At 36.7% G+C, this 59,871-nt stretch overlaps 5 protein-coding genes across 6 annotated transcripts in view; 3 read left to right on the plus strand and 2 right to left on the minus strand.

Moving 5' to 3' along the window:
• The first annotated feature begins 11,333 nt into the window (after positions 1–11,333).
• On the plus strand, positions 11,334–13,552 carry LOC107467045 (40S ribosomal protein S3a). Its single transcript, XM_016086059.3, has 6 exons — positions 11,334–11,495; positions 11,622–11,727; positions 12,253–12,390; positions 12,479–12,664; positions 12,813–13,013; positions 13,289–13,552. Exons 1-6 carry the CDS (start codon positions 11,437–11,439, stop codon positions 13,382–13,384), a joined length of 786 nt encoding a protein of 261 aa, XP_015941545.1. The 5' UTR covers positions 11,334–11,436; the 3' UTR covers positions 13,385–13,552.
• Positions 13,553–15,849: 2,297 nt separating this feature from the next.
• Positions 15,850–23,068, minus strand: LOC107467006 (protein NETWORKED 1A-like). The gene is given in 7 exon segments (XM_016086008.3): positions 15,850–17,225; positions 17,337–19,086; positions 19,088–21,293; positions 21,533–21,782; positions 21,907–21,991; positions 22,150–22,213; positions 22,609–23,068. Coding segments are annotated over 4 exon segments (5,202 nt in total). The 5' UTR covers positions 21,636–21,782; positions 21,907–21,991; positions 22,150–22,213; positions 22,609–23,068; the 3' UTR covers positions 15,850–16,082.
• A 7,258-nt stretch (positions 23,069–30,326) lies between these two features.
• LOC107467046 (protein tesmin/TSO1-like CXC 2) lies at positions 30,327–34,959 on the minus strand. Of its 2 annotated transcripts, XM_016086062.3 has the most exons (10): positions 34,776–34,959; positions 33,830–33,990; positions 33,010–33,691; positions 32,080–32,510; positions 31,900–31,974; positions 31,520–31,700; positions 31,339–31,434; positions 31,197–31,263; positions 30,939–31,086; positions 30,327–30,859 (listed from the first exon to the last, which is right to left on the minus strand). In XM_016086062.3, the coding sequence occupies exons 1-10, from the start codon at positions 34,830–34,832 to the stop codon at positions 30,514–30,516; spliced, it is 2,244 nt and encodes a 747-aa protein (XP_015941548.1). In that variant the 5' UTR covers positions 34,833–34,959; the 3' UTR covers positions 30,327–30,513. The 2 variants fall into 2 exon arrangements, with proteins under 2 accessions (XP_015941548.1, XP_015941546.1); XM_016086060.3 differs by having other exon boundaries at positions 31,197–31,434.
• Positions 34,960–53,041: 18,082 nt separating this feature from the next.
• On the plus strand, positions 53,042–55,493 carry LOC107466915 (serine/threonine-protein kinase STY13-like). The gene is made up of 6 exons (XM_052254726.1): positions 53,042–53,174; positions 53,688–54,018; positions 54,206–54,318; positions 54,429–54,628; positions 54,699–54,873; positions 54,955–55,493. The coding sequence occupies exons 1-6, from the start codon at positions 53,133–53,135 to the stop codon at positions 55,294–55,296; spliced, it is 1,203 nt and encodes a 400-aa protein (XP_052110686.1). The 5' UTR covers positions 53,042–53,132; the 3' UTR covers positions 55,297–55,493.
• Positions 55,494–57,985: 2,492 nt separating this feature from the next.
• Positions 57,986–59,871, plus strand: part of LOC107467014 (homocysteine S-methyltransferase 3) — a gene marked incomplete in the record, with an annotated part of 2,220 nt that continues 334 nt past the window's right edge. Inside the window, 6 exon segments of the mRNA XM_052253620.1 lie at positions 57,986–58,365; positions 58,895–58,951; positions 59,021–59,247; positions 59,290–59,599; positions 59,689–59,760; positions 59,837–59,871. Coding sequence (XP_052109580.1) covers positions 58,183–58,365; positions 58,895–58,951; positions 59,021–59,247; positions 59,290–59,599; positions 59,689–59,760; positions 59,837–59,871 — 884 coding nt within the window.

Consider the following 59,871-nt stretch of genomic DNA (forward strand, 5'->3'; position numbering starts at 1 on the left):
GGTGCATAGGCGCTAATCACATGAAAAGCACCTCCCTCCACCCCAAGTTTGATAGAGATGATCCGATCTCCCACCCTCTTGACATCCACTACGTCCTTCTTCCACTGCTTATCCACAATTATTCCAACCTCATTCCTATTCTTCACCTTTCCTGTATACCAAAGTTTGAAACCAGAAGAATCCAACTCCCTAGCCTTTGCACCAACCCATTTCGTTTCTTGTAGGCACATAATGTTAATCTTCCTCCTTGTCATGGTGTCCACCACCTCCATGGACTTTCCTGTTAGAGTGCCTATGTTCCATGTCCCAAATCTCAACCTTTTGTCGCTTCGACCTTTACCTTTTCCTTTGTGAACTAGCTTATTTACCCTCGTCCGTTCACGAAAACGCAAGAACCCTTGCTCATTTAACACTACATCCGGGCACCGATGCAGCGGCTCTTGCTTTGACACCGTACTCGAGCCATACGGCGCGTTACTTCCGGGTAACGACCTAGCTTTAGCGCAATAATGTCTTTGATTCATGTCATGGGGGGTTCGGCTATATTTTTACGTTGGTTGCCGAAGACCTAACACAACCCTCCTCCTTTATCCGGGCTTGGGACCGGCTATGTACCGCAAGTGTAACATAGGCGGAGTTCCTTCTGTTACATCAATTAAAAAAATTAAAAAAATGCATCTAAATAGATTTAGTGTTTTTTTATTGAAAATATAAATTCAAAAACACAATTTAAGTAAATTAAAATTCAATTTTAAATATCCAATTTTGTTTTAAACTTTTAAATACTAATCCATAAAAAATTCTTAAAATTTTAAAGTATACCTCAGTTCTAAAATAGTAAAACACATCCGAAAAATTTATGTATTTGTGCTGAACCAAATGAAAGGAAAAACAATTATTAATAAATTTTATGTAGACAATAGATTAAAAGATTTTATCAGACAAAAATAAAAATTAAACGAAATGGTGATGCAAAACAAAGTTAAGTTGAGAAAGAAAAGCAGCAACTGATAAAGATTTCATGAATAAAAGGTTCAAAAACTTTATCAGACAAAATTTAAAAGAAATAGTAATGCAGAAAAAGTTAAAACGAGAGAAAAAAGCAGCAACCGATAAAGATTTCATGAGTAAGAGATTCAGAAACTTTATCATAAGCAGACAAAATTTAGAAGGAATAGTAACGCAAAAAAGTTAAGATGAGAGAGAAAAGATCGAAATGGTATTGAACATGTAATGGTAGTGTGTAAAATTGTAGATTGAATGAGAAAGAAAATAAAATATCTTTTTTAATTTTGTAGAGAAAGTTAGAAAGATTTTAAATGATAAGATTTAAATTTAAAAAATTTTATTAACAATGTATTTACTTAAAAAAATAGGAGATTGACTCAATAAAAAATAATTAAATAATATTATTTAATTAAAAGATTGGTGAAAGACTAAATTTTAAAGTATAATTAGTTGTTTTAAAAGTTATATAAAATTGAGTTGTTTAAGGTTTAAACGATTCAAACGCCTTTGAGTAGTTTGTCTTTATAGTACTTTTATTTTTACTATTTAAAAATTTATTAGACACACTAAAAAATTATCCTTGTTACGGTCCGGCCTAAGAGGAACATAGGTCAACCCGACCCGCGAACTACTCGACCCAAACAGTCGGGTACAAAGCGCCCAGGTGCCGACCCGGACACGCGTCCTAGACAGCTGTGACAGGAAGCTTCGAAGGAAGTGGGCTTTGCTCTTGGGGGCCCACTCCTGACACGGTATATATGGGAGGATCCTATCCCTCCCCCAAGGTACGTCATACACCACTTTATCCCTTTCTCGCCTGCACACTCGGCTAACTTGGGCGTCGGAGTGTCTTTGCAGGTGACACCCCCCTCCGCACCAAGAGCTCGGGACGTCGGCTACCCCAACTCTACCCTCACGACCCGATTCCAGGCTACAGCCCACCTGTTCATCCGAGGACCTCTCCGAACCGTCCGGTACCCGAGATACCGTACATTGGCGCTGTCTGTGGGGACGCCTAAATGGAGATCGTGCAAGGTCCAGGGGACCATGGCCGCGCGGCGGGCTTCGAGGGGGCAGCCTCCGTTGCCTCTCCCCGCGAGCGGCTGAGGTCCCCTCCACGACGAACCGAGCCACAGTCGAGAGCCTAAGAAAGACGCCCCTTCGGGGGAACTGGTAGCGACAGCGCTAGAATAATGCAGGAACTGCGCCATAGGGTGCAGAACCTGGAGCGCCAATTAGCAGATCAGGAGCATCATCAGCAAACTTCTGACCTGACTACTCCCAACCTCCCGAGAGTCGGGGAAGAACCTCCCACCGAAGTAGTTACTCTCGGCGTACTCCCGTCTCGAGATCAGAATCGGAAAGTAGCCGGAAGGACCGGAAACACCTTAGGAGACGAAACGACACAATCATCTACGCCCGAGGCAAGGGGGCGTGCACCACGAGGTGAGATCGCAAAAGCGGCGAGGAGAGATCTAGGGGAACACAGCGACCTGTGATCATGGGCGCCACCCCATTCCATCGTTCCATCCTCGAGGTTCGGTTGCCAAAGCACTTTGACAAACCGACGGATATGGGGTATAACGGAACCCAAGACCTGCAGGAGCACCTCACGACCTTTGAGGCCAGAATGAACCTGGAGGGAGTGGGAGACGAAATGAGGTGCTGCGCCTTCTCGGTCACTTTGGCAGGGCCTGCGATACGATGGTTCAATAGCCTCCCGCAGGACTCCGTGACCGGCTTCTCGGATATTAGTCGCGCCTTCTTAGCATAATTCACCACCAGAATAGCGAAGGCGAAACACTCAATCAACCTGCTTGGCGTCACTCAGAAAACCGGTGAGCCGACCAGAAAGTACTTAGACCGTTTCAACGACGAGTGCTTGGAGATCGAGGGGTTAACCGATTCGGTGGCTAATCTCTGTCTGACGAACGGTCTCCTTAACGAGGACTTCAGAAAGACCTCACCACAAAGCCGGTCTGGACGATGCAAGAAATCCAAACTGTAGCCCGCGAATACATTAACGATGAGGAAGTCAGTCAAGTTGTGGCTGCCAACAAGCGGCAACCCTCTTACAATCAACCCAGGCAGCACGATAATAGAGAAAGGCAGAAGGAGCACGCCAGAGACGGCGGTCCGAGCAAGGCACCCAGATCATTTTCTCGTGTTGGAAAATTCACCAATTACACTCCCCTTACCCTCCCCATCATAGAAGTTTACCAGCAGATAGCTGAGAAGGGAATCTTGTCAAAACCCCGCCCTCTGAAGGACCAAACCGGGGAAAACAAGAGTCTCTACTGTGATTACCATAAGGGCTATGGACACAAGACACAGGACTGCTTCGACCTGAAGGACGCACTGGAACAAGCGACCAGGGATGGAAAACTAGCCAAATTCTCCCACCTTATCAGGGAGCCGAGGAGACGAAATCGCGACCACGATGGGGAAGACAAGACCCGAACGGTGAAGCGATGACAAGAGCCAAGGGACGACGACCACGGCTTTACCGTAGTGAATGTAGTAACCGCGAGAACACGACTCCAAGGTCGAGATCGGCGCACAAAAAAGACGCCAAAGTCCTGGCGGTCTCCTTCTGATTTTCGCGAAGTTCAAAAAGGGCCCCACCCATTTCTTTCGGCCCGGAAGACCAATGGTTCGACGAGGTCCTGGAAAGCCCCCCATGGTCATCACGGCCAGGGTCAGAACCGGTCTCGTCAAACGGATCCTTATAGACACGGGGGCAGACTCGAACATTATGTTCCGCAACATGTTCGATGCATTAGGGCTACGTGATGCCGACCTAACGACTCACCAGCACAGTGTCGTAGGGCTAGGCGATCACTTTATCAAGTCAGACGGGATAATTTCCTTGCCGGTCTCCGTGGGACAAGGACAGGGGCGAAGATTGATAATGGCTGAGTTTGTAGTCCTGCGGGACTCCACAGCTTACAACATCATCCTAGGGAGGAAAACCATTAACGATGTTGGGGCGGTGATCAGTACAAAGCTGCTAGTGATGAAGTTTGTCACTGATGACGGATCTGTGGGATCCATAAAATTAGATTTAGAAACTGCGGCCGCTTGCGATAACGCCAGCCTCTCCTTAAGGAAAAAGTCCAAAGAAGCATCGGGGGTGTTCCTCGCCGACCTGGATGCTAGGGTCGACGACAAGCCCAGACCTGAACCAACGGGGGACCTGGAGAAGTTTAAGGTCGGGGATACAGAGGAGAAATTCACGTTCGTAAACAGAAACCTCCCTCGTGGGTTAAAAGAGCCGTTGGTGGAAATGATCAGGGCCAATGGCGATTTGTTTGCCTGGACGCCAGTCGACATGCCGGGGATAGACCCTCAGCTCATGTCACACCGCCTGGCCGTCAAGCCGGAAGCCCGACCAGTGGCCCAGAGGAGAAGGAAGATGTCACAGGAAAGAGCAGAGGAGGTGGCCAGGCAAACAGCCAGCCTCCTTGAAGCAAGTTTTATCCGAGAACTAGACTACTCGACCTGGCTGTCGAATGTAGTTCTGGTAAAAAATCACAACGGGAGATGGAGGATGTGCATGGACTACTCCGATCTTAACAAAGCATGCCATAAAGACTACTACCCCCTTCCCAACATTGACGCACTTATTGATGCGGCGGCAGGGTACCGGTATCTGAGCTTTATGGACGCCTACTCCGGCTACAATCAGATACTGATGCACCGGCCAGACGAGGATAAAATATCGTTCATAACACTGAAAGGAATCTATTACTACAAGGTGATGCCCTTTGGCTTGAAAAACACGGGGGCCACATACCAGAGATTGATGAACAAGATATTCAGCGATCTCGTAGGCAAGACGGTGGAAGTCTATGTAGACGACATCCTCGTGAAGACCACCCGACCTGATGATCTCCTGAGCGACGTGGGGAACGTGTTCGCATCCCTCCGACAACACGGCATGAGGCTCAACACGCTCAAGTGTGCCTTTGCCATAGAGGCCGAAAAATTCCTAGGATTTATGATCACCCAAAGGGGGGTGGAAGCCAACCCCGAAAAGTGCCACGCGATACTCCAAATGAGGAGCCCAAGTTGTGTCAAAGATGTCCAGAGACTGGCAGGAAGGCTCACCGCGCTGTCTCGCTTCCTCGGAGCGTCGGCGGCAAAAGCCCTCCCCTTTTTTAATCTGATGAGAAAAGGGATAGCGTTCGAATGGACCTCTGCGTGCGAGGAGGCGTTCAATCACTTCAAAGAGATCCTGGCAGCACCCCCCGTACTCAGGAAGCCCAAGGTCGGAGAACCACTCTACCTGTACCTGGCCATAACAGAGGAGGCGCTCACGACAGTCTTGGTGCAGGAAGAAGGAAAGGCTCAGCAGCCAATTTACTTTGTGAGTAGAGCGCTACAAGGAGCAGAATCGCGGTATAGCAAACTGGAGAAGCTGGCACTGGCACTCTTGACCTCTTCCCGTAGACTAAGGCAGTACTTCCAAGGCCACCGGATCGTCGTGAGGATGGACCAGGGAATCCGTCAAGTACTCCAAAAACCCGATTTAGCGGGAAGAATGATGACTTGGGCCATTGAGCTCTCCCAGTACGACCTGTGATATGAGCCCCGGCATGCGATTAAGGCACAAGCAATGGCCGACTTCTTGGTAGAAGTAACGGGGGACACAACCGAGAAAACGAGCATACGGTGGAGGCTCCACGTAGACGGGGCCTCCAACCAAAAGTCCAGAGGAGCCGGGATCATCTTGAAAAGCCCTGCCGGGGTCATATACGAGCAATCGATCAAGTTTGAGTTTCCGGTATCAAACAACCAAGTGGAATACGAAGCCCTCTTGGGAGGCCTGAACCTAGCTCATGAAATCGAGGCGATGAGGCTGGAGGTGTGCAGCGACTCACAGGTCATCACCTCGCAAGTAAATGGAAGCTACCAAGCTAGAGACTTGCTGTTGAAAAAGTACTTGAAAAAGGTTAGAGAATTGAGCAACCAGTTCGAGGAGGTCACGATCCAACATGTCCCAAGAGAAAGGAACACACGGGCAGACCTCCTATATAAGCTAGCAAGCACAAAACCGGGAGTCGGCAACCGATCTCTCATCCAAGGCATGATAAAGGAACCAGTAGTTGCCCTCCACTTGACAAAGTTAGGCCCCTCTTGGTTGGACCCTATCGTCGATTTCTTGGAAAGCGACAAACTCCCTGACGACGAGAAAGCAGCTAAAGCGTTGAGAAGGGAGGCAGCCAAATATGCGACCATACAGGGACAACTATTTAAAAAGGGACTCAGCCAACCCCTATTGAAGTGCCTACACCCCGAGCAGACGGATTACATACTCAGAGAAGTCCATGAAGGGTGCTGCGGCCATCATATCAGGGGCAAAGTCCTAGCAAGAAAGCTCATCCGAGCTGGATACTACTGGCCATCGATGATGGAAGATTCCAAAGAATTTATGAAGAAATGCGTCAAGTGTCAGGAGAACGCCAACTTCCACAGAACACCCGCTTCCAAACTAAGTCTACTGACGTCCTCCCGACCCTTCGCACAATGGGGAGTCGACCTCTTGGGACCCTTTCCGGTTGGCCCAGGGCAAGTCAAATATCTCATTGTTGCCATCGACTACTACACCAAATGGATAGAGGCCAAACCACTGGCCAGCATATCCTCATCCAATTGTAGAAAGTTCACGTGGAGGCAGGTGATAACTCGATTCGGCATCCCAGAAGTCGTCATCTCAAACAACGGGATGCAATTCACTGACAAGAAGTTCATAGAATTCCTCAACAGCCTGGGTATAAAACAGAAGTTCTCTTCAGTAGAGCACCCCCAGACGAATGGGCAAGTCAAGTCTGCAAATAAGGCCATCTTGCTGGGGCTCAAGAAGCGGCTAGATAACAAAAAAGGTGCATGGGCTGACGAACTCGCTTCGGTCCTTTGGTCTTACCGTACAACCGAGCAGTCCTCCATGGGAGAAACCCCCTTCTGCCTGACATACGGGGTGGACGCGATGATACCCGTGGAGATCGACGAGCCGAGCCCGCGGTTACTTCTGATGGGAGTAGAAGAAGCAGTGGAGAAAGACCTGGTGGATGAGGTTAGGGAGATGGCCCATTTGACAGAAGTAGTACTGAAGCAAAGAATGGCCCTGCGCTACAACGCCAAAGTGCTTAGGAGGGAGTTTGGAAAAAATGACCTCGTCTTGCAACGCACCGACATAGGGCTACCGACCCAAGGGGAAGGAAAACTGGTGGCAATCTGGGAAGGCCCCTACAGGGTCAAAGAGGTGCTCGGCAAAGGCGCCTATAAATTGGAGAAGCTCGACGGCAAGAAAATCCCGAGAACATGGAATGCAGGTAACTTGAGAAGATTTTATTCCTAGCTCGAGCACACCGGCAACGCGGTTTCACGAGCTCAGTAATTTACTATTGTTGAATGCTTACCATGTCTATAGACCTGTTTAACTGCCGATTAATGTTTACTTAACAAATTTCTCCTTTTATTTTTCCTCAACTATGCATCCCGCGACAATACATTCCTCATAACGAACGGTAAACGAGGTAACAATACGGCGCCCTGGGACTGATCACCCCGGGAGCCAACCAAGTTAAAAAGCCATAACAAACGGCCGCGATAATAATAAAGCCACGACATGGCCTCGCCAAAGATACCAACGTAACGGTAAACAAATGACGAGCAACAGGCATACAACGACAAAACGGGAACAAAACAAAACGTAAACACTACCAGATAAGTGGAAAAATACGATAATCACAAGCAGACCAAGCGACTAATAAAGTATGACAAAATAGTTTCAGAAATTCTACAACAAAATCACAAAAACACAAGGTACAAGAGTTCACTTTTTGGGCATATCAACAATCTTGCCGTCCCTGATTATCTTGAAAACCCCAATAGCCGATGTGTCAAAGTCGGGAGCCACGATCTTCACCTGAGCCTTAAGAGCCTCCTCAGTCATAAAGATCGCGCTCTTTCCTTGCTCTCTGACCTCCTTATGTTTCTTCCTAAGTCCCTCGACCTTATCCTGAGCAGTCTTAGCTGTCGAGACGGCCGGGTCCCGTTCCTTTTCCAAGGTGACCACCCAACCTTTCGCGGTGCTGAGTTGGCTTTCCGAAGTCATCTCCCGCTCGGTCAGCCGGGATACGGCAGCATCAGAAGTCTTCAATTTTTCTTCGGCAAACGCAGCCTTCTCCTCGGCAGTCTTAAGCTTCTCCTTCGCCTCGGACAGCTGCCCCTGGAGCGTTTCAACTTAAGCTTTGAACTTGTTGTTGGCTGTAGCGGCAGATTCGAGCTTCTGGCGTAGTGACTGCATACCCGACAACTCAAACTCCGCCTTCCGAGCTATGGCAGCACCGCGGAGGAGGGTACGATACATCCATCACACCTACCCCGCAAGGTCGGTACCGTGAAAGTGTTCCTCCGTGCCAGGAAGCAAATGGGAGTCTATGAACGTCCCGGCATCAAAGTTCCTCTCCATCACGGTAAGGGCCCCTTCGGGGCTAGAGTGTGATCTCTACCTCTTGGGGGTAGGAATGACCATCAAGTCGTCGTCCTCGACCTGTTGAGCAGAAGACGAATGCCCAGTACCAGCCGCCTCCTCGAGAATAGGAGAAACGCGCACCGCTTCGACAAGTTTATCCGACATAACGACATCACGAGGTGAGGGCGCCACTTGATCTTCCTTGTCCCCGGGAGTGACTACCGGTTGCTCGTCGGCCTTCTCCCCATCACTTTCCGTCAGGAAAGTGTTGAACAAGCCCTCAAGTCCCGTCACCTCGGCAGATATTCCCACTGCAACAGAAATGAACAAGTTTGTCGTTAATCAGCATAACAAACCAAAGAAGCAACCATGCAAAAAACAACACAAGACAAAAATGACTCACAAATATAATCCCGGGCGACCTCCCGGCTACCCATAAGGAGGTGGGGTTTCGCGTGGTTTCTCCAAAAAACGGCCCACAGCACGTCGGTAATTTTTCGGTCCACGGCAGACATCCCCTTATAAGTCACCTTAATAAAAGCATTAGACCCTGCCCCGAAACTCCAATATGTCGGGATAAGGCGTTCTCCCTCCAACGACAACCAAAAAGGATGGCGACCCTTGACTGGACGCACCTTAAAATACTTATCCTTGAACCCATGGTAAGAGTCCTCGAACAAGCCAAAAATCCTCCGTCCCTGGATAGATCGGAAGGACATGAACCCCTTCCTCGCCTTCCCCTCCTTGGAAGGGTTCGTGAGATTAAAGAAGTAAAGGAAAACATCGACGGACACCGGCAGCTCTAAGTATTCACACACCATCTCGAAACAGCGGATTGAAGCCCAACTGTTTGGAGGCAGCTGCGACGGCGCCACAGAGATCCGACTAAGGAGCCCCATTTGAAAAGCAGAGAAAGGGATACGAACACCCACCTGGGTGAACATGGCTTTGTAAAACCAAATCCAGTCGGCAACCCGGGGGGCATGGAAATTGAGCTCGTACTACCGCTCATGAGGGGCAGGGACAAAAATGTGCTCGTCAGTACCTTTGCATAGGTACTCGGCCTGACGGAACTCGGTAAGCTCCTCCTCACCCATCTGATTCGGGGAATCCCTCAAGTCGGAAGCCACCCAAGCGTATGGGTCGTAACACGCAGCGGAGGTAGAAGCTCGGGAGACGATGCAAGGCATACCTACAGTGGGGTACCACTCAATTAGTCTATGAGGTCGGGAGCTCGAAAAAATCCAGAAACTACACTTAACCTATTCTGCAACTAAAATTAAGCATGGTTAAAGCTAAATCCAAACAAAAGCCTACCCTAGAATAGTAACCTCCCCTAACACACCTACTTGACACTAAAGGCCATCCATCATACAAGATCAGGCAAACAGCATACATGTAGAGGAAACAATGGCAAAGGCAAAATGAACACGAAGCAGAAAATAAAGAAATGAATGCTTACCTGGATTGGTTATGAAGATTTGAAGAAGAAGGAAGAAAAGCGAATACGCAAGAAGGCAAGAACAAAACTCTGGGAATTTTTGGAGAAGAGGAGGATGGAGATAGCTGGAGCGAAGATATGAGAACGAATGCAAAACTGTTTTAAAACTGCCACTCAAAGAAGCGCGAAAGGTCTAAGGGCAAGATAGTCTTTGCACGTAGGGTTTTTAGCCCATTATGAGCATTTAACGCTCCGCGCGGGGAATGAGGCAGCAGACGGTCACCCCAACAACGAACGGACACGCGCGCAACAGGCGCGTCCCCTCCACGGGCGACCGACCTGGCGGTAACACACGAAAGAAGAGATAACACGCCACCAACAACCCTCACGATCATTACTGGCGCGTTAGGGGCACTGTTATGGTTCGGCCCAAGAGGAACATGGGCCAACCCGACCTGCGAACTACCCGACCCAAACGGTCGGGTACAAAGCGCCCAGGTGCCGACCCGGACACGCGTCCTAGACAGCTGTGACAGGAAGCTTCGAAGGAAGTGGGCTCTGCCCTTGGGGGGCCCACTCCTGACACGGTATATATGGGAGGGTCCTACCCCTCCCCCAAGGTACGTCATACACCACTTTATCCCTTTCTCACCTGCACACTCGACTGACTTGGGTGTCGGAGTGTTTTTGTAGGTGACACCCCCTCCGCACCAAGAGCTCAGGACGTCGGCTACCCCAACTCCACCCTCATAACCCGGTTCCAAGCTACACCCCACCTGTTCATCCGAGGACCTCTCCGAACCGTCCTCCCGAGATACCGTACAATCCTCAAATAAAAATTATTTAATTTCTTAAAACATATTTTTAAGTTTGTCAAAAGAAAAACACTTATAAAAGTTATGTATTATGTACTTATCTAGAATTTACCAATTTACACTAAAAGAAATATAATTCTTCATACTCGACGAAGAATAAGATCTCTATGCGTTGAACAATATTATTCCACTCGAATAATTATTGAAAACATCATAAATTCGCGACTAATATTATTGTTTATTTTTGAATTTGGTATGAAATTTACCAAACTTGTCTTTTAAAATAAGTATTATATTAAGTATTTAAAAATGATTTATTTTTATAGTTTTGAATTAAATATTAATTTTTAACTTTTTTAATAAATTAGACAAATAAGTATCATAACAATCATTTTTATAATTTATATTAAAAAATATTAAAATATTTTGATATATGACGTATACAAAATTACAAACAATAAAAAATAAAAAAAAAACACAAAATAAAAATATTTGTAGCTTTTGTGAAACTTTGGGCCTGGCCAAGAAAAACGAAACACCAAGCCCAACCAAACATAATTAAAGAGAGAGTCTATATATAATAAAATCTAGGGTTTTGGGTTTTCCACTGTCGAGTGCCATTTTGCGCTTTCTCTCTCTGTTCGCGGCATCAACTCCTTCAGCGGCTGCTGTGTTCTGCAAACCACTGATCCATGGCAGTTGGGAAGAACAAGAGGATCTCCAAGGGAAAGAAGGGTGGAAAGAAGAAGGCGTAAGCATTCCTCCTACCCCCAATTCTATAACCATTCAAAAAATTCAATTTTTGCACTATCCTTTGCTGTATCTATGAAGATTCAATTTGGTCATTGTTTTGATATGGTGTTTTTTGAATGTGCAGTGCTGATCCGTTTGCAAAGAAGGATTGGTATGACATTAAGGCCCCTTCCGTTTTCCAGGTCAAGAATGTTGGCAAGACCCTTGTGACTCGTACACAGGGTACGAAGGTATTTTAATGGTTTCTGTCTTGCCTAATTTCATTTCATTTCTATTTTTTTATTTGTTATATTTCTGGGATTATGTAGTGAATAATAAGTGTAACTTTTGTTTTTAATCTAAATTTTGCTCTGTTTTGTGTATTGTGTCATTTGTATGGGTCATCAAAATGAGAATAGTTTTTTAGTTCGTTCGTGGGTAAATCTTTGAGCTTTAGGTATATGATTGTATCATTAGTGCGTTGGATCTACTTTGGGTATGTTCTAATTTGTGCTTGCATTCTGCTTGTGATTTTTTCTTTTGAAAAAAGAAAGGAGTCAACTTGAGTGTAGTGAAACATAATATTGATTATCTTGGTTGGGATTGGACTTCTCTTTTTCATATTGATTTATTTTGGGCGAAAGATTCCCTAAGTTTCCTAGGGGTTGCTGACAAAAATTTTCATATTCTTATGGCATGTGATTTTGGTGTTCATATGATTTACCACGATGAGACATTAGGATGCTTATTTAGATATTTTTAATTTAAAATAACAGATCGCATCCGAAGGGCTCAAACATAGGGTGTTTGATGTCTCATTGGCTGATCTTCAAGGGGATGAGGACCATTCATTCAGGAAGATTAGATTGAGAGCTGAAGATGTTCAAGGGAGGAATGTTCTGACCAACTTCTGGGTATCATTAGAAGGCTGAAACTTATCTGGACTGTAATTTTGGGTTGTAATATTTTTTTTGCACTATACTAAGTTTATTTTCCCCCTAGGGAATGGATTTTACGACTGACAAGTTGAGGTCGTTGGTTCGAAAATGGCAAACACTCATTGAAGCCCATGTTGATATCAAAACAACCGACAACTACACATTGAGGTTGTTTTGCATTGGTTTCACCAAAAGGAGGTTCAACCAAATTAAGAGGACTTGTTATGCGCAAACAAGTCAAGTAAGACAGGTATGTTCATTACCATGTTAATTAGGTTCATACAGTGGTATATCACCAGTCCGCTTATTTTTATGTGTAGTTGTATATGTTTAGCATAAGGTGTGATTGGTTTTACATTTCATGTTACTAATTAAGACTACTCTGTTATCTTTTTCAGATCCGTAGGAAGATGAGAGAGATAATGACAAACCAGGCTACATCCTGTGATTTGAAGGAGTTGGTCCGCAAGTTCATTCCTGAAATGATAGGAAAGGAGATCGAGAAGGCAACATCCAGTATTTATCCGCTCCAAAATGTTTTTATCAGAAAAGTCAAGGTCTTGAAGGCTCCCAAGTTTGATCTTGGAAAACTGATGGAGGTATTTTTAAAATAACTTTCAACAATCCCCTCCTTCACATGCAACATGATACAAGTTCAATAGTTTCACATCTTGATTGATTCATATTTTCCAGTGTTTACTAAATGAAGCCGCCAAACTAATTTAGCTCTTTACCTTGATAGTTTGACATGTTTTGATATAACCAATTATAACACCAATGTTGCTCTTTACCATTGGTTCTTTCTGCTGTTCAAGTTCTATTTGATAAATCGTGAACAAAAAATGTGTGCTAACATAGATGTTTGGTCCGGTAGGTCCATGGTGACTACTCTGAAGATGTTGGTGCAAAGGTAGACAGACCTGCTGATGAAACAATGGCAGAGGCACCCACTGAAGTTATTGGAGCTTGATTAATTCATAATGCATCCTTAGTTTTGCTTTAGAATTGGTGTTATGTTTTACTGAATATTATTTAAACTTACGTCGGTTCCTGTCCATGTAAAACTGAGAAACCAGTTTTGTTTGACATTTCTAAAAACAGTATTTTTCTCGGTGATATATATTTTGGAGATTGTTTACACCCTTGCAAGTTTATATTGCATGCTATAATTTATCCGTGAGGATATTGACAATCTGCTTTGTATGTTCTCAAGATTTTGTATTAGGGGTGCTTTTTCGCATTTTATCCACCCGAAAAGCAAGTTAAATTGAGATTAAAATAAAATAAATAAAAATAACAAAATTCTTAGATTAAGAGTAAAGTTCGGTGAAGAATAAAAATTTCAACTAAATTTTTTAGAAGTGTGTGTATAATATCTTTTTCAGAAATGGTATACAATTCAATTTTTTTTACTTAAAATTCAATCAAGTCCAATATATATACAAGTGTTACGTTTTTGTAATTTTTCAGCTTCTTCCTTCTCTATTTTCATTATCATTATTATGAATTTATGATTATCCTCATTGGCACTATTTCTTCTTCCTTTTTTTTAATTTTTTTTTTGTTTAATTTTTTTCTTAGTTCAACGCAATTAGTTTAACGGTAATAAAAATGACAAATTTTTTATTAATGACAAAATTTGTTAGAAATGACACCAAAATTTTTTATAAATGACACAAAAAATCTTTAAAGAACTAAAAATTCAAAATCATAACTCATTCAACAAATAAAATACATTCAAATATATTTTAGAATAAAAAATGCAATAATTTTTTACAAATAATTCATAAATAACCAGATCTTTTATATATGAATTTAGTACCACTTAATTAGTTGAATGATTAGAAAAATTGGTTAAAAAATGTTGTGTCACGGTAACTCTATAAAATTGACAATTATTTAGAACTTCCAATCATTTCTCTATTGTCATTGTAGGTTTGTAGTTGTGTTGTCACAAGAATTAAACATCTTATATAATTGAGATATCCAATGATATAGGTGCATGTTGAGTATTTTTAAAAATGTTTCTTGAGAAATAGATATATATTTTTTATCTTCATAAGTTTTAAAGTTAACTAATAAGCACTATAAAATACAAATAAATATAAAAAACAGTAAAATCTATAATTAAAAAAATTTAACTTCTTTAAAAGTTACAATAGCAATTTGCAGGTTAAAGTGGAGAATTTTATAAAGAGTAATTCTTCGCATACAAGCGACTAAGGCTTGTAAGCCTTACAAATTCAATTAAAACTGACGCTCGAAACACGCTTCCAACCATTCTTCTTCCTCTTCGTCTTCTCCTTCTTCTTTTCTTTCGTTTCTTGCCTTCTCTTTCTCCTTCTTCTTCTTCTTGCTGCACGTTCTTCTTCCTCTTACTCTTCTTCTTCTCCTTTTCTTTCGTTTCTGCACGTTCTTCTTCATCGTCTTCCTCTTCTTCTTCATTTACGTTCTTTTCTCTTTGTTTTATCTTTTTTTTTTCGATTTTTCATGGTGAAATCGTTTTTGAAGAAGAAGAAGCAGTAGAAGACGAGGAGGAGAAAGAGAAAGAGTTTTGAATTATGCATAAGATGTATTTTAACGAATTTTGGGTGTATTTCTTTAAATCTTTTGGGTGTATTTTCTGTAATCCTTTGGGTGTATTTTCTATAATCGTTTGGGTGAATTCCTGTAACCATTTGGGTGTATTTCTGTAATCCTTTGGGTGTATTTCTGTAGTTCCATTATCTTCAAAAGGATTACAGAAATACACCCAAAGGATTACAAAAAATACACCCAAAGTATTTAAGAAATACACCCAAAATTCGTTGCATAATTCAGAACTCTTTCTCTTTCTCCTCATCTTCTGCTGCTTCTTCTTCTTCAAAACGATTTCAAAGCTTGATTTCAGAAACCATGAAAATCGAAAAAAAAAACGAAGAGGAAGAGGAAGAGGAAGAGGAAGAGGAAGAGGAAGAAGAGGAAGAGGAAGAAGAAGAACCGTTCTGAGTGTAGCGCTTTGAAAACAGGAAACGTTGAATAACGCATTAAAAGGCCTAGTAACTTGTAAGACTTGTAAGTCAAAAAGACTTGTATGTGTAGCACTCCTCTTTTATAAAACAAACCCCGCTGTAAATAAAAAACTTGTAACTGATGGATTTTTACGTATAATTTTAGGTTGTTATATATATAGTTTATAATTAGCGTTTCTCAATGTTAATATGTAATTATTATTTTATTAGATAGCACTCTACTTCTAATTTATAACAATAGTTCAACTTAAATTTATTTTATAATGGTTTTACTAATTTATGTTTATTATGATAAGAGGTAATCAAATGGATTGGGTATTAGTTGCTGACTTGCTGGTCGTTATGATTGCCATAATGGCATTATTCCAATTCATCTCTGAAGCCATCTTATTACATATAAACAAGCTTATCGTTACATGATCACAACTCAATAATGCCGAAGAAAAAGTGATAGATATGGTCTTCTACAATGCATGCTCTATAACATAACAGGGAAGCTACTTTCTTTGCAAAAAATATCTGAGACAGGTTTCTATGATAAGTTAAAAGTCTCTAATAACACCTTAATTTATGATAAAGCTTACACATGTACTAGCTAAAATATGCTAGTTATGCTTAATTAACTACTTACAATATACTGAAACTAGATTTTCTGGCTTACTCAGTTGTTGAAGGCTTTGAGCATCCACAAAAGCATCCTTTTTTGTGCTTTTTGCTGCTGCTTTTCTTGCCACTGCGAATGAAGTCCCTCAACAACACCACTGTTTTCCCTGAGAATCTGCTTTTCCCTTTGCTCTTCTTTTCATCACCTAATTTCAGCATTACATATTGGATGTTCTGCACCTCGAACTGCAACTGTCCGATCTCTTGGGAATCTCTTCGTGCCTGCTCTGCTACTCTCTTTCTCTGGGTTTGTCTACTCTTTTCTGCTTCAGCTGACACCACCTTGTTTAAAGACGGGGTGCTCTCTTCGAGATCCTTCATGAGCTGATCATTAGTATCTGATAATTTCAGGACAGCCCCTTCAACATCTTCGATCTGTCTCTTGACTGTGTCGCATTCGGCATCATTTCCCTTCTTAATTCCCTTCACTGCCTCCATTTTCGTCTTCAAATCCAGCACATTCATCTTAAGAACGGTTAGTTTTTGTGCATTTGAATTGAGCTTCTCCAATATCTTTCTCCTCTTGCCATCTTGAGTTCTCTCTTTTATACTTCTTGACAGCTGGAGCTTGTCAATACCCAACTCCCTTTCTACATCTAATTCAGAAGAAGTGTTTTGGAATTTTCCAGAATGATCCGATGGATGGTACAAAATGATATCTTCTGCTGGAGCAGAACTCTGTTTTGTTGCTTCATTAACCATGGCATTATCATCGCCATCCTCCTCTGCAGCTTCCCATAATTCAAGCATCTGATCATCCGTTCCACCACTATTATCTCTCCTGCTTTTCTTAGAGGCTGGATTATCAGAGATGTGATCAAGAGGAATGTCTTTCATCAATGATCCATTCTCTGATTTTGTTCTCCATAAGTTGAGGTTATCCTTGAGCTCCTTCTCCAATTTTCTGTAGTCCCTTGAATCTTCTGTCACTTCAGTCAGATGAGCTCTGGCATCTACTTTTGTGGTTCGATCTTCCTCTTTGATTCGTCTCTCAATTTCTTCCAACATTGCCCTTTCAACTGCTCTAATCCTTGCTTTCATGCTCAGCAAATCTGAAACCCCATCTGGCATCACAGTACTATCTTCAGGCATGTTTTGATCGCTATATTCTTCAACACAGGTCTCAAGTACTACATCCTGGACAAAAAAGTAGAATTCTTATCACCAGCCTAAGCTCATTTATAGCAAGTGGAAAATGAAGAAGTATAAAAACAGAAGCAGAATCACAAGTTTAAACTTAATACTAACCTTTTGCTCTTGATTGCCGATATCACAAGTTTTGTTGATTTGAACAAGGGCAGTATGCTCTAAAGAAGCAAAATCCTCTTTCAAAGAACTAATGACTGGAATATATGCAGATAACTGCCCCTTTAATCCTCCAACTTCAGTTTCCAGTAGATTGACTCTCTCAGTCATCTGTTCAATCTCCAAGCTTTTCGCAGAACTTTCATTTTCAAGCCGTGAGCAAACTCCAGTAAGCTCATTGACTTTGTTTTCCAACAATGCTTCGCTTATGGACGAAATCTGAAGATCAAAATAGAATGTAGCAGCTTCAGCCTCCCAAAGTGCAAATTCATTTGTTTTATCCATAAGCTCTGAGTTCAATGTTTCCTCCCTAGCCCTGTGTTGTTCAACTTCTTCACGTAATAATCTCATCTCAGACAGCAAACTTCTATTTTCTTCAGTAAGTTGTTCAATTTCCTTTTTGTGCAACATGCACCCTTGTGATAGTTCAAGGATCTGCTTCTCTAGATTTTCGTTGACTAGACATGATTCTACTTGTTCCATCTTTAAGGTCTCAACATTTTTGCAAAACTCTGCATTCAACATCTCTGCATCCTTTAGCCTTTCCTCCATTTCTAACAACTCTGTTTCTTTCTTCTCAAGGAGATATTCTGAACGTTCAATTTGTTGACTTAAACAATCAATTTTGTCATCGGCTTCATTCAAATATGTGTCCTTCCTCTCAACTGACTCTTTCAGATAAACATGCTCTGCTTCTTTCACCTCAAACTTGTCCTTTAGCACAACAAGCTCATCTTTGAGATCACTGTTCATATGCTGCAGATTGCGGACATGCTCAGCCAGTTCTTTTAGTTCCAAGACCTTCTCAGTGACAAAGCTTTCATAAACTGAAGTGAGATTTTTCAGAGCCAGTGCTTCACGAAGGATTTCGCCGTTTTCAGCTTCAGCAGCAGATTTTGCATCTTTGAGTTCCAAAACACTCTTAAGCAGGACATTTTTTTCCTCAAGTACTTTAGAATTTTCTTCCTGAAACATCAACTTCGTTCTCTGCAAGTCTTCCATCTCAAGAAGTAGAGCCTCCAATTTGGACTTTAATGTATTCTCCCTTTCCTCTCCCTTGGTCACTTCAGAACTCAGTTGGTTGTTCAGCTCCAGAAGTTCAAGCTTATCTTTCTGCAACTCTGCATGCTGCTCTCTCGTGTTCTCAAACTCTTCCTCCAGATTTTTTTTCATCAACTCCAATTCTACTCCCTCACATTGTTGTTCTGAGATTAAAGTTAGGAAGACAGAACTCTCTACAAGTAGCCGCTGCTTCTCCTCTTGGCTTTTAACAAGAGAACCTTTCAAGCCCTCAATATTATTCAAAATATGGAATATCGGCGCATCCTCTTGCTTGATCCCTTTGCTATGCCCCCCATCTGGATCAACCTGAAAAGCCCCTAACACTTGATGAATCCCCTTTTTGAACTTTCTAATTTCATCTAACAAGTACTCTACCTCCATCTGCTGCATAAGGTTTTCACCCTCCAATTCCGAGATTACTTTATCAGAAAACTTTGATGCCTCAACATGCTTTTGGCATTCAACTAATAAACCAAAGTTCTTCTGCTCTAAGTCTTCAATGCACTTTTGCAAAATAAACATCTCAACCTGAGCATTTACAGCTTTATCAAGTTCTTCTTCAAAGTCCTTTTTCCCCAACTGATATTCTTCTCGCAGCTGAAGGACAACCTTCTCCAAATTTTCTAATCGAGGTAAACCTTTTCTCAAGGCTACCGAGTCTTGCTTCAACATTCTCTAATTGAGATACCAGGATGCTTCTTTCATTTAGAAGATTCGCCTTCTCATTATTCAGTGAATTGCACAATTCCTCCATGCTACTTGATTTAGCCCTCAAACCCTCAAGCTCAATCTTTGCATCACAGAGGGACTTCTCCAGCAAGGCATTCTTCTCCAACAGCTTCTGCATACTTTCAGTGATAATTTGTAACTGTGACAGTAGAGATGATTTCTCAGACACAAGAATGGATTTTTCTTCCTGAAGAGCATGGCAAGATTCCTGAAATTTCTTCACCGTATTCCTCAATCCATCTAGCTCCACATTCAAGCTTGACAAGGAACATTCCAAATTGACATTTTCCCTCAAAATTTTATCCATGTCCTTTGATCTTTCATGGAGGGCTTCTTTCTCTTCTTGTTCCATTTTGCAAACCTCCTTTAGCTTCAAGTTCTCATTTTGTAAGTCCTTCACAGATGCCGCAAAACAGTTGGGATTCAAGCCTACAGACCATAATTCTTCCAGTATTGCCTGATATCTACTACTCAAGCCCTGGATTTGATCCTTTATGTGATGAGATTCACGCTGGAGGGCGTTGCTTTCTTCAACTTTTACAGCAAACTCTCGCTCGAGATTCTCTTTGATGTCCTTCAACTTGAAAATTTCGATTTGCTGGTTTTTTAACAACGTAGTGGAAGAGAAATTAAGTTTATTCAGTGTCCTGTTTTCTTCAACAATCTGTTGCATTTCTTCCCTATAACCTTGTTTGGAAAGCTCCAAGTCCTCCAAAAGCTGAAGGCCATGTTTAAGCTCCAAGGCAAGAGATCTTTGCTCCTCTTGTGATTGAGAATATGACTTCTCCAGAGTTTGCAGAGTAGATTCAATTTGAAGGAAGCGAGAATGCTCTTCATGCATCACACTCTGTAGCCTCTCTAACTCGGCTTGCTTCTCTAAAAGCTTTTGGTCTTTTACAGAAATTTTCTGCACCAGGTTGTCAGCCTCCAGCTGAAGAGATCGGTTTGATTTTTCCAACATACCACAATGCTCTTCAGCAGTCCTTAGTTTTTCAGCCCCTATTTCAATTTCTCTATTCAATCGATCAGAAGTTTCATGGGCATGCAGAATTTCACTCCCCATTGTAGATATCTTCTCCAAGCACTGCTTGTACAGAAAAGCTACAGCTTCTTTCTCTTCATTCAGTTCAGCAAGACTTTTCCTCAGAGATTTAGCTTCCATTTCTGCTCTTTCAATTTGCTCATTCAGCATCCTGCTATTCTCCTCAGCAAGTGTTATCTTAGCCTCCAAGACAGAAATCTTTTCAAGGCATTTATTATATTGATAAAAACAAGCATCCTTCTCAGCCTCCAATGTGCCAAGTTCCTGCTTTAGATTTTCTGCTTCGGTTTCTGCTTTAGCAGCTCTCTCATCATGCCCCTTTGCATCTTTCTGGGCTAGAGACAATGTAATTTCCAAGCTAGCTACCTTTTCCAGACACTGATTGTACTGAACTAAACCAGCATCCTTCTCAGCTTTTAACTCAGACAGAGCTTCCTTTAATATTTTGATTTCAATCTCAGCTTTGGTTGCTCGATCATCAAGTCCTCCAGCATCTTCTTGAGCCTCATGAAGCTCTTTTTCCATTTCGGATAACTTCTCCAAACTCTTCTGATACTGAAGCAAGATGGAATCCTTATCAGACTGTATTTCAGCCAGGGCTTCCCTCAAGTTTTGAACTTCATTTTCTTCTCCCCCTGCATGCTCAGAATGGCTCTCTGTCTTCAGATTCTGCTTTTCAGCAGATAACTGAGAGAACCCAAGAAGCTCATTCAGCTGCTTTAGACCCTTTCTGCTGACACCATCTGGCCCTAAGAATGCACAAATAGGATGATGCATTTCTGGTGTTCGTGGTTCACCCTCAGGGCCAGAAGGACCACATGGTGAATCATCGTTTAACAAGTAAGGTGCTTGGTTAGGGAATGCTTCTGCCATGGTCTTATGGGCATGGCGTAGCTCCCCCGTTGCATGATCATACCTCTCTGCCAATGCACGATATGCTCGGTAGAACTCCTCAACTAATTTCATGAGTTCTGGGCGCTTCTTATAGTACATTTCTGCCCTCCTTGCAAATGAATCTGCATCCTCTTCGATAAGTTTGATCATTGCTTTGACTTTGGCATCCATGTCTATAAAAAACAGTTAAGAGTGTCAGTTAAAGGTTACAGAAATTAGCATTTTTCTGAGTTTGTGTTTTTATGTAACTCAGACTCAGCTTATAAAAACGACCCACTAGTGGGTATGAGAGAACTAATTGTATGGACCACAAATGTGATCTCAAATTCACAATTGCAGCAAACACATCCTAATTTTAATTTGAGGTTCCTCTAGCACAAGGGTAAATACCAATATATAGAAGACAACAAACCTGTAAGGTTTTCCTGAAGCCATTTGGAATTCTTTGGGCTTATGTGACTATCCCACCACCAAGAATACAAACGTCTGGACTCGGAATGTAACAATGATGCCATGACTCCTGCCAAGAACAAGAGCACAGCTGGTTTTGATTTGGCGAAAGCCTGATAATGGATCCAGGCCAGACTAACAGTCTATAGATTTCCACCCTCCACAGTTGATCTAGTTGGAGATTCTTTAGGTATGTTTCCCTCTTCTTTTACCTTACATCCAATCGTTAAATATATGCAGCACATTTTAGAAAAAATAGCCCAAATTCATGAAGTACTCCGATGGTTTAACTTATAAGAAACTCAGAAACTCATTAAACATGGCTGCTGTATTTACCTGGTGAATTGGATACAGCTCCAGTATCTTAATCCATGTACAGCTTATTGTTTTATAAGCTCCCACAATTTAAAATCAGAAGCAGCTGCACAAATAATAAAAAGGGGGGGAAAAGGAAAAGATATAGCTCAAAAATGTGAACAGAAAAATCAGACATCAGAAAACACCACCACCCTCATTAAATCAAAGAACATTAGAGCATAATCTTTAAAATATTAAAAAAATCTGGAAAATATTTCACACCTGTTCTCTTTCTTTTGAAGGCCAAACCAGTATGAGGTAGAAACCAAGAGATCCTGAAGGTGAACTGCAAAAACCACTCACAAGGTGAGCCACAGAAGGAAGAGTTTAAAATAAATAGTAATAATAATAATATAAAGAAAAAAAGGTGCCAAAGTGATAGAAATGCATTGGTATGACAGAATGCAAAGTTTTGCAAATGAAGTAACAATGCATACCATCCAGAACATGAAGATGTACATAATAAGAAGAAGAGGAGGAAGAAGAACAAGAGGAGGATGTGGAAGAGTGTGAAAAGAAAAAGGTCCAAGCACGGAAAAAGCAAGTAATAGTGACATAGAGAAAAAAATAATAAAGAAGAAGAAGAAGAAGAAGAAGAAGAAGAGTTCACGAGCAAAACAATGGTCAATCTCAGTAAAAATGGAAACTTGAAATAGAGCTAGAACGAGATCAGGAACTTACCAAGTGTAATGAACTTGGAGCTAGCAAGCACTCAGAAGAGACAGAGAATCATAAAAAAAAACTAAGCAAATGGGCATTAAGAAAATCACAAAAAGAACCTAACTTTAATCCATTTTCGGACCAAACCACACCCCCCCAAAATAGCACTGGAATCCAGCAACGGGAACACCATTACCCCATTCTCTCTCTCTCTAACACCTGAATCACTCACTCTTCTTCTATCTCTCAAATCTCTATAGGAGATGATGGGTTCTGAGAATTACAATGTGGTGTGCTGGTCCTGACACTCAATGACTCACCAACTGTCAAAAAGGAGCCACTTTTTCAGAATGAAAAAGAAAGCTGTGTGTGCTGATGAATGATTTCTCTTTTTGTTATTTAGAGAACACTAACTGTTGCATTACGGGATCCTTGAAAGTGAAGGAATGCAATCTGAATCTGAATCACATAAACAGCAGCTATAATAGGATTTAAACTCTTATCACTTATCAGTTAATGTTAATTATTTTCTAATTATTTGGTTTTCATATTAAGTAGCAGCAACGTATTCTTCAGGGTTTTCATTGTCTGACATCGTTATTTTCAAAACTTAATTAGTTTAATTGTGCTGCTGAAAATACCAATATACCCTTGGCTGATTTTTCCATCTTGCAGCTATTACTTTACTTTTTCAACCCTCGTGTGTTTCACTGTTTCTTCTTCTTCTTATCTTCATTGTAATTTGCAAACTAACGGCTCCACCCGTGGTTTCACAACGTTTAATTGAGGTTCCTAATTTTGTGATTTATTTTCAACGGGTTTGAAACTTTTATTTTTTTTTTTACTCGTTGTCATAATAAGTTTACATTTTTACAAGCCTTTGACCAAATCTATATTGATTTATCTTTTTTTTTCCTTATAATTTTATAGTAGTAAACTAGTAATATTGTTTAAGTTGATTACCTAATATAAGTATGGAGATTTTGCTAAAAGGTATTAAGAACACTTATTAAATATAATATATATGAATTTTATTATTAATACTTTTTATATAATTATATATGTTGAATGTAGAAACCTTTTTTTTTTTTTCCCATGATGCCCTATATTTTTCTTTTCCATTTATAAAAACCGACAACGTGGAGGAATTGGGGTATTGTGGGGATAAAGAAAAGCATACATATCAAATCAAATATCATTTTTGTAATTTAATTAAAAAGGTATGTTGTTTTATTTATCTCTATTCCTTTTCATCATTCAAGCCTAATGTCACTTTCATAATGAAAATGACCGAGAAAATATGTAGTATTACAGAGCTTATTACTGAAAGAGATACATGTGTGTGTCTATTATATGTATAGTTGCTAAGATTTTTTCAAAACATGACCTACGCATTGAATAGCTCAATTTGAATTTGCAAATAACCCCTTGGTTAAAATTCCAAAAAGAATATTGCAAATAATTTCTTAACATGGACTCTATGGTAAATAACATTCCCGTATACCGGTAAACATGAAATTGATCAAATAGAGGTACCAAATAATTTTGAATTGAATATTTTTATTTCCAACTTCTGTCTTGTTGAATTTTGCTGTTCTAGAGATAAAATGTCACATTCACATAATTCTTACATACAAGTCACTACTCACTACGATCTGTATAATAAGACATGATGATTTTTCACATATTATTAGAACCGAATTTATATATATGTATACCAAAATTGGTCTGAAACTATGAATTTAATTTTAATATATTGTCGTGTGCATCTTATTATATAACGTTACATTAATAAAAATAAGAGTTAAATACGATTTTGGTACCTACTGTAGAGACTGAAAATTTATTTCATCTCCGACTTTTTTTTGCTACCAAATAATTCCAAAAATTTCAATTTATTTTAAAATTGTTCTTTTTACCATTTTTTATTTTTATTATCAAATTATCCCTCATTAAACAAATTATAAAAAAAAGGGGCCGAGGGAGAAAGAAAATGGAGGTGAGAGGAGAGGAAGAAAGAGAATCCGGGGGAAGGGACCACCGCCCGCTGCACCGCCGCCTGTGATCGAAAAAAGAAACAGACAGCAAGAAAGGAAAAAGCTAAGGGAGAAGAGTGAGATCGGAAGGGATTGGAAGGAGAAACCGCGTTCAACGCCGTCGCCGCCACTCATGCGTCACTCGCCGTTTCTGCTCTTCCTCCCTCTCCGCCACTGATTCGCTATTACTGTCAATTTCTGTTTCTGCTTCTGCTTATGCTTCTGTATCTGCATTTGGATTTGCTTTTTCTTCTGTATCTGCATCTGCTTCTTCTGCATCTGGAATATTCTTCTTCTGCATCTTTTATTTTTTTATTTGATTGTTGTTGTGTGTTTATTTTGTTATTGAATTTGAAGTTGTTAGTTTTTGTATTTGAATAATTTTGAATATGATTATTGGTATTTTGTGGGAGTAAAAGAGGTGGTGGTGATTTTGCTTCTGGTTGATTTTGGGGAAGAAGGAGAAGGGTATTTTCGTTCGAAGAACAATTTTTAAACAAATTGGAGATCATTTTGTAGCGAAAAAAAAATTGAAAACAAAATAAATTTTCGATCTCTACGTTAGGGACCGAAATCGTACTTAATCCTAAAAATAATTATATTTTATATTGATTACGTGAATAATTATCAAATAATACGAATATAATTATATAACTATATAAAATTTTCTTTATTAGTGTATCAAAATTAAGCTTCTAAAAAATTAAAAAATACTTATATATATTTTTTGAAAAAAAAAAGTCAAATATTGGGCATGTCATTAGCTGTTAAAAACCAAATAACTTAGGGTGGGCATGCATTTCCTCCTTCCTTCGATTCAATGATGGGCACATGCACATGACCTAATTAAGGGTATCTTGACCATGCATTTTCCTACCCACGTAAAAAAGTGGGGGCCATTCATCATGTGCCAAATTGCCTATTCATTCTTTTTTTTTTCCTTTTTTTTTTTCAAATGTGTTGCCATTGTTATTAACTCTATTAATTATTTGTTGAGAAAATACTATTTTTCTCTTCTATTATATACTAAAATGATATTCTCTTTTTTTATTTATAAAATATATATATATTTTATAATTTTTAAAAACTTATTTTATAATTTATTTTAAATTTTGTGTTAATTAATGTTAACTTTATCTATTTTTTTAAAAAAAATAAATTATTTTTTATAAAAATATTTTTTAGTAAAATTTTTATTTTTTATCATAAAATTTTTCTTACCAAAATACTCTTTAATAAATTTTTTTATTGATTAAATTGTATTTTTACCAAATTATTTTTAAAAAAATTTAATTCTAAGATATCCTTCAATAATTTTTAATTATTAAATTATAATTTTACCAAAATTTTCGTTAACAATTTTTTATATTTTACTATTAATTTTTTGATATCAATATATATTATTTTAAAATTAAATAAAAAATCTTAGTAAGATTATTTTTCAATATAAATATATATTAATTGTTATATATATTAACAATAGTAAGGTTTTTTATTTAATATTAAAATAATATATAAAAAAATTTAATTATTAATTTTTAAAAAAAATATTTTGGTAAAAATATAATTTAGTTAATAAGAAAATAATTTATTAAAGAGTATTTTGCTAAGCAAAATTTAATGATAAAAAAATAAAATTTTTGTTAAAAGGTATTTTTAAAAAAAATAATTTATTTTTCTTGAAAATAGATAAAGTTAACACAAAAAAAATTTAAAATAGATTAAAGATAAGATTTTTTAAAAATTATAAAAGAAAGAAATATACATTTTATAAATAAAAAGAAGAGGAGTAATATTTTAACATTTCGCAAAGGAAAAAAGTAAAACTTTCTTATTTGTTTTAATGCGATGGATTCGAAACACACTTCTTTTTGAAAAAAAATATTTCAATACATGATGAATATATAGCATTCTCTTATTTTTCTTGTTGAAAAAGCTTGAAAACCAATTTTATTAGTTGAAAAACAATTAGTTCTCGAACTTGTTCACTAAACTTAATTAATAAGGGTTTCCACCGGCTCATTGAACATAATAAGGGAAAAAGAAATGTTATCCCTCTTATTTTTCCTTTAATTCAGTTGCTTATATACATAAATAAACTTCACGTCTTACAAAATGTGTGACAATCACACTTTTGTTATTTTTGCTATTTAAATTAAAGTTGCCCAATAATATTTTTGAGTTTAAAAATAAGAATTTAATTGTTTTACAAGTACATGGTAAAAATAACCTTTTTCTTATAAAAAAAAACTATAATTATATATGATTATGTAAAACATTTTACACTAACAATATATCAAAATTAAATCCTAAAAATAGTATATATTATTAATAAAATTAATAAATTTTTAACCAATGTTTTTTCATTTGCAACTATATGTGAGCTGTTATTCTTAATTAGATACTCTCAAATAAATAATTAAAATAATTTACTTTTTTCAATTATTTACATACACTAAAATGACTTTATTATGAATGTTCATTAATAACTTGTTATTCGACTAGAAATCAATAGAAGAATTATAATTTATAGAGAAAGTAATTAAGAATTTTTTATATGTGAGTATGATTAGTAGTATACAAATGCATGTGTATATATTTCATTATTCTCCATAGCTATTGAGCTTTGAAGAAGGAACAAGAGAGTACATAGACTATATACAATTAAATGAGGAGCAAGTAGTTGTGAATTGTAAACTTCTAATTTCTTGTTTTGTGAATGTTGATGTTACTCCCAAACAAAGGTACCATTCTTTTAAGACAACACTTGCCATATCACCGACCCACCACATGATGTGATCTTCCTCCCTCTCTCCAACATTATTGGCTCCGTAGAAAAGATGAATGTGACTTATCTATAAACTTCTACACACACCACTTAGTCCCTTACACACATATATAATTTAGATTCTCTTGTTATTTGTCACTTGAATTCCTTAGCTAGCAGCACAACCCCCACCAACCACACACACACAAAGCCTTTATGGTAAGGTCACGCTATATGGTCCCATATTCTTTTTTTTTTTTGAATTATCAGATTGGTTTTTCGTTTTCTAGTTGAACTTGAAGTTAAGTGTGCCCATCTCTGAAAAGTTGCTATGTTATAAGTATAAGATCAGAAATAAATCTATTTCTTCTATTGATGAGCAAAAAGGTTCATGTTTGGGAGAATGATGGTAACATTTCCCATTACGCTATTATAAACTGTAAAGCCAGGAATTAAGAACAAAAAGGGAACTCAATATTTGAATTATTAATTACCTTTTTTCAGTTCCCATGACCTCTCACGTGCACCAACATACACACACAATGTTTCATCATAGCTTACTACTTTTTAGTTTTAAAAATGAACAGGAGTAATAAGAAGTTTAAAAAAAGAAAGAAAATATTTATATTCAAGTGTGTAAGAAAGTGATTCAAATAATGTTTGTCTATAAAAGAGTACAGCTTGCTTATCAAGAAAGACATTCAAATAATATTCTATAGAGATTATGTTTTGATCTTAAGATCTCATGCAAAAGATATACGAACTAATATCTAATATCGTAATTAGTTATTTAAGGATTAATATACGGTGGAAACTCAGGTGAGTCGATTTTACGTGAAGTTAATAACTGAAAATCGTTAAATAATTTGACTGATTTGACTAAATTTTCATCTAATAGCTCTCAATTATCGACTTCACGTGAAATCGACCTGAGTTTTCACCTATACAATATAAATTATAAGAATGTACGTGAGTATAGTACTATTGTGATAAATTAATTTTCATTGGAGTTTTCTGTCTATCGATATCTATCAGATACACTGTAACTAAGCTCACTACAATATTTTATTTCTTTAATTTACCAATATTGACTCGAAAGTCTAAACATACATAGATATTTATCCATGCATAGTAAGGGGGAGAAAGGACATTTCTCCGTGCATTTATGAAGTATGTATCATCAACTCAACTAAACAATATAAAAAAGAACAAAACACTTCATGTAACTAAAAATCAGTTACAAAATTAGTTATTATATATTTATATATTAAATTTATTTATAATAATATAATAAATTGTATGAAATTTTAAATATATATTTTTATATTAGATAAATGTTAAAATTAACTATCAAAATAAAATATACATTAAAATAAATTAAATTACGTATTTATTTATATATAAATACGTAGTGGCCGACTCAATGTACAAACAATATTGTATTTTATATATAATAATTGATTTTAGTAATTGAAATATTTTTTATATATACATAATATTATTGTAAAAAGAAAATAAAAAAATTGGTTTCGGATTAAGGAGCCATTGAAAGAAAGTAGAAGTCTAGAAGCAGGACCATAAAAACCTTTCAAATGATTACCACGAGTCACCTCCGTAGTTTTCATTATGTAGCCAAGTTTCTCCATAAAAGATTGTGTGTGCTGCCTATCTGTCTGCTCAGTGTTCAATTCATCAACCATCAAAGATTAGATTATGCATATGAGAGTTACAAGTACCTGAAAACGTGGATCTTTTGACTTTTTCACTATCAAGTCGGCAGACACAGCCTTTTGAATATACTAATTTCGGGCTTAGGCCCACTTTAGTCTTTACTCACCCCCAAAAAAAAAAAACAAAAAAAAGTACTTCTTGATGAGGATTCTTCAATGTCAAGATGTCATGGTACTATCAAATATGCTAATTTGTCATTCATTTTTTGCTGACTCCAAGGTGCTTTCTTAAGTTGTTGATTTGTCTAGGGAATGAAAAGATTTGATGACACAGGTAATTAAGAGCAAGTAGCGGTTACTTTAAGGAACAACTACACATAATCAACCAATTACTAATAAATCTACGAAGTTAATGGATTAACCAATTACTATCATTAGGTGTTGGGGAATAAATATGCAACATGGATTAAATGATATCCTTCACAAACTTGGAACTACAAAGTTCGGACCAACACCTACCACCTCCAATTGTGATGGGACAATTCATCAGCCAAGAGTTAAGTTCTTTGCCAAGAGCCCAACAGCATCGTTCATTTCTACAACACTATATTCTTTGACTATTTAATTTATTGATTTAATCATCTCTATTATCAGCAACTCAACTAATAACTGATCTCTCATAGGTTTCAAAAAACAAGTACTTGTTTTCAACTTCAAAGACTCATATTCAGATTACTTGGCAAGTGTGGTGTGTTTGGACCTTTGATTTCGATCTACTTTGAACCTTTTCAAGAACAATAAAGTAGAGTTGGATAACAATTTTAATGAGAAAAAAGTGCATAAGAATGATTGATTAGCTTCCTTTCTAATATTTGAAATATTTAGCTGAAAAGAAATGAAATTCATGGCAGACGTCACCAGAATTATTGATAAATCACTCAAAAAGCCTATAAGAATTGAAGTAGTGTTTGATTCCACTAGTCATGGATGACAATACCAGAGATAACATACGAAAAGAAGACATATTTTTTGGTTATTTATTTCTTGTCTGTTTTATTGCTTGTCTGTATGCTGATAAATTCTAGAGTCTCCAACCAAACATTACACATGCATAGATTTGCAAGCGAAAGGTATGTAAGCTATTGGGAGCATAATTTAATTTGGTGCTGCTTCTACTTTGAGGGAAGAATATAACAGCTTTAGAAAAAGGTTTTGTCGGAGATGACCAAGAACTTAGCAGTTAATGATCAAGGGAAAAATAGAATATTGGACAATCAAGCTCTAACATGAATTAAAATTAAATCTAATACAAATGAACTTAGTTGTACATTATGGACTCGACGGTACATATTATTACGAGAGTAAAAGGAAGCTCAACAATGTACATAGGCCTAAGCGTAGCTTCAACCGCAAGAGACAAGATTCTAACACAGCAAGAGACAAGATTCACATTCTAATGGTGATGGGTGAGGGAAGGAAACGAAGGGATGGAGTGTAATATCAACTTCCTGCCACCTCTGCGAGTTGGAGATGATCCAAGTTCACAATTAGGAGAGGAAATCCTTTTGCCATTGGGAGAAGAGGTTTTTATGCAAGCGATAGGAGAGCTATCACCTTGGATAATGTCCATCATTTCATCATCTGCTACAGTTTGATGAGGCTTTTCTAACTTAACTTGAGGCCGAAGAATATTTGGTTTACCAAGCTTTTGGCTGGCAATCAATGCAGAACCAGAGATCGTAGCAATAAAAGATCTAGGCGGCTTTCCCTTCGATGAAAAGGGCAATGGAAGCAATGGTCTGTCACATTATAATGAATTAAGATCAATAATGGAAATTAATTTTTATCATCACAGCTGACAGACAGAGCATATCAAACCTGGAAAGCCGTAATGGTGTTGCTTGAAGAGCAGAATTCTGATTTTCTTCAATATTCTGAATTTCAGTTTTCTGCAAAGCCTTTTCCACCTCGCCCTTTTCCGATGCTTCTGTCTCTTCTTCTGCCTCAGCATCTATTCCTGCAGAACCTGAATATAGGAAGGAATTGATATCTATGCAGGTCAGACATTGAAACAGCAAGTTGATGATATTGACTAACATGTTACCCCAATCATTTGCAACCTAACAGAAGACTTACCATCCTTTCTACCGAATGCGTTCTTGCAGCCTTCACATCTACAGCTAATGGAGCAACCAACACCACCCTTTGAAAGAAACCAACATTTAACTCGTATTATAACTGAAATAGAAGGCACAAATGATATAGAAACGGAAAATACCTGATAACATTCACAATATTTCTTTAGGCAGCTTGATTTCTTGCAATTACATCCTCTTTTGTGTCGTGCCGAAGCTGGAGTTTTGTTTGGATCATCCTGCAAAAAAGGATATATTTAATATGGGTAAAATGGGGCGAAAATTTGAATAATGATAAAATAATCTTATTTTAGTTTTGCTGACCGCAATTTCAGAAACAGAATCAGAACTCCTGATGACTTTGGGAGCAAATGCAAGCGGGTTACGTGACTCAATCTGCTTGCGAGTTTGAAGAACAGTATCTTCATGAACAGGTTTATTGAAGCAGTCTTGACAAGAGCAAGGTTCTATACAGTAGACTCCAGCAGCAAAGCACTCGCAATAACTGAGCAACGAGTGAGGAGAATTTTAAGAAAGAACTAAGAAGGGTAATAAGAATAATAAATAACACGCAAAACATAGATAACCAATATCAATTTACTAGGCAGAAGTAGTTTTAAATTTTAACTTAAATGCTCGTCACAGCATGTAAAATATCTTTGCTGCAACCCAAAGAGATTATAGGAGCATGTACTTGAACTTACAGCTTCAAACATTTTGATTTCTTACAATTACACCGTTTGCAAGACTCACTTTCTCCAGCTGTTTCCACCTTCCGCCTGCAAATCCAGCTTTTGGCCTCAGACTTTATGATTCAAGGAAACTAAAATATAAAGGAGATATGAAGATTATATGGCAGAAGATTAGGTAATCAGCAACTCCACCTTTTCTTTTTGGGGCTATTCTGATTGAATTCTTCACCGGCCATGAGAGATAATGACTGACTACAATCGTCGACAGGCTGAACCTCATTCTCTGGCAGCTCCATATCTCTTTCAGAGGATGCAGGTAGCAATAACAGATGATGTTCTTGCGGTAACAAGGAAGAAGTGGAGCTGGGAATGTTAAGCTGTCTTCCAGAAGAAGACTTTTCATTTTTCATGCCACGGTGCTCCTTCAAAGTTGCAAGCGCATTCAAGTGTAAACCAATTCCCGGCAAAAAGCACCTCCTTGAATCACCACCAGTATTCCTCTCATCAGACTTTGTTGCATTGGAACTTGCATTTGAATTGCCGTCTGAGTTATTTCTGCGAACGCTGGCCATCTCAAAGTCTAGACAGCGCCTCCGTATACCACGGTGTATAACATAAACATGCTGAACACAAACACAGGGAACTTTTGGAACGATTGCTTTGTTCAACATATTTACATAACAAGTAAAAAGAAAATATTCTAACTCAACAGATATTTATAAACCACAAAAGAGACAGCGAACCAAGGTGATACATTCTCCTTATTGTGGATACAATTTCAATATAAACAAAAAACATAACAAACAACCATTTTAACTGTAATTGTTAACCTATCAAAATGTAGAAATGAATGCAAATATGATTTAATAACATGAATGCACACACACAAACATGGTAAAATCATATACATATGGTGAAGAACCCTATTATAGATAAACAACACAGGGATTAGTTAGAAGCATTATTAGGCAAAATGATAGCAAACGAGCATGCATGAACAATAAACAATAAATCATGCCATTCAGATCAACTCATCATCGAAAACTACACCTATGTGCATGAAAGTAGTGTCTTCACTCACACATAATTTACCATAAATCAAATGGATACGGTTTTTCCTACCTCATCATCCATTTTCTCACATGGATTGCTAGCCACCAAAGCAACATTAGCAATATTTTCCTGTGTGTATTGTGTGTCTGAAGCTAGTCCTGGTTTGGGAGGATGATCTTCATTTTCATGTCCTGATCCAGAAGCAACTTGATTGACAATTTGCATTATACGTCCGGAAGGGTCCAATTGTTTATTCATTAGATCCTTAAAAGCTTCTGAGACATTTGGCGAACTAAAAATTAACATATCAGATGCATTATTAATTAAATTATCCCAATCACACTCGGTGCCATCAATTTTCGGCTCAGTCTGACATATTCCGTGGAGATGCAGTTCACCCTCCACCAAATTCTTTTTAGAGGATTCATGACTGCAGGCAACATCTTGTGCTGCCTCAGAAGAAGGCAATGACAGAAGTGTATTAGCCTCATCACCACAAAGTATAGGATCATATCCAGGGCTACCAGACTCATATTTTAAGGTCTGTGGCAGCTCGATTGAGAACTTTGCTTGTTCACTGGCTGGCTCAATTGAGGCATCCCCTATGGAAGTTCCTTTATCAGCATTTTTCTCTAACTCCCTTGAGTTATTATGTGCATGAGTTGAATCTGTAAGAGCCTGTTCAGCTGAACCAGTTTGATTTTCATCCTCAGATGTAACCTTTGGCTTTGATGTGTCTAAAAGGTTATGCCTACAAACAAATAATAGAGAACTGTAAAACAACAGGGCTAGTAAAACATCTGTATAGACAAATTTAACATGCAATTATCAAGAAAAATAAAAAGAAAGCAGGAAAAAGAAATGATAAGAAAACATAAGCTACAATTACCTCCTCAGGAATCTGGATTCCTTGTTAGAGTTGACATGGGGTGATGTGAAAACCGATGGAGGGGATGAAAAGCTAATTGAACTGAAGGTCTGGGTAATGTGAACAGATTTAACTGGCTTTATAGGAGATAGACTATTGAGAAAGTTAAATACCGGTGAATCCTGCACATAGTAAGCACACATATATGATTAAACTGATGAATTAAAGGAAAATTTCTTGTACACAAGCAACAAGTAAGTTCATCTCGTGTTGCATGGCAAAACCATGTAGATTAATCATTTCATTTTCTTTTCTCAATAATAAATAATTACTTAAAATACCGGATCTCACAGGAAATGCACAAGTGCAAATCATATCATAATTAAGATATAAGTGTAACTATGTAAACACATGGAATGCATGATGGCAGAAATGAAGGCCAAAATTATTAACTCTTTCAAGGACACAAAATGATGTTGAATTATTAATTTCAAAGCTGCGAAGATTTTCTAAATAAATAAAGACTAAAAATTTAGACCAGAATATACTTTACTTCACAAGTTTGAAAATTTGGAAAATTAATTTGACTTGCTACTGGGAAAAATTAAACTGGTTTTGTTGTTTTACAAATCCAATTGAAATTGTAGCTGTGGGAGTGAAAAAGTCAAACTCCAATGATTGCAAATTGCCAAAAAGGAGGAGCGGGGGGTAGGAAGCGTAGAACAGTGTAGAAAACACGAGAACCAAGGAAGAAGCAGAGAGATCTGCAACACTGAAGCTCATAACAAGGAAGGGATGCCACTGTAGTTGCCGTGAATAGATCTTCATAACTGAAGCTGGTCAAGAAAGACCTCACCAGAGTTTCGAAAAAGAAAAGATGGAGCTTCCAAAATAATTTTTTTACAAAAAGAAAAAGCACATGCAGAGACAGAGACAGAGGAGGAAGAACAAGAAGAAGAAGAAGAACCTCAAATTTGGGGGGATTGAGGTTGTTGGTGGTGGTGGCCCTGTCGGGAGTGTCCATTTGCAGAGAGTGATAGAGGAAAGAGCATTACAACAATGCTCTCACTCGGTCACTCCATTTTCGGAGAGAAGAAGAAGAAGAAGAAGAAGAAGATGAATGAGAATTCAAGTGAAGAGGGTAAGGCGGGATTTGTTATCGTTCATAATAAATAATAAAATAATAAGTAATAAAAACAATGACTCCTCTTCACAGCTGTGCTTTTTCTTTTCCTTTTCCCTTTTGCCACTTTCTTTCTTTGTTTTTACTGCTTGTTTTCTTTGTGGTCCACCTTCTTTGATTAACTAATCCTACTACTATTACGGATTTAGGTTACTACTTACTTACTAGTCTAGTATCTTTCCTTTTTTATTGGGGATCAATGTTAAAAATCTACTAAACACTAATCCTCAATTATTGATTCTGGATTAATTCCTTATTATTGTAGTTGTTACAAATCACAAATTTAATATCATTAATTATAGAATAAATATCCAAATTAATACCTAAAGAATTTTAGATGGAACATTTTGATTCTCAATCCATTTTTATTCTCAAAAAGTGCTCAAGAATTACCCCTGTCCAACCGGTTAATCCTTGGGTTATTGTAAAGGAGAATTAATTTGTATTAAAATATATTCTTTAAAAATCTAATTGTCTTATACTAAAATTTATTATGAAAATATTTGTTCAACAATCAACACATATATGGAACAATTAATTTAAAGCAACTTAGAGACTAATTTATCCGATAAAAATAATTCTCAAACTTCTAAAAAATAAAAATTTATTGAGAATCAAAGTGACTAATAAAAAATTATGTAGACACTAAAAATAAATATTTACTCTTAATTATATTTTTTGCATATCCACACCCAATTATAATTTATAACTATGAATTTTTATTTTCATATATTGACTATATAAAATAATTCTTATAATATATTTAATTAAATAATCATATAAGACTATTTACATGTTTAGGATATCAAAATTCAACTCTTATAACTATTAACTAATATTAGTATATATCAATAAATTATAATTTAAATGACATAATCTTCTCATACTCATATAAGAAGTTGCGGGTTCAAATCTCCTTATCTTTGGTTTAAAAAAAAAAACTAATACTGGTGTATTGTAGCATCTCCCTTCTTATGATTTGTGACATTTCTTAACATTAATTGGACCCCAACTTCAAAGCAAATTAGATACAGTGACCACTAAGACACAAAGATGGTACCTAAAATTATTAAATAACTTATATATTTGATTAAATGATTTAATATAAAATGTGTTAACATTTTAATTTTTTTTTATATCAAGATTTTTATGTAAATATTTTTAGATATGTCAAAAATGTTGATAGCAAAAATCATACATTCTTAGAAAATAATAATACTATAATAATAACGCATCAGTTGAGAATATTCTCAGCCTTTGCGGTGCAGTTTACTTCTTTTCACATTTTAATTTTAAATATAAAAATTAAGAACTCCTCTTTCTGGATTTCTTTTTTTTTAGTGGTTATTTACTTTTAATTTTTATTCCTTGCGTGCTTGGTGTGTATACTTTCCATGTTATGGGCACGTTTTTATTTGTTCATTTACTTGTTGATTAGCATAGAGCATCCAATAATTATTTGATACTCTAGCGAGCTGAGAGAAAGATTTTTAAGCATCAAGTTACTAGAGCATCCCAAAGATTGATAACATTCATTAATATGGTTGGTCCTCAATATAATGATTCTTGCCTTTTTCAACAAACCAAAATAAATTTGAAGAGGCATGTGACAAATGTTATTTATGTCATACTATATTACTGTATAGCTAGTGATTCAGAATCCATACCCATGCAATTCGTGATGATATAATGAATAACATTTAATTACATATACATTATTACTTCACATACACGTTTCTACTTAATTTGTTTAATTAGATTTTAGAATAATAAAGATCACCATATATATGCACAATGCATATTTTGGGCTCATTAATTTAGATATACCAATCATATGTGTCTTATGCGTTGATATGGATTATGGGGATATTACTGGTAGAAAAGATTGGACCATCCGAATTTTGTGAAAAAAAAAAATTGAATAACCAAATCGGATGGTCCAAATTGTGAAAGATGAAAAATGTGAACTTAGAGTAATTAATCGGATCATCTCATTAGGCTTTTTTTTATCTAAAATCAAAACGAACTCTCTGATTAGGCTTTTTGTTTTGTTTTTTTTTTTAATCAAAACGGACTCTCTGAATTTTATTAAAAAATATTATTTTTGGTAGATATTCTCTAATCGAACTGTTCGAATTCCTTACTCCAAATCCTTCGATCCGATTTCAACTGAGATCTTACTTTTTTTTTATGTGTATTATAATAAATAAAATAAAATAAAATAAAATAAAAACCAAAATAATTCGTTCAAAACATTTTTTTTATGAAACGGTGATAATTCAATAAAATTATTTATTGGATTTGCTCCTTTATTTGTGTTAACAAAAAAGCGAAAGGCACGCCATTAAAGTTTTGGGATGACTAAGCCTTTTTAGTTTCCGGTCTTTGGCGCTCCGCGAATTTGAAAAACTTCTAATAATTTGGTATGAAGAAGGACCCACTCACACTCAAGAGTCAAGACGTTATATCATAATATAATATATAGTTTTACATTATTATTAAAGGTAAAATTTCTAACTCCATGGTGAACAAGAATAACAACAATATACTCAAACCAAAAGAATAGAGGTAAATAAAACGATGTTGATATTGATGATGTGTACGTGCCCCTAACCCCAAAACCAAGGATTCCGTCATTTCCAAAGTTAGGGCACCAAACAAATGAAAGGGTCCCGGACCTTTAACTAGGGCAGGTGGTCCCTTAGTGTGTATGTAATTGTAAATTCATTAAAAGGTACATGCCGAATCGCGTGACTTATTATTATCCCTACCCACATTAATAAATACAATATTACATGAAAATAATGGACGGTCAAGATTATAACTACTCCCATCCTAGTTTATTTTTCCTTTCCATGCTCCAAAATCCAAAGTCCAAGTCCTACCCACATTCCCTGGGAAGGGAAGTTCATCATGGTGTCTTCTATTTCCCTAACATGTTTATTTTTATTTGTCAGTCACGTGCCACAGAGCTGGCTCCATCTAAATACATTCCTAATAATATAAGACCATGAATAAATAAATTTAAAGTAATTGAACTTCCATCACTAATTTAATTTCTTATTTTGAGGCACCGAGGAGAGCAAGTGTCAGAAATTCCGGATTGACAAAATTTAACGCAGTTGACTATATATTATAATAAAGAGACCAAGTAATTAAGGGGCCGGGGGTGACTTGCTTCATCACTGTATATAATTTCTTAATTAATTCTTGGATGCTGTTTGTTATGGATATCAACAATAGAAAGGACACAATAATCCTTAAAAAAATAAATGTATACATGATGATCAAAGATCAAGAAGAGGTTGGTAAGGAGCGTCATGCTTTAATTTTGCGACATGATGCATGTAGTTGTATATATTAACCATTATTACGATTATTGCATTGAGAAATTTAGAAGCTTGTCAATTATCATATATACATGAATGGATAATGCAAGCTGGTTTAATTTGGAGGCTTCTTTGTTTTGTCTTGCATCATACATATTTTTTCATGAAGTTTCTTACATGGATTTTTTCTCACAAAGATACGCATAATAGAAATTGTTCATTTACTTGTATTGGAATATTAGCCTCTCAAATTCAAATTCAAATCCTGTGAAGTTGATAGTTAAAAATCGTTAAATAATTTAATAATAAATTTAACTAAATTATCATTTTATATTTTTTAACTATTAATTTTATGTAAAATTAACTGGACATGACTCTTCACTAAATTATAAAGTGCTACTATGTAAAAATGGTAATAAGACTCACAAACCTCATCGACAATATAACAAAAACATTTGACTGAAAAATGTAGGTTTTTACTTATGAAACCAAAGTCTTCTATTCACTTTCTCTTTTAGTACTTTACTTTGTTTGTTGAAACTAGTGTACTATATTATGTATGAGGTTGAAATGTAATATTTGTAACAAGTATCTAATTAAGGGGCTGTGGTATGTGTGAACCATAAATTAATAGAATCACTTTATTATCTCCATATATGCCACGTTGCTAATGAACTTTCCAAGATAATCTGTCTTCATCTGAATTCAAGTTTCTTCCACTGGATTTAAACAAGTATGTCTTCATGTCCTAAGTACCACTATTTTAATCCCTGCAATCTTCGTTTACAGAAAGTTATATTTTGTGCTTTAATTTGATATCCTAAGGAACATTTCGGGCCAATTCATTTCGTAATAGCTACGAAACAAAATACTATCTTCCTATAATTTATCATTGTCGGTACATGCTTCAATACGTTTGCTTTTATTTTTATTTTTAATTTTCCCTCCTCTTTTATCAAGATTTGTAAATTATTCCTACCCTAACTTTACAATGTTTGTCATGCACAAGTAACAAGATTTGAGTGTTGAAGTAATATTCAATAACCCAAACGCAGCTTTAATAAATTGTTTCAATATACCTAATTTGCAGATTAAAAAAGAATTGTTAGTAAGAATTTCCATAAATTCCTGTATACAATTTTGTTCTAGTTATAATGGATCTAGGCCTTCTTTTATTGTCACAAATGGACCAAAGCTTGGATTTAGAAGAACTAGCACTTGGGCTTTAGGAATGCTCATTTTAGAATTGCCCAAAGTTCTCTGGCCCATGGTCATGACAAAAACAAACATTTAAAATTGTGTTTTAATACGAATTAACTTGAGGAAGCTCTGTTCAGGGAGCTCAGTTTCTCTCAAAAGAAGAGTCTTTAAAAAACTTTGGGTTCTTCTCCAAATTTAAGGGAGTTTATTCTCAACCTTGTTTCGACAATCAAATCCACATTTCTACATAATCCTCATCTTTCTTGAACCGTCAAACCACTGAAACCTGAAACATATTACATTTCCCACATTAAACTCTAAACCTGGAACACATAACTTTCTCTACATCAACTTTCAACATGAACAACATCGAAGGAAAAGTCATAAAGCTCAACAAGCCGGGAGAAATGGGATATAAGAAAGATTGCTTAAACGTGGTGGGAAAGCTAATAAGTGACAAGGAGATAAATTTCAAAACTTGCAAAAATGCCTTACTGGGAATGTGGGGAAACCCTCAAGGAGTGGCAGTTACAGATATTGGAAGAAAGAAGATACTTTTCAGCTTTAAAGACAGGAAGAAGGGGTTGCAGATCATTCAGAATGGACCTTGGAATGTCAAAGGTAATATGATTAATCTCAGGTTGTGGAGGGAGGGCGAGTCTGTTTTTGAAGTTGACAATGACTTTATGAAATTCTGGATTCAAGTTCATGGCATACCACTTGAATTCATGGAGAAAGAAACTGCTAGGCTTATCGGAGAAATGTTAGGAGTCTTAGTCGAAGCTGAAGAACCAAAGACAGAAGGAGTCCTCAAAAAGCCATATCTGAGAATTAGGGTGAGCATCGACATCACAAAGGCATTACCTACAGGATTCTGGTTAGATAGAGAGAGTCTGCCTCCACTGTGGATTTTTTTCAAGTATGAGAGACTGCCGGACAGCTACTGCTTCAACTGTGGCATACTAGGGCATGAGAAGAAGTCATGCAAGAATCCAACAGCCATGGCATGCTGGGATCCTACAAAGAAGAAATATGCACCGGGACTGGGAGCAAGTCAGGGCCGAACAGGATCAACCATGGGAGGAGGTACCCCAAACCAAGGAGGACGGAATCAGGATGGGGAGATGCAGGCGCGTGAACAAAGGAACCCGGAGAGAGAGAGTAGCGATGAACGAAGCTCTGAAGAGAGTAGGATGAGGTCAGAAAGAGTTTCGCAGCAGAAAATCCGGGAGGAAAGTGTTTGGAAAAACCAAATGAAGAGAGAAGAAGAGATGGCAGATGCAGAGGAGCAGGTAGAAGAAGTACCAAGAATCCCTGATTTTCAGGAAGAGGGGGATACGCATCATGACCTACAAGCAGCCTATAAAATTAGCAATCTGATTGAAGAGATAAGAGAGAGGAAGAATGAATGGGCCAATTTCAAAAAGGCCCAGATGCAAGAAAGGAGGAATCAGGAAAAAGAATCAGATGGAATTGGTCAAGCAAGGGATATTGGGCCTAATACAGGGGCTTCACACCAGCAAGTAAGGATTGCGGGAAAAAGTGGGCTGAATAAGTATGCAATGGAAAGAGAAGAAGTGAACAGCTATAAAATAGATGATTGGAGAATGGGCCCAGGAAAAAAAGGAAAGGAAACTATAGGCCAAGAATTAAAAAGGCTTATGTTAGCAAGGAGGCTGGATAAACAGGAGTGTGTAGCCAGAACAGAGGAAAAAGAGAAACAACAACTTCTGAAGGGGGAAATAGAGGAGAATGCTAATGGAAGACTATCCAAAGAAGATCAAATGACAGAACATCAAGGAGAGTACCAAAAAACAAAGCCAGGGGATAACATCTATTATGTTGAGTTAGCAAGTGATGAAGATGAAGAAAAGGAAGCGGAAGCACAGACAGATTGGGAGATGCGACTTGCAAAGAAATTGGAACTGAATCTGAATCTGAAGAGAAAACGAGAAACCAAACAAATTCCAATGCTAACTTACAGAGAGAGACAAGAGGAACAAGAGGATAGAGAGCCCAAGAAAACAAAGAACAACAACAATTCCAATGGTTCAGGGGAGTATCAGTTAGCTAGGTTTGTCACTGGTCAGATTACTGAAATGCAAATGGCTGAGGAGGCGGGCCTTATCAAGCCCCACCCTCAGCCATGAGTATCATCAGTTGGAATTGTCGGGGAATAGCGGCTGTCCCGACAATTTCTGAGTTGTATAACCTTTGTAAAAAAGTAAAGCCGCTTATAGTGTTTTTAATGGAAACCAGGGCCAGTCAAGAAAGAATGAGTAGGATAAGAAGAATGTTGAATTTTGACAAGTTTTTTTGTGTAGAACCCCGGGGCTTGTCCGGTGAGCTATGTTTGCTTTGGAAATCCAATATAAATATTGATGTTTATGAGTGGTGTGATAATTATATTAAAGCAAGTATTAATATCAATAATGTTATGAAATGGCAGGGTATTTTTGTGTATGGCAACCCAATTTTTCAAAAGCGAAGGAAACTCTGGCAGGAGCTCACGGTAAGTAATAGAAACAATGAAGAACCTCAAGCTGTTTTGGGAGATTTCAATGATATCCTAAGTCAAGATGAAAAGGTAGGCCTTCATCCTCAACCAAAGATTTATTTGGATACCTTCAGAAAATTTGTAGATGATAATGGTTTAATAGATATTGATCTTAAAGGAAGTAGGTTCACATGGTACAGCAACCCAAGAAATAACTTTGTCACTAGGGAAAGGTTAGATAGGGTATTAGTGAATTGGAAATGGCTTAGTCTACATCAGAATGTTGTTCTAAAAGCTGCTCCGGCCATAAGTTCGGATCATTGTTCCTTAATTTTGGAAACACAGCCGAAAATTAGGATTAAAAAAGAATTCAGGTATGAGGCCTTTTGGACTGAGCATGAGGAATGTGAAGAGGTTATTAGGAGGAGCTGGCAGCAGGATGATGGAAATAGAAACTGCTGGAATCAATTCATCAAAAAGAGGGGTAGATGCATAAGGGAATTGACGGAGTGGAGCAAAAGAAAGTTCAAAAGAGCAGACAAAGAAATAGAAAAAAAGAAGAACGAGTTACTTCAGATACAAAAAGGTGATATGACGGACAGGGATCAAAAAAGAGAGAAAGACTTGAAGAACCAGATAAATGATCTTTGGAGGCAAGAAGAAAAATACTGGGGGCAAAGATCAAGGTTGAAATGGCTCAAATGGGGAGACAAAAACACAGCTTTTTTTCATGCAACAACCATACAGAGAAGAATGCGGAACAGAATTGATAAACTAAAAGATGAGGCTGGACATTGGATACAGGGAGAAGCAGAAATTATGAGACTAGTAGAAACACATTTTGCCAAACTATTCACCCCGGAAGGGGATAGGAACATGGAAGAATGCTTAAAACATATACCTATGAGGGTCACGGGTAAGATGAATGATAACCTAATGGCAAAGATCACAGATGAGGAAATCAAGGAAGCAGTCTTTAGCATGGGAAGCTTAAAAGCCCCGGGTCCTGATGGGTTAAATGGACTGTTCTACCAACAGCATTGGGATATTCTGAATAAAGAAGTGTGTGGCGTGGTGAGGCATATTTTTCAAGAAGGCAGCTTACCAGAGGAGTTAGGAGAAACAACTGTGGTTTTAATTCCGAAAGTGAGGCAACCGGAGAGTCTGAATCAACTCAGACCCATCAGCTGCTGTAACTTCATATACAAGATTGTAACAAGGGTATTAGTTGGAAGATTGAGGAAAGTGCTTGATACTATCATATCTCCGGTTCAGAGCGCTTTCATAAAAGGAAGGCTCATACAGGACAATATAGTAGTAGTGCAGGAAGTGTTTCACAAATTAAACAGAAAAGGAAATCACGGAAATAATGATATAGCCATCAAATTGGATATGAATAAGGCTTATGACAGATTGGAATGGAATTTTTTGCAAAAGGTCATGGAAAAGTTTGGCTTCAGTACAGAATGGGTGAAGCTGATGATGAGTTGTGTTAAGAGTGCCACTTATAGATTTAAAATTAATGGAAAATTATCGGCCAAGATCCACCCTCAAAGGGGACTTAGACAGGGAGATCCGCTATCGCCATATCTCTTTATCTTAGCAGCGGAAAGTCTTACTATTCTCATGGAAAGGGCATTGAAGGATAACCTGATTTCAGGAATAAAATTAGCTCCCACTGCACCAGTTTTAACCCATTTGCTATTCGCTGATGATTGTATCATTTTTGCAGGTGCACAAGAAGAGGAGATTTATCAATTAATTCAGATCATAAACAAATACACAGAGGCATCAGGACAGAGAATAAATATAGAAAAATCTGGACTGATCTTTGGAAGCCAAGTATCGATTCAGAGGAGAGTTAATATTGAAGAAATCACCGGAATAGCGTCATGGGAAGAGCCAGGAAAATACCTAGGATTACCAGCCACATGGGGGAGATCCAAGAACAAAGCACTAGAGTGGATTCAAGAAAAAATACTAGATAAAATGCAAGGATGGAAGGAGAAACTCTTAAATCAAGCGGGAAAGGAGGTTCTGATAAAGGCAGTTATACAAGCGATTCCGGTCTATGCCATGAACATCATCAAATTTCCAAAATCTTTTTGCAGGAAAATGGGATCAATAATTGCAAAATTCTGGTGGACTAAGAACGATAAGGAAAGAAGCATTCACTGGAAGAGCTGGACAAATATGACTAGGAGCAAATTAAACGGAGGCTTAGGATTTAAAGATTTTGAATGCCAAAACATAGCACTCTTGGCTAAGCAAGCTTGGAGACTGGTAAAGGAGGAAGATGCAATATGGGCTCGGATTCTAAAGGCCATATACTATCCAAATTGTAGCCTATGGGAAGCGGAAAGAGGAGGCAGTGCATCATGGATTTGGAGGAGTATGTTAGAGGGTAGAGATTTTCTCAGAAGGAAAGGAAGGTGGAGTGTAGGAAATGGAGCAGGGATAGATATCTGGAAAGATAATTGGGTGGTAGGAATAGACAAGTTGAGGAGAGTCGGAGAAATTCAACATAGAAAAGTGAGCGAGCTAATAAGAGAGGGCGAGGGTTGGGATTTAGACAAAATTCGAGAAATTTTTCATGGAAATGAGATTGAGCTGATAACAAGAACGCCCATTAGCTTGATCAACAAGAAGGATCATTTGGTTTGGCCGTATAGGAATGACGGAGAATATTCAGTCAAATCAGGATATCAGGCAGCGAAGGAGGAGAAGGATACAATAGAAGTCACAACACTAGGCAAAGCTTCAACAAGTCAGAATTCGAAGGAGATATGGGAGAGGATTTGGAGATTACCGGTACCGAAGAAGGTTAAAATGTTTCTTTGGAAAGCAGCTCATGGAATTCTGCCAGTGAACGCGAGCTTATATCAACGCAAAATTACTCTCACTCCCAAATGCAGCATATGTCATGAACAAGATGAGACAATAGAACATGTGTTGCTATTATGCCCGTGGACGACAGCGGTATAGTTTGGATCCAGTATTCAAATCGTGCCTACGGCTTATGAGGTCAAACCTTTTGAAAAATGGTTGATAAACACAACTGACAAAATTAAGAAACTGGCAGGAGATGAACAAGACAAAATTTTGTGCAAATTAGGATGTGTTTGTTGGTGCATTTGGAAAGCTAGGAACCAGTACATATTCCAGCAAAAGAAACTCAATCCACAAAATACAATAATTCATTCAGAACAGATTGCAACAGAATATCATAATGCAACAAAAGATCTCAACAAAGACATTAAAGCTATGGCAGATAGGAATGGAGAGAAGCGGAGGATTACCTGGAGGCCTCCACCCCGCAACAAGATAAAAGTAAACATAGACGCGGCTTTTCAAAGGGAGACAGGAATCGCAACAACAGCAGCAGTGTTCAGGGACTGGAAAGGCAAAATCATAACCGGAGCTTCATCAAAATTCAAATCAATATCAGCTTTAGCAGCAGAAGCACAAGCATACAGAGAAGCTCTTATTCTCACAAAAAATTTACATATAAGGAACTGCATAATTGAATCAGATTGTTTACCTTTGGTTCAAGCGATCAAGACAAGATCGCCATTAGCTGAAGCGGACGCAATTATCAGGGACATTCTGCAACTGCTGGAAGAGGCGCCGGATGTGGGAGCTACTTGGACTCCACGAGAAGGCAACACTTTAGTTCACCAACTGGCAGCGATGGCAGCAGTAAATCAGCTACAGAGGCAATGGACATTCAATCCGCCTATACAAATCATGAATATTATCAGAACAGAGGCAGGATTCGCAATTCTTCAGAACAATCAACGCAATCGAATTCAAGACAATCAAGTTTCAAGTTCAACCAACCCTCAAGGAAATCAAAGAGACGAAGGATTACCTGGGCGGGTGGAAAGGGAAACCTGGAACAACCATGCAACTCAAGGGAATCCGCGACTTCATAACCCGGTTTCAACTCGGCAAACGAAACCCACCAGCAGAGACACGTTCAATAACACAAATAGCCGCAACAAAGGGAACGAATACTCATTTCATACTGGGCAGATGCTCTCTCAGCACAAGTGCAGCAATGGTCACAACGTGGTTGAGAATTCAGCAAACTTAGGACGTGCTCAACGGCAGCAGGGGGAGCTTCAGCGAGGAGGAGAACTCGCGCCGGATGAAGATGGGACACACACAATGATTGGCGAGAGAATCGAAGCTGGAGATATAACTCTGGACGGCCCGCAGCAGCACCGTAGTTTTCACAAGGAGGCGCTGTGACGTTGGAGAAGCGAAGTCGCACTCATCGGAAGGAAGAAGAAGAGCGTGAGGTTGCTTAGGGTTCTGGGTTTGGTCGGGCCGGGGAGTGGGTGAGATGACCGGGTTCGGGTTGGTTTTCTGGGTTAGAGAGTTCGGGTTCTGGGTCTAGGCCAGGTTTGTTCTTCTGGCCCATGGCCATGTCCAAAAAAAAAAAATTGTGTTTTAATACATAGAGGCTCCGTCCATATAGAATAGCCCATAATCCAGACCAAAAATATTGAAGATAGAAAATAATTAGGGCTGTTGTAAACTTCTAACATACCCCATTGGAATCGACAAAAAAAAATTATCCCATTGGACAAAAATATTTGGAGAAGTATTGTAATTTTTTTTAAGTACAAATATTTTATTTTGTATTTATATTTGGTAAATAAAAGTTCAATTACATAGTTTATAAAATTAGGTGCGTTTTTTCATAACACTTAAAAGAGATATATATTTTTTAAATTAAAAATATAATATAACTTTATATATTGATGGTTTCAGTGGCTAAGAAAAAGGAGATTGAATCTTAGTCCCTTTTCACTTTAGAACACTTGTTTGTCCTTGAAACAATTTCGGGAGATTTTTGTCTCGTCCCTAGTCACGAGACTTTTTCTTTTTGTCTCGTCACTTGGCACGAGATATTTTTCAGTTTTATCTCATCTGCAGTAGAAACAGAAATAGAGTAGAAGAGAAGGAAAATAACACCCAGATATATCCTGGTTCAGCCTACATCCAATCTCCATCACAGCAATGATGGAATTTCACTATAATCTTCTTGATTACAGACACCAATTCTCCCTAGGAATTACCCTTCCTATCCGGGACAAGAATCTAAACCCAAAACTGAACTTGACTTGGTCACAGCCAAACTTCAACTGTAAAGTGCTAACCCAACTTATAAGGGGATTCCTACAAAATCATGAAACACAACACAGATGTACAAAAGGAACTCTAAGGACATCTATGACTTTTTCTTTTAATTTTACACTCTCTACCTTTTTTTCGCTCTATGACTTTTTCTTACAAACCTCACTGTTTGCCTTTTTTCATGAGACTCAAGACATGACAATTAAACAAAAAATATAAAATAAAATACATTAAAGGAGAAGAACATATGTTAGCTCAGGTAGTTCTGAGAACTCTGTGCCTTGCACTCTCACCCTTTCTCCTTAAATCAAATGCTGATTATTCACCCTTACTTATAGGGAGAAGCCTTCAAGGTTGAAATCAAACAAACCAAGCTAATCTCCTTCTTCTTCAAAACAGAACAGGTTCGGCCAGAGAGAGAGAAGAGATAACCCATGTAAAACCCAACATGCAATTACCTCTAGTCCTTCCTTGGTCACCAATCTTCATCAATCCGAGCCCTTCATCTTTTCTTGCTCTCCAAGATGAACTTATGGCCCTTGATGCTTCATGATGATGATAGTTTCATCTGCTCCTATCTTTGCCTCTTCCATCACGTAGCCACTGTAGCTACCTCCTGTGGTGGTTGAGCAAGATCAGAAACAAGCCATCCCTCCAAAGATCTTCTCCTTGCTGGCCGAAATCTTCTTCAACCATTTTTGGTATAGAGAAGCGAAGATCTCATCATCAAATCTTACCACAATTGAATGAGAATCTTAGCCACAGCATACTTTTTGTTTGTTTTTTCTTGCCATCATTTTTGATGGTCTTGTAGAATGTATCTTTCTTTCTTCGGTGTCTAGTCATGGCTTCCATGGTTTGCTGGGTAATGACCGAATAGAGAAGAAAGAGATGAGAGAGAGGAAAGATAAATTGTGAACAATAATTAATGAAGCAAAGAAAGAGAATAAAGGTAAATTGATTTTCCACTAACGTGTAGCTTAATGATATCCATCAAATCAAAGACCAACTCTCTCTCATATTTCCAATGCATGTATTAACTTCACTTTAATGAAATTTGAATTCCATTAGAAATGAATTCCGTTGGAAGCTTGCAACATATGTAAAAGAATTGATTTTATCAAGTTAAAGAAATGCATTATGCCCCTATCTTCTTTAGTTTCGGACCAAGCTCTTTGTTGGGCTTTTAATTTTGGTTTTCTAGCCCAAATTACTACATATTGCTTCAGCCAAAATAATTAATATAATTTTGTTCCAAGGTTGAGCTACAAATAACACATTTGGGCTTGCCAATTTTCTTTTCTTTCGGCCCAAATCATACATGCACAACAAAATTAATTAATTATCATATATGAATCAAAATTAAATTATTAATTTTATTATTTAATAATGTTTGATCATCATCATTTTGAATTTTTCAAACTCACCATATATTAATAAATATTCAAATTTACTCTTAAATAATTATTGATATCGAATTTCATTCACGATCAAAATTCTTCTTATATTTATGTCTATTATAGTTATTTTAAATTTTAAAAATTATTTTGTCAAAAACAATTATCATTGTTTGTGATTATTAAAAAAATTAATTATTTTATTAGTTTTTATAATTTTTGACATTTTAAACAAAGTGGTTGAATGAGAGGGTACTTTACTTCTTATATACCTAATTTGCATTTCTATTTTGTATTTTTAATTTAAGTTTTTTTTTATTTTTAATGTTTATAAAAATTAAAAAAATATTTTTATTTTATCTTTTTTTCACAAATTTCTAAAAACAAAATACTAAAAATAAAAATACAAACTAAACATACTCTAAATTTCTTTTGAGTTATATATCACCCAACATTCATGTTTTGAATTTAGAGTGAGTAAAAGAAAGTCAAAGGATGATGATATGAATATCCTTTACCAATAATTAACACTCATTAGGTCTTGTAAGATTGTACACTCCGCAAACTGATGGAATGTATTTTGTGCAGAAATCTATGTTTAGTTCTCAATGAAATTTGATTGCTCCTGTTGTGCTTCTGGTCTTTCGTTATCCAGTAGCAAACTATGCAAGAAAAGACAAGCGTGCTTAATTGCATATATTTAGTGAATCTCACAAAATCTCTGGCTTTGGCATGAATTTGATCGAAATAGAACCACTAGAATTGAAGTTTATCCAATGTTGAATCATAATCAATACTGCAAGGATTGAGTACATTGTATTTGTTTGAATACGTGTTGTTCTAGTAAGTTTTGCTTGAAAATTTTCTTTTGTTTAAATTTGTTATTATATATTTATATATTTTTATTTGTATTGTTTTATTTTACATATGTTTATATGTATATATGTCGTATTCTATTCTATACCATAACTTATTTCTGTGTAAATATAATATAATTGATTATTTATGTCAAAAAAATTCTAAAAATATAAAATTGGTTCCACAAAAACTAAAATAGAATAGAACTACTAGGATCATTGTGCAGAAAAAAAATTATTGGGGTTTTAAATTCAAACTAGTATATGAACTCGTGTTTAGCACAGAAAAATTTATAAAAATAAAAAAGAAGAATATACATATAATGGATTTAAATATTTAATACTTTAATGTATACTATTATTATATTTTATACAAAAAATTAATTATATATTAACACAATAATTAAAATATTTAATTTAAAAAAATTAATTTTATTGTTTAGTGACTTTCACTTGAGTATAAAATTTTTGTACTTAACTTTTTTTTCACACAACTCATATGAAAAACAGGTTGAGAAAATTTTTATTTATTTTTTTTAATCATAGGTATTAAAAAAAATTTATGACGACAATCATGCATGAGAATTAAGTGTTATGTAGAAGAGGGTTAAGATTAACGACAATAATACATATGCGTTAGTCATGCTCTTATTATTTTTCTCTCTTTTTTCCCCACCATATGCATCTTTGTTTAATGTGATTTATTTAGTCTAAAATTTTGAATGTTAAATCAGTGGAGGCTATATTGTTTGGTTCCTAACAATCAACAATATCTGGAGATGCTTGGCACAAATTTTTCTAATACAAACCTCTCTTGTTAGTTGTCACCCATACAGGAAGAGAAAATTTAAGTCTTCAAGATGAGAATAATAAACAAATAAGTAAGGGATAATCTGACTCTCAATTTTGTTGTGATGTGCTTATTATTTCTTATCAAAGATATACATTATGCTTTTTTTAGGATGTGAAAGCAAGAGTGACTCAAATTTTATTATTTTTGGTCGGCATAAACTCTTATATCCAATCTGCATTTTTTAGTAATTATGTATTTTGGCATTAGTGCATGTCTTTGCAAGCTAAAATTTATAATTTTATATAACTGTCAAAGAAAATCTTGCTAAAAGTCCCCCAATCCCCCTTTTTATTGGCCGAATACAACATGAGCTATATATTAAATCTGTTTTTGACTGTAGAATCTTTTTTTATGATGAAAAACTTATGTTTTCTTGCAGGAAAACACAGAATTAGGTTTTGTTCTTGTTCTATTTTTGAATGAATAATCCCAAGAAAAGCAAAAACTGATGAGGTTGAAATTATGACAATTATGAGGTGAGGATTATACAAATATGGGACTAAGTATATGAAAACAAAAAAACAATTGTGTGTATGAATAAAATTAGAAGTACCTGCTCATCCATCAACACCATTTCAATGGAGCTAATGGATTTGGAGTCTTTGAATCTCAGTAAAGACCAAAGTTTGATTACTCTAACATGAATCTTCTAACATTCTTTGGCGATGCAATCATTTCCAACAAATCATATCGCCTAACCATTTTTTCTCTAGTGAAAAAAATAAGAGCAAACATAAATTCTAGCAAGTACATACGGTAATATTGTAGGACCACATCTCTTAAAATTTTATAGCAACTAAGAAGAGGTATATTTTCGAGTAAATCATTTTAAAATCGGAGTGCATCCAAAATCACATATCCTTCGTAATTCAAAAGAAGAAAAAATCTGTCTTGATGATTTAAAAAATGAAAAAATATTTGAATTGAAAATAAAACACTTATTCTACATCATAAATACTGGCAAATCAAAATGTACTGAGTGAAAAAAGGGTTATGAAAATAAGATCTGAATCCATGCCTTCCTTGCAGCAACTCACCTCCATCAGTTACAGATAGGGAGCGTCCCGGTGCGACGACGATATGAATGACAACAGTATCATGAAAGTCTCCTCTTGCCGGTCCGCTATCTAATCTCTTTGGTCACATTAGCATCTCCGATCGTCGTCGACCTCCTCGCCGGCACAACCCTGTCATTATCCCGTCGCCGTATGAGCAACCGATCTTCTCATTTTTGCCGTTCTGAAGTTGTCAGTGCCAAGACGCCGTTCTCTATTGTTGGTGTATATGCTTGCTTGTTGGGAGAAAGAAGACCCAAAAAGATTAAAAGAGAATTTTGGGTGCAAGTTGAAATTAATTGTATGGGATCCGGATAGATTTTCTATATGCTCAGTTTGGAATTGGGATTAGTCTCCATGGACCCATGTTTTGTTAAGATGCAATGGAGGCAAGCAAGTCAATATGGCATGGGCTCTATTTTTTTATTCCCTTTTGATCATAATTCACAAGTTCTATGCTTTGTTTGATTGTTGTAAAAATCGTAGATCTACATTAGACCGTCTAGGAAATTAATTTATTTTGCTTACGTTTTAGAATGAGTTTAATTAATAATTTGTTATATAAAATTAATTCATATTTTTAATAAATAAAATCTAATGATATTAGTTAATAATGAATAGAATAATTCTGTTTAGAATGAAGAAAGTTTTACCTTATATTAACGAAATATAAAATTTTAACAATCTCTGGAATATAAAAGGCTAAAGAAATAAGGTGATTTATAAATTATCTTTAATTTATATATAATATAATTAAATTTAATAAATTCACTTAGAATAAACAGTAATTATTTATTTTATTTTAGACTTTATAAATGAATAAATCAATTAACTAATATAATGAATTATAAATAAATTAGTAAAATTAATCAAGTTTATATACTATAATAAATTACATTGATATTTAAATATCTAATCAAATTAATTAGCTAATATAATTAAATCATATCAAAACACTTAAAAATGCACCATTTTTAATTAAATACTATCTATACTATATAAAATCACATTTAAATTTATTTTCCTGTGCGTATATATTTAAAGTAATTTACAATTTATTTGATTGTATATTATAATATAAAAAACTTAATTTTTTAATATAACGAATTACAATTAATGTAATATAATTAATTAATATAAATTATAATAAATTATATTGATATATTTAAATATTTAATCAAATTAATTAGTTGAAATAATTAAGTTATTACAATAAATTGTATTGAATGAGTTAAAATAATTAAATCGAAAACACTCTTCGAAGCATGCCATGTCAACTCCATCATTAAGTGCAGAAATCCGAATTTTATATATAAATATTAAAATAATAAAAACAAAAGATAAATCAAGGAAGATAACATAAAGATCAGAGAAATATATATAAATTTTGGAGCAATGTTAGGGGGCAGCAACATTTGTGATTGGTAGTCATCAACGAGCTATCAATGATGATTTAATAGTGTGAAATTGGTGTGAAATTTTATCCAATAACTCACTTTTTTCTGCTGGTTATATGCTGGCCAAAATACATAAAATTGCTGGCCCTAGACTTTTCCTAAATTTTGATATATTTGAAGAAAGTATCGAAATCAAAAGAGAGTATGATCCTATGAACCTCGTAGGGCGTGTTTTAAGGAAGACAAGACCCGCGCTTGTATCCATATATATGTGTTAACCATTGCACCATTCATTCCCTTTTACTTTCTTTCTGAATTCTGATACCTGATTCAGATACTGATATGATATGATGCAAAGAATCACAACCTCTGCATTCCTCGCTTTAACTCCTTTTTCAAAAGCCAAAGCCTATGATTCCTAGAGCAGCATCAACACCAACGCTTCAAGCTTTGGTAGGTACCATGCATTACTTGTATCATACATGGGAATGGGATGCCCTTCATGCAAGTTTCTCTCTTTCCATTCAATTTGTAAACTTTTTAGCGTGACTCTGCAATTCTCTATTGATTTACTTGCTTGCATTGCATGCAGCTCCTTGTGCCTCTGTTTCTCTTGATTTCATATCGTCCTTTTCAAGTTTTTTACTGGGGTAAATTTGCTTTTTTCACCCAAAAATTTGATTTTTCTGGGTCGTGGTCTTGGTCGTTGAATTATGTGAATTGGGATGTTTTCTGATAGGTTTGGCATTGTTTTAATGTTTGGAAATCTTGATGATTGGTAATTTTGTGGTTTGTACCCGCGGAAGAAACAAATTCAGGATAGTGAAAGGGATAGGTGGTTGGTCAGGAGAAAATTGTTGGTTTTGAATGTTGATTTTCTAGGAAGAATGTATAGGGACACTTGTTTCGTAGCTCTGGTGTTTTATGAACAATTTTCTTGGTGCTGATTTTTCATTTGCTTTCGAGATTGAGGTGTCCAAGATGCATTCGGAAAGTGGGGATGTTGGGACACCAAAAGGGGCATTGGAAGAAGCTAAGGCGTTGAATTCAAAGATGAAGCGTAGTGGGAACCTAAGCAGCAAAGATATGCTGTTTAGAGCTGATAAGATTGATCTCAAGAGTTTGGATGATGAGCTAGAAAAACACCTTACAAGGGTTCTGTCTAGACATATTGAGGCCAAAAGGCCTAAAGAAGAGTGGGAGATTGATTTGGCAAAACTAAATTTGCAACATGTTGTGGCGAATGGGGCCTATGGCACTGTCTATAAGGGCACCTATGATGGCCAAGATGTTGCAGGTTTCAATTTGCACTCTTAATTGTCTTTTGTTGTCCAAAGAATTCAAATCCTGTTATTCAATGTTTTTAGATACTAAAAGTTTTGGTATCCTATCAAAGTTTAATTAGTCTTTAAGCCTGTTGTAAATTGAATAATTGTTATCGAATTCAAGAGACATTCTGAGTGCTGCTGTGCTGAATTTTGTAGTGAAAGTGTTGGATTGGGGTGAGGATGGTGGTGCTTCTGCTGCTTCCTTAAGAGCATCATTCCAGCAGGAGGTTACTGTTTGGCAAAAACTTGATCATCCAAATGTTACAAAAGTACAAACTTCTCACTCATGCATTTAAATTTGAATTAAATGTTACTGCTTTGTTAAGAGCAAGATGAATTTTTGTTAATCATAACTCAGTTTTGTTCATTCCTGTGACAGTTTGTTGGAGCTTCAATGGGGACATCAAACCTCAGAATTCCAAGAGAAGCCGGAGGCCAAGATTCTCTCCCTACTCAAGCATGTTGCGTGGTTGTTGAGTTCATCCCCGGTGGAACTCTGAAAAATTACTTGTTTAAGAACAGACGGAGGAAACTTCCTTACAAGACTGTGATTCAGCTGGCTTTGGATCTCGCTCGAGGGTGAGGAAACAGCTGTTGAATTCTCTTTTAGGACTGAGTTATCTAATATAGTGTTGTCTCTCAATTGCAGTCTTAATTATCTACATTCGAAAAAGATCGTGCATCGTGATGTTAAAACAGATAATATGTTGCTCGATATGAATCGAAATTTGAAAATAGCTGATTTTGGAGTTGCTCGTGTGGAAGCTTTGAATCCAAGTGAGATGACAGGTGAAACAGGAACCATTGGATATATGGCACCAGAGGTATGTATGAAACGAAAATAAGTAATATTATGTTAGTTTATGGCCTTAAAATGTGTTTAAACTAAAGTTGATTTTGTGTAGGTTTTAGTAGGCAAGCCTTACAATAGAAGATGTGATGTGTATAGCTTTGGCATTTGCTTGTGGGAAATATACTGCTGTGATATGCCATATTCGACACGAAGCTTTGTTGATGTCTCGTCGGCAGTTACTCATCAGAATTTGCGACCGGATATTCCTCGATGCTGCCCGAGTGCATTGGCGAACATCATGCGAAAATGCTGGGATGGGAACCCGAACAAGCGGCCGGAGATGGATCAGGTGGTGCGAATGTTGGAAGCAATTGATACCAGCAAAGGAGGAGGGATGCTGCCTGATGATCAGGCTCCATTTTGTTTCTGTTTTGGAACAGTTCGTGGTCCTTAGTTACTTGAATTTCATTCAATAATGTTCATATTCACGGGGTGGAGTGATTTCTTTCTTTTATTGTTACCTTGTTTTTATAATTTCAACACTAGGGGGTCCCTTTGTTGTTGTATCCAGTTCTCAAAACTCGCTTTCTTGGCCATCAAGCAAAGCTTTCGCTCCATAGCTTTATCTTCATTTTTTTATATGATATCTCACAACAAATAGCGTGGACAAAGCAAAATTTAAACTTCTGACAAGTGGATTAGTAAATTAACTACTATACCAACCTAACTTGGTTAGCTGTATCTTCATTTTTACGCCTTGTTTATTTTTTTCCATTTTTTTTATTCTGGCATTGAGAGGCCCAATAGCTTCCTATTTTCGAGCTTGGAGCTTCGTTTGCCCTTTTATACTCAAACTTATTTTTGGACTTGAAATTTTGTTTGAATAATTTTACTACTACCGTCCAAAATTACTTCATAGAATTGCTTTTTAACTTGAATACTATACATATCGACCAAAAAAAAAAAAAAAACTTGAATACTAGATTAGTTAAGTTTACTTGATTGCTATATAAAATTCTCAAGTCAGTGAGTCACAACAGATTCCATGCATAGATCTACCAATTACTATTTTCCAATACTTGACCTAAACTTTACATTGGCTTTAGCACCATTGTTGGCCAATATAAGTGTTGGAAATACTACCCTAAATCCTCATAGTAAAGGCAATAATGCAAACAGAAGAACCAATACAAAGAAGAAAACAAGCAAAATTCAACATATTCTGACTCTATCACCTTCATCCACGATCCAATTTGGAGTCCTAAAATCTTCCACTATCCACAACTTTTGCATAATGATTGAAGTTGTGAATCATTTTGTTACTAAAGATTATATAAAAGATACGCAACTTTCAAAAGCTACTATACAATATACAATGTATCGTTTTCTTATCGAGGTGAATGTCTATGCCAAACCTCTGATGAGATTCTTACTTAACCCGTTAAGACCAGAAACAAGCTAAGAGTGATCGATCATACCTTAATTGTGGTCAACAACAATGCGAAACAATCCCGCACCTTAATCTCTCTGTTTTCGTGGGACAAACTCAAACTTGCAATTTCGGAGCATGAACCTCATTGCAACACGTGTTTTATACATCTTTCTCGGTGATGACACGCATCATAATAAACAGAACAGTTACAGTCTATTATAGTCTATTAATTTTACAATTAGAAAATCCACATGCAAATAAATTTTTGTTAATTCGATATATAACAGATAACTTTATTCTTATCTTCGTTTTTCGTAAAATAATGTAGCGTTTATATCAAATCATGCTGTTTTTAATGGGATATAAACTTTCATTAAACTTTTTCCTTAAAAAAAAAACTGCCTTTCTTAGATGCTACTTATTTCATCTTATCTCCACAAGAGATAGTGCTTTAGCTTTTGAATTTCTAATATAATAAATTAATAAAAATGGAAAGGGGGAAAAATAAATCTGGACGGTTTTCGTGACGAGATTCGACCACTTCCATTTGAATGCAAAAAAAAGTAAATAATAATTCATAATTGAAACCCAACCCAAAACCAAGCAATGCTTACCTGATTTCGTTGTCTTCATTTGAAACACTACTTGACGTGGACGTTAGTCCAACCACACACCACATCGCACTAATCGTTCATCTATTATTTTTAATTTCATATTTTGTTTTTTTTTTTTACTAATTACCCCCTACAAGATATATTATTCCAAATATGAAATTAAATTAAAATATTAAATATCTGAACGGTTCAAGAGTTGAAAGTTCTGCATGTGTATCTATTGGACAATGGGTAACTTTCGTCTTGACTAGTGGATTGAGGTGCTGACAAGATTTTTTCCTTTTTTTTTTTTGGGTAAGATGATGATGGAGTTATTGGATATGATAAATTCATCTTAATTTGGACGTTTCTTCACGCCACAGCCACTGTTTAAGATGTATATATCCACCTTATTCTTAATGATAAGCTTAATAGACCAAGGCATATCTCTTCAGTTTTTGTTGATTTCATTAATATAAATAAGTAATACAATGATAATGTCAACTCCGAAATTTGCTGTGTTTGTGTTGGCTTCTCATATATGAAGCAGCTCGTACGAAACTAACAACTTAGTTTTAGAAGCACCATTATTTTTTTTATTATGATTTATTATTTGGTGGTGGGACCGGTCAAAGTGATGACTGTATAAGCAATTAAGCATTATTTTCCAGAAATGATTTATTCCTGTTGGCCATTATTGTAATCTTACCAGCTGAGCTTATTATTAACTACATGACGCTCCATTTAGTTTGTAAAGTACTCACTATTGGTTTTCTTTTCTTATTACCCAAAAAAAAAAAACAAAAAGCTCATCTTCCATTCTTTTCATAGGAAGCATAAAGTTGTCAAGATTATATATAAAATAGAGCAGGAAATAATTTAACTAGGTTTCAGCCATCAACAATTATTATTTATACTTATCTGGTATATGATGTGAATCTTGATGCCAGCAAATCACAGATATAGCCCATAAGATCGGACTATATTACTTCCTTATTATGCAATAAATGAATATATATAAACATACGACATACTATGGCAAGAAAATGATAATTAAGTTAATTTAATTTTATTATATAAGCTAAGCAAGTATTAATGTGACAACGAGTAGAGTATTATTTAGGACAAGACGAATATAGCCCAGGGTGGGATTTGGCAATTGAATAATTAATGAGGAAAATGAGTTATGTTAGCAGGGAGTGAAGGGCATAAGGATAATTTCACAAAGTTGGAAAGAAACGAGGCTATAAAGGGTGGTGGCAAGGTGGTGTTAATTAACGAACATAAAAGAGAGTAAGAGGAGAACATAGAAGGTATGGGTTTGGAAGGGAGTGATACGTGGTCGTTTATGAGGGATTTTCTAGATAAGTGTGGAAGTGGTGGGTGTGCCGTCGTAGATGGTGGGTTCGCGACTGAGCTTGAACGTCATGGTGCGGACCTCAACGACCCACTTTGGAGTGCCAAATGCCTTATAAGCTCCCCCCATTTAGTCCGAAGGGTACTACTACTACTACTAGCACTTTTCCTTTTCCTTATTTTTTTTCTTAACTTGTTAGCCAAATCTTCATTCGATATTTCATTCAATTCATTTTGTTTAATGCAATTATAATCACAAAGTATAACACTAGAAAAAATTATACTTTGAAACATCAGATTAAATAAAATAAATGTTTTTTATACATCTAGACGTATTTTATATCTAGGTTCATTGTAAGACGCCCAAGAGAAGAGACAGGTGGCATGATTATATGAATTCACTTCACTGATTAATTAACAAATTAAGTATCAATTGTGGAAAAAAGAAAGAAGGCACGAGACGCAAGAGGAAATGCGATGAATTTGCTTTATTCATGATTCTTGATAAGTTTCTTTGTAACGCTGTGGATGGATCTGGATAAATACAAATGATATTAAACAACTTTCTTATGAAAACGACAATCCTTGCTTTAACTAGGAAAATATGCGAGACGTTGACACGCGTCCATCCATGTCTTAATCTTAGTACTAATTAATATGCTTAAACACAGGTTCATCTAGATTACCTTGATGCAGGAGCAAACATAATAATAACAGCATCTTACCAGGTAATTAATTAATTATGATTCCGTTTGTTATTATGGTGTCTAAGAAGTTGTGGTTGGGAAACGAAATAGGCAACCCTCCAGGGTTTTGAGGCGAAAGGAGTGTCTAGAGAAGAAGGTGAAGGCTTGCTTCGAAGGAGCGTAGAACTTGCACGAGAGGCTCGACAGGTTTATTACGACAGATGCACCAAAGATTCTTGTGATTTTCTCAGTGATGATCGATATTGGAAACGTCCTATTCTAGTGGCAGCTTCAGTTGGAAGCTATGGCGCATATTTAGCTGATGGATCTGAATATAGGTAGGTACTCATAGTAATTAAGTTAAGGTAGATTAGGGTTAGTTTTGAATTCTTTTATATGTTGTATGTGTGTGACAGAGGGGACTATGTTGACGCAGGTGCTGACTTGATTGCCTTTGAGACTATCCCTAATAAATTGGAGGCACAGGCTTATGCTCAGCTTCTTGTGGAAGAGGACATACGCATCCCTGCATGGTTCTCTTTTAGCTGCAAAGACGAGACCCATGTGGTTAATGGTGATCCCATTCAGGACTGTGCTTCTATTGCTGACTCATGCTCACAGGTCGTGGCAGTTGGAGTCAACTGTACACCTCCCAGATTTATTCATGGTTTGATTTCATCTATTAAAAAGGTGACACTTCAGTTTAATTAATTGAAATCCTCTGTTATGTACTTGTACTTGTGTATAAGTATTAAATGTCAAAAGAAATTTAATGGCAGGGTACAAGTAAGCCTATAATTGTGTATCCCAACAGTGGAGAGACTTATATTGCTGAGACCAACCAATGGGAGGTGAGTGAGTTCAATGGTACTATATATGAATTTAGTGGTACGAGTTAAGAATATTGCGAATGTTATGTGGTTGCAGAAATCAAGCGGGGTGGTGGAGGATGATTTTGTATC

Source organism: Arachis duranensis, chromosome 9 (assembly GCF_000817695.3).
Source record: "Arachis duranensis cultivar V14167 chromosome 9, aradu.V14167.gnm2.J7QH, whole genome shotgun sequence".
NCBI lineage: Eukaryota > Viridiplantae > Streptophyta > Magnoliopsida > Fabales > Fabaceae > Arachis > Arachis duranensis.

Coding starts and splice junctions, on each gene's coding strand:
- LOC107467045 (XM_016086059.3), top strand. CDS start 11,437: ATGGCAGTTGGGAAGAACAAGAGGATCTCCAAGGGAAAGAAGGGTGGA. Junction 11,728..12,252: donor CTCGTACACAGGGTACGAAG/GTATTTTAATGG, acceptor TTAAAATAACAG/ATCGCATCCGAAGGGCTCAA. Junction 12,391..12,478: donor ATGTTCTGACCAACTTCTGG/GTATCATTAGAA, acceptor TTTTCCCCCTAG/GGAATGGATTTTACGACTGA.
- LOC107467046 (XM_016086060.3), bottom strand. CDS start 34,832: ATGGACACTCCCGACAGGGCCACCACCACCAACAACCTCAATCCCCCC. Junction 33,692..33,829: donor GAATCCAGATTCCTGAGGAG/GTAATTGTAGCT, acceptor ATTTGTTTGTAG/GCATAACCTTTTAGACACAT. Junction 31,087..31,196: donor CGCATTCGGTAGAAAGGATG/GTAAGTCTTCTG, acceptor TCCTATATTCAG/GTTCTGCAGGAATAGATGCT.
- LOC107466915 (XM_052254726.1), top strand. CDS start 53,133: ATGATTCCTAGAGCAGCATCAACACCAACGCTTCAAGCTTTG. Junction 53,175..53,687: donor CACCAACGCTTCAAGCTTTG/GTAGGTACCATG, acceptor TTTGCTTTCGAG/ATTGAGGTGTCCAAGATGCA. Junction 54,874..54,954: donor TTGGATATATGGCACCAGAG/GTATGTATGAAA, acceptor GATTTTGTGTAG/GTTTTAGTAGGCAAGCCTTA.